Source organism: Rana temporaria, chromosome 3, assembly GCF_905171775.1.
Source record: "Rana temporaria chromosome 3, aRanTem1.1, whole genome shotgun sequence".
NCBI lineage: Eukaryota > Metazoa > Chordata > Amphibia > Anura > Ranidae > Rana > Rana temporaria.
In genome coordinates this window covers 225,292,486-225,345,331 of record NC_053491.1, presented here as the reverse complement: position 1 = coordinate 225,345,331, position 52,846 = coordinate 225,292,486, and the positions used below count along the sequence as shown (strand labels likewise).

Below are 52,846 nucleotides of genomic sequence, written 5' to 3'. Positions count from 1 at the left end.
CTTCTTCTCCTTCCAGGTACGAAGAAAGAAAAAAATACGTGTGTCTGTGTTCTTGGGGGCAGTTTATAGGGTGGGGACAGGTGGTCCCACTATGGTTAATCAATTAATCTAACTTGTCTCACTGCTAGTTTAGCTCTTTCTTCCTTTAGGGGTTAGAAGAAGGCTTAACCCATTGTGTGCCGCCGTAGGACGACCAGGAAAACATAATTAAAGTTGAACTCCAAGAATTCAGCCACCTTCTAAAATGTTCTGGGTTACTAGGGGTTAAGTCATGTTTCCCTGGCTTCCTGCTCCCATTGGTAGACCTGGGACTGGCATGCTAGGTGCTTCTGGGAAGACATGAGTTTTAGTAAAAAAAGAAAGTGTCAAAAATGTTTCGTTTCCCAAGCACTTTTCCAAAACCGTTCCTTTCAAGACATACCTGAATAATAGCTGTCACATTTGCTTCTTCGCTCAGCTGAACTGTTAAGCTATCAAATGGCTGGTGTCATAACTAATCACATATACAGCACCATGGCAAATACATATCAAATGGAGACCACTATGGCAGCTTTCTTGGCTGTAAAGCAGAGGAGGGTTTAGTTCCACTGTACGTACCTTTTGGGATAAAGGTTTTACATAAAGGAATAAAAGTTGATCGTTGTAAGTACGCCTGTCAGTAATAATGAGTGAGTGAGTGAGTGAGAAACGTGTAAAGCGCAACGCATGCGAACTGAATCGCCTCTGGGCGCTGTTCCATTCAATGGGTAAGGAGACCCCTTGACCTCAGAAGAGATGGGTTTTAATCTTTCTCCTGAAGGCCAAGTGGTCCGACTCCAGTCGGATGGTAGTTGGTAGCGCATTCCACAGCCGAGTTCCCTGGACGGCAAATCTTCGATCTCCTTTGGACTTGCTTTGGGTATTTGGAGTAGGTTTTGATTTGTGGATCGCAGAATGCGATTTGGGTTATGGGCTTTTATTTTTTTGCATAGATATTGGGGGGGGGGGCGTTGCCTTGAATACACTTATGCATTAGGCAGAGTGCCTTGAAAGTGATTCTGTCTTTTTCTGGCAACCAATGAAGGAATCTCAGTGAAGGTGAGATTGATTCTCATGTTTTTTTGCCAGTCACTAATCGAGCAGCCGTATTTTGAATGACTTGCAGACGAGTGATTTGGTATTTGGGGAGTCCTAGATAGAGGACATTTGCGAAGTCAAGTCTGGAATTGATGATTGTTCCCACCACGACTGCAATGTCCTCTTTCGGGATAAAGGGCGTGAGTCTGCGTAGTAGGCGCAGCAGATGATGGGATCCGCTGACTACTGACCCTATTTGTGCATCCATTGTCATGTAGGCGTCGAGAATGACACCGAGACTTTTGACTTTGGTGCTAGGGGTGATAGTTTTACCCAGAATGGGCGGGGGAGTCCAAGTTGATGGTTCATTTGAACCCTCAAACTGACATCTTTGTTGGACAGCTTAGTCTGTTAAAGGAAGGTGGAAAATCACAGACCTACTGGCATGATATACAGGTAATAAAACTATATTGTGGGGGATTCAGAAAAACAAAGAGTGATGGTAATGACAAACTACATCATATATGTTATTTTTCATTTTGCCCATAGTTACACTTTAGGCATTCAGTAGCACCTACATGCTCCTTCATTTGGCTTTTGGGCTGCCTATATAATAGGCAGCCCAACGGCCAACTGAAGCAGCTCACATGGCAGACTGACAACGCTGATGGTAATTTCTAGACAGTGACTTAGCATTGTCAGTATAATAGGAAGTGCTGTTACTGGCAAGATCTCCAGGTAAGAAACATACTGCATTCACAAATAATTTGCTTAAAGCAGAATTTTAGCCTAATGCCCCGTACACACGATCAGAATTTCAAAAATTTCTAAAATCCGATGGAATTCTTCGTCGGAATTCGGTTCAAGCTGTCTTGCATACACACTGTCAGACCAAATTCCTAACATCCAAAACGCGGTGACATAAAACACTACGACAAGCCGAGAAAAATTAAGTTCAATGCTTCCGAGCATGCGTCGACTTGATTCTGAGCATGCGTGTTTTTTTCTCCGTCGGAGTTCCACACAAAGGATAGGAATTTCCAATAGGAATTTTTTCCATCGGAAAAAAATAAAACATGTTCTATTTCTAAACTCTGATGCAAAAAGTCCTATGGTGCCCACATGCGGTCAGAATATCCATTAAAAAAATTTCGTCTGACTTTTTTCATGGGAAATTCCGTTCCTGTGTACATGGCATAAGTTTACATTCACACCGGTGATTTAACCAGTTGGATATCCCAAGGGAAAAGCCGAGAACCTGCTTGGGCAGTCTTTCCCCCTACACACGGACAGTTTTCCAGACAGGAAAACTGCGATGAAGCTTTGGCCGGGAATGCCGGCCGTGCGTATGCTCCATCACAGTTTTTCCCATAGAAAAACTGACAAAAAACACCGGGCAAAAACCGGCGGGAAAAAGGAGAACTGTTTCTCTTTTTTTGTCCGGTGGTTTTTGGGCAGTTTTCCCATCGGAAAAACTGCGAGGAGCATACACACGGCCGGGATTCCCGGCCAAAAGCTCTCCTCGCAGTTTTCCCGTCTGGAAAACCGGTCGTATGTACGAGGCATGAGTCTAAAATCTCCAAATTTGAAAAAAAAATGTGATTCCTGCAGGTGTGGTTGGGGCCTTTTTCGGTGGTGCACTAACAGTAATGCCGAGTGATTTCCATATAGTCCCAGTTCAAGAAAGTGAGGAAGAACTCTGGCAAAAATAACTTGAACGAGGTTTAACAGCAATACAAGGGGCAAGCAAAAGGTGCAGGGAGGGGTTAAGTGGATCTGAGCTACTGGAGTAATACAGAACTGGTGATGTGGCACTGCTCAGTGGTATGCTACATAAGTATGGTAATGTCTAAGGAGCCTGACGGCAAACTGTGTAACAGGTCTTGCTAGGTTTTGTGGTGCAAAGTGCTTGGTGGGTTGGTAACCCTCTCGCCAATTCTGCACTTCAGAGGTGTGTTCCAATGGCAGAGGGCCCCCTCATGGATCGATGGCTCGAGCTCCAGCGAACCCGCTCTGTACTGCTGCAGGCACAGATGATCATCGGTGAACCCGCTCTGTCTGGCTGTGGATGCAGTTAATGACCAGCTGGTCTGCTCTGTCTGGCTATGGATGAAGATGATAATACAGCTGTGCCTCTCTCGCCAGGTCCTCGAACACTGCAGCAGTGGAAAAAGGGAGACAGAAGAATTGGCAGCCAGCTACACTGCTTACACGTGACTCCCGTGGGAGTCTATTCCTGGAAGTGGGTGCAAATACCTGTATTATAGGTATCTGCACCCCCCTGAAAGGTGCCAAATGTGACACCGGAGGGGGGGAGGGTTCCGAAAAGCGGAGGTTCACTTTTTTTTTGGACCTCCGCTTTAACAAAAAAGAGTCTCTAGTTAGCATGGGGGCACCGGGGACCGGAAGACCAGCAAAGAATCGTCCCAGGTTAAGACAGCACTGTATCCCTGGACAGGTAAATGTCCATTAATTAAAAGTCAGCAGCTACACAGATTTAATTTGGTCATCAAAAACATTTTCGTCAAAATTTTCATTAGCAGCCTTTTTACAGTGACGAAAAGTACACCACATTTTTGTCCACTCACGAAAACTATGATGATAATCAATTCCATTTTTGGTAACGAACGAAAATGTGAGGGAGGGAGGTTTACCCTTGTTAACTTCCATTTTCCACATTTTACATCAATAGTAAAATGTACGTTGTTTGCCGCCATTGTGCTTAATTTTAAAGCACAACATGTTTGGTATCTGTTTACTCAGTGTGACATCATGCTTTATATTTTACAAAATTATGTATTTTGTTTTTGTGCATTAAAGTTTTAAAAAGTGTGACATTCAAAAAATGGTAAAATCCACCAATTTATTTTTTAGGGCCTCTGCTTTAAAAAAATGTTTCGTAACGTTTGGGGTTCTAACTTGTTTTCTAGGGAAAAAATAAATAAAAATTTTAACATGTAAACAAAAAGTGCCAGAAAATGCGCTGTCTCCAAATAGTTATTGATACTTCCTATCAGAGTGTAACTGCCTATGTTCCGTCAGATTTGGCGACCTGTCAAATTTCGTAATGGAAGTGACATTCCGCGACAGCCACCTTGGGACACCCCGCAGTTGGCCACAGTAAGGATACAGTGAGAAGGCAGCAAGCCGACATCTTTTTACACCCATCGGAGTACGTGTTTTAGTTTATTAAAAGTTAGCAGCTACAAAAAGCATAGCTGCTGCCTTCTAATAAACCAACACTTACCTGCCCCACGGTCCAGTGATCATCGTAACTGTGAGCACCCAGCCGTGACGGCTTAAAGTGGAGTTCCAGCCTTTTAGTGTTTATTAGAAGTCAGCAGCTACAAAAAGTGTAGCTGCTGACTTTTAATAAACAGACACTTACCATGTTCCAGCGATGTGGCCGCCCAGAGCTCCACTCCTCTCCCCCCTTCTCCGGCCGGCGCCTCCATTCATAGTGTGGGTCGCGCTCTATGAGTGGACAGGCGATCTCCTGGGACCTGTCGCGTGTCCCTGGAGATCGCCTAAATGGAGGGGCCACCTAAGGCGAGAAGAGAAGTCGCCGAGGCGGTCCCTGGGAGGAAGTGGGACAGGAAGTCCCACTCATACCGAAGCCCCCACCCCCCCCTAAAAAAATGACATGCCAAATGTGGCATGTAAGGGGGTGAGGAGTGCTTAAAGCGGAAGTTCCACTTTTGGGTGGAACTCCACTTTAAGGCTTCAAGGTCAGGCACACATGCAATCTCCTATTGGCCAGCAATCTTCTGGGACCTGAGTTGTGTCCCAGAAGATCGCTGGCAGGGAGGGGCCTAGGCGGCTGAAAAAAGGAAGGAGGAAGTCCCACTAAAAAGAGGGTACACACTCCCCTCACAAAAAAAATAACATGCCAAATGTGCCATGTCATTGGGCGAGGAATGCTTAAAGCGGAAGTTCACTTTTGGGTGGAACTCCGCTTTAACTGAGCTTATACAGTGTAAGGACCAGTTCACACCACATGCAGTCCAGTGTGTTTTTTTCTGCATCAAACACGCATGGAAAGTAGGTTATATGATTTACAAGGGCATAGTTCACACCAGTGTTGTCAGTTCCAGGGCTTTTTCCTGCATTTTTTCTGCACTGGGCTGTACTGGAACGCATGAAAAACTCACTGAAATGCACTTGAACGCATTAAAAAATGCACTGGACCCTAGTATAGTGGGGAAAAAAATAAGGAAAAAATAAGAAAAAGCACCTGGAATGCATCAGAAAACCAATCAAAAACGCACCAAAAAAGCATTAAAAACACACATGCAGAAACGCATTTGGAACGGGTCCTGGAGTGCGTTTTTGTGGTGTGAACCGCCTTAAGACAATCTTTTAAAGTCAGTCTGAGTGTTTTCATGTTGCATTTTAAAAGCAGCGGCAAGTGTGCGGATCTTATGCCGCGTACACACAATAATTTTTCGGGTTGTAAAAAACGATGGTTTTTAAAAATGTCATTTAAAATGATTGTGTGTGGGCTTCAGAGCATTTTTCGGGTTCTGAAAAACGGGCCAAATTTTTTTTCGAACATGCTCTATTTTTTCACACCGTTTCAAACGTGTCGTTTTTCTGGTTGTAAAAAATGGTCGTGTGTGGGCTTTAACGACGTGAAAAACCCGCGCATGCTCAAGTTATGAGACAGGAGCGCTCGTTCTGGTAAAACTACCGTTCGTAATGGAGTAAGCACATTCATCACGCTGTAACAGACAAAAAAGCGAAAATCGTCTTTTACTAACACGGAATCAGCTAAAGCAGCCCCAAGGGTGGCGTCATCCGAATGGAACTTCCCCTTTATAGTGCCGTCGTACGTGTTGTACGTCACCGCGCTTTGCTAGAGCATTTTTTTTGTTCACGATCGTGTGTAGGCAAGGCCGTTTTAATGATGAAGTTGAAAAAAAATCGTTTTTTCTAGAGCCTGAAAAACGTTGTTTTTACAACCCGAAAAATTATCGTGTGTACGCGGCATCACAGGTTTGCTGATCTCACAGAACACCGCTGTTAAAATTCAACATCAAAACAGTCACACGGATTTTTAATCCTGTATTTTACTATATAAGCTCTGTTTACTGCTAAAAATAAGTGCAAAAAATGCAAGACCGGTCGGTGTAAAAAGATGTCCGCTTGCCGCCTTTTCACTGTATCCTTACTGTGGATGAGCATGTGGTGTAGCAAGATGACGGCGACGAAACACCTGCCCGTATCGCAGCCTGCAGGATCGTGGTATTTTTTTTTTTTTTAGAGACTTGTATACCATTGCACTGTGCAATGCTTTACAGGTCCCTAACAATAAATGAATGCATATTTTTTTTTACCTGAAAAAAAAATGTGCATTTATTCTTTTGTTTTGAAAATAAAGTGCACTTAAAGAATTTTTTTCCAAGAAAATAAATAAAATAAATGTAAATTTTTTATTTATTTTTTTCAGGTAAAAAAAAATATGCATTTATTTATTTGTTTATTGCAGATGCCTTGTTTTAGACGGCTCTGCTCTTTTATGTATATTTTGAACTCCTCTAACCCTAATCTGGTTATGGGCAAATAGTCTGAGTTATTGCTAAGTAGCCAATAACCGATTAATATATTTTATTATCACGTTGTGATTACAGACATCTTCCACCAATCAGCTCTCCGTACATTTGACTTCCTTCATACGCTATATAGCAAGACGCCGACGTCAAGTGACTGCCTCTTCCGCAGTCCGCTCCTATTGGCCAGTTCAGAGTCGCTGGCTCTCCGATTGGCTGTCATGTGAAAAGTTCGCCGTGAATGGCTGGAGAGCTTTGTGCCTGATTTGAATGCAACAGTTACGAACAGGCGGGGAGTAAGGATAGTTGCAGGTAGCAGCGTAGCGGTGCGGGAACTCGGTGAGTGATTGTAGTCTTCGTATAGAATGTTGTGTGGTATAGTCCTCTTCATAGTGGGTTTTGTAATACTATGCACGGCTTTGTGTTTAGTCTAGTCACACAACGACCGCGTGTATGGCTGTATTCCGAGTATTGCTGCCTTGTGTATCCTTGTAGTAGTATGCTGGGGTTATCGTGCTACAGCCTGGAGTGTGCCTCGCCTATACTGGACGAGGTCTCTCAATGTGTGCTCAGCTACCCCCCTCAGCCTGCTAAATAAAACCCCACCATGCTGCACTTTGTATCTCCCCGTTTATTAAATATCTCCCCGTTTATTAAATATCTCCCCTTCCCCAAGGTTTTACTGTATATTGCAGCTTAGCGAACCTCGGATATGGAGGCTGCTTTTAGTTTATTTTAAGGCTCCCCATGGCTCCCCTTTATTGTCTCCGGGGGATCCTGTGATTTGCACACTTCTGCCTCTCCATGTCTACACCAAACGGGCTGTACTTCAAACATTGCCCCTTTTTTACACCTGTGTCCCATTGGGACGTTTTCCCTTCACTTCCTGTCCCGAAACCGGAAGCGATAGGAAACCAGACTGTTAAAGGGGGTTGTAAAGGCAAAAAGGTTTTTTTATCTTAAAGAGGGGGTCCGGGGAAAAAAATAAAAGCCAGCAGCTACATATACTGCAGCTGCTGGATTTAAAGCGGATCTCCACTCTAAAGTGAAGTCGCGCTGATCGGCACCCTCCCCCCCTCCGGTGTCACATTTGACACCTTTCAGGGGAGAGGGGGGTGCAGATACCTGTCTACAGACAGGTATCTGCACCCACTTCCGGCCACACGATACGGGCAAAAGACAGTTTTTTTCCTTACTTTCCGTCCCCCGTTGTATGCTGGGAACACTCGGCTCCCAGCACACAGCGGGAGCCAATCGGCGGGCGCAGCGCGACTCGCGCATGCGCTGTAGGGAACCGGACAGTGAAGCCGGAGCGCTTCACTTCCTGGTTCCCTCAACGTGGATGGAGGGGGGAGCAGCAGGGTGACGAGCGATCGCTCGTCATCTGCTGCGGACGGCGCTGGACTCCAGGACAGGTAAGTGTCCTTATATTAAAAGTCAGCAGCTGCAGTATTTGTAGCTGCTGGCTTTTAATATATTTTTTTAGTGGCAAATCCACTTTAAATAAATGGACACTTACCTGTCCTGGAGTCCAGTGATGTCGGCAGTAAGGTTCCCGGTGTCAAGCCGAAATGGCTACACTGCCAGGTTCCCTTGCCTGCAATGGCGGCGGCAGTGTAGCTTTTTGGCTTCACACAGGGAACCCTACTGCGCATGCGTGAGGCCCCGCTCCTCCTTTTACCCCGGCGGCCAGGGGAGGAGGGAGCGAGCTGCACGGTGACGTCACTGCCACGTCGCAGCCGGACTCCCGGAAGTGGGAAAGGATACCTGTCAAAGACAGGTATCCTGTCCCCCCTCCCCCCAAAAGGTGCCAATTGTGGCAGCAGAGGGGGGGAGGAATCCGATGAGCAGAAGTTTCACTTTAGGGTGGAGCTCTGCTTTAAAGTGGATGTAAGCCCTCCATACACCCAGTGAAGTGAAATGCCTCAAATGATACACAGATGAAACAAATCTCCCTACATAAGTTTTGCGTGTATATCTGCTGTCTTCTAGAGCTGCACAATTAAAGCGGTTGTAAACCGCATAAACTTTTTTTTTTTTTTCCCCCCAAACCTGCAATGCAAAAGGCATAATAGGCTAGTATGCACCGCATACTAGCCTATTATGAAATACTTACCTCGGAACGAGGTGTGTACCACTTACCTGGTCCACGCCGAGCAGGATGTCATCTTGCTCCGGCGTGTCTTCCGGGTATCGCCGCTCCAGCGCTGTGATTGGCTGGAGCGGCGTGCGCGCGGGAGATTTAAAATCGGCAGGGTCCGGCGATGCCGGTCCTTCAGCCGTGGATTCCCCCCTGCGCATGCGCCGCCCGCATTGCGGGGGTAATATCTCCTAAACCGTGCAGGTTTAGGAGATATTATCCTTGCCTACAGGTAAGCCATGTTGTAGGCTTACCTGTAGGTAAAAGTCCAAATAGTGGGTTTACAACCACTTTAATCGTTAAATTGTGTTGTCAATTCGATCTCCAATGCAGAGTTTGCCAATTCTTTCATATAAGTGGAGAGACAGGCATTCTGCCAAGTTTTTAACAAGAAACATTGTAACTAACTCTTCCTTCTTGGATCAAAGGGATAAACTTCTTTGTGTAAAGTTAAAGAAAAAGCAGTCTGCCAAGTAACATTATGTTACAGAATTTCTTTTCAGCACTGGAAACGAAGTCTGGGCATACAGCTGATTGGAGGAAAGGCGCGCACACCCCCCCTCTCCACATAGGAAAAGACTTGCAGAGCTGTTTTGTGAATAGTTCATCTCTCTTCAAATCTATTTATAGCAACCTCCCACCACACAATTCAGCCTGGTTTTTATCACGGTTGATGGAGAACTTGTCAGAAGTTGTCAGGCTGATAACAGAAGAACTGAGCAGAAGAAAGCCACTAGACTTTGCTTTGAACAGAGATAAGAAAACACTGCAGATATATGTGCCTAGCTCAAATTTCATGAATCTGGTTCACATCCATTTTAATGCATTAAAGCGGAGGTTCACCCAAATAACATCTTTATAAGACCAAATTCTTTATACTTCTAACATGTACATTTTTTTCTTCTTTAGGCTGTACATACCTTATAATCTATATTTGCAATCCTGCTTCCGGGGCCTCACTCCCGCGGGAGTAGGCGTTTCCAAGCTGAGCCGCAATGTAATCTGGGAGTTCGCCCAGATGATTAATGTCCTTCAGAAAATGTTCCCCCCGGCGGATAAGGCCGCCGCCCCCCCCCCCCCTCCCCCGTATTGCGTAGGCGCGTCACGAGAGTCACAGCGTTTCCGAAAGGAGCCGAACATGTAGAGCCGCGATTTAGCTCTACACAGCACCTGCGCACAAACTAGGAGCCGTGTAGAGCTGACTGCGCAGGCGCCGTATAGAGCTGACTCGAAAGCTCTACATGTTCGGCTCCTTTCGGAAACTCCGTGATGCGCCTACGCAATACGGGGGGGGGCGGCCTTATCCGCCGGGGGGAACATTTTCTGAAGGACATCAATCATCTGGGCCAACTCCCAGATTACATTGCGGCTCAGCTTGGAAACGCCTACTCCCACGGGAGTGAGTACCCGGATTGCAAATATAGATTATAAGGTATGTACAGCCTAAAAAAAAAAAAAAAATCCTACTGTACATGTTAGAAGTATAAATAATTTGGTCTTATAAAGATTTTATTTGGGTGAACCTCCGCTTTAAGATAAAAAACCTGTGTGTAGTACCCCCTAATTACTTACCTGAGCCCCTTCTCTCTCCAGCGATGTCCACGAATGTCTATGCCATGGGTCTTCAAACTACTGCCCTCCAGTTGTTCAGGAACTACAATTCCCATCATGCCTAGTCATGTCTGTGAATGTCAGTGTGTTACAATGCCTCATGGGATGTGTAGTTGAAGGGCCGTAGTTTGAGGATCCCTGGTCTAAGCCGTCTGGTACACACCTGGTTTGCTGCCGCAGCTGTCAATCAAGGTCATTCAGCCTTTCAGTGACTTTACAATCACTTTAAACCCCCTTTCACACTTGTGCGACTTTTCCTGCGACTTTGGACATCAGCGTCACATGCCAACTCGTACTCCATGATCACCATTTATATCTGTGTGACTTCAATCACATAACTTTAAAGTAGTCCCTAAACTACTTGAGTTTGACTTTGATGCGAGTTGAGGTCCATAGACCTCAAGTTTTCACAGGCATTCCCTGAAATCGCAGCAAAATCGATCGACTTTCAAGTCACGGCAGTGTGACAGGGGCCTTAACAAGTTAAAGTGGAGTTCCACCCAAAAGTGGTAGATCTGCTTCCTGGTAGGTGGCATTAGTTTGCCGTGTTTTTTTTTTTTTTTTTTTTTTTTCTCTGATTCATTTCTGGATGAAGGACTAATAGAGGAATCTCCCTAATAGGGGTACAGACAGCAACAACAATTGATGAGGTGTAATGCCTGTCCATTCTTTCCAAAAAAAAAGTTTTGGTCTTAAGGTATACTTTAGTGTTGAAATAAAATAAAACGGTATTGCACGTGAATATTAAAATCTTGTATAGTCAGCAGATTTCCAACTCTTGATACCTCAGGCTGAAAAAGCGTCCTTGCAAGGCTGGATCTGCTGAAACATAGATTTGTGTACTAGAGACCTTGTTGCATGGACCCTTTTGTCTTTTCCTTGATAGTTAAAGTGGTTCTAAAGGCAGGACATTTTTGTACTCTGCATTAGGGGTAAAATGGCCCAGTATTTGTATCGACCTCCTCACCCCCCACCTTCCTCTCTGATCTGTAGTTTGGCTGAACACAGTGCAAAGGGACTCAGTTATTTGGTATGAAAATACCTCTTTGCTCCATGAAATGTGCAGTATTTTGTTTCTCTGTAAGGCCTCATTCACACGGTAACGCTCCAAATATGCTGGATTTTATTTTCTGGCAGAAATAAAATCGTATGTATGCAAGTATTGCATTCAGCGTAAATGCATTCTACTAACAAGAATATACATTTTCTTCTGGCCACTGGAATAAATTCTGCACATTTAAGACTCGTTTTACGTGCATAAAAACAATTCTAATCTGCTCCCCAAACGCACTTGGTATTGCATTCCTGTGACTCAGACGTCACAGAGCTGGTGCAGGGATCTCAACAATAATGTCTGACAGTCTCTGCTCTGTGGTCAGAGCTGAGAACTGAGCGATCAGCAGTCTTTATTGCTCAGTTCTTGGTGTAGAGCCAGAGGGGGACAGCTGCAATATTAACCCCTTCAGATCCGCGCTATAGCCAAATGATGGCTACAGCACGGACCTTTTTTGCCGGGAGGTCATCAATAGATGTCCTCCCCTTAGCATGCTCCCCGCACGCCCTGTGATCACTGAGACTTGGGTGATCACAGATCCGAGTAAGGGGCCGATCCCACCCCCTTACCACATGATCAGCTGTCAGCCATCACGTGATCAGCTGATCACGCGATGTAAACAAAAGCTCGGTAATTATTTTTTTTTTCTTTCTCGCGCTGACCGCATGAGGAGAAAAAAAAAAGCATATCACCGGCTCTTGTGCAAGGGACATCGATCCCGAAGAGGAAGGGACACATGCACCTCATCAGTGCCCAAAGTACCACCCATCAATGCCCACCAGTGGTGCTAATCGGTGCCACCTAGCACTGCTGCCGATCAGTGCCCACCAGGGCAGCCTCATCAGCATACATCAATGAAGGACAACAATTACCTGTTTGCTACATTTTATAACAAAATATAAAATGGTTTTGTATTTTTTGTTGAATTTTTTTTTTTAAACAAAAAACGCAGAGGTGATCATATGCCACCAAAAGAAAGCTCTATATGTGGGGATAAAAATGTCATTTGGGTACAGGGTTGTGAGAGCGCTGAAAATTGGTCTGGGCAAGGGTAGGGGGTTTAAGTGCCCAGTAAGCAAGTGGTCAAATCAATACTGCAGCCATCTAGATGAATATGATTCTTTATTTTTATTTCTGGACTTTTTTATTAACCACTTACCCCCCGGACCATATTGCTGCCCAAAGACCAGAGTACTTTTTGCAATTCGGTACTCTGTCGCTTTAACAGACAATTGCGCGGTCGTGCGACGTGGCTTCCAAACAAAATTGGCGTCCTTTTTTTCCCACAAATAGAGCTTTCTTTTGGTGGTATTTGATCACCTCTGCGGTTTTTAGTTTTTGCGCTATAAACAAAAATAGAGCGACAATTTTGAAAAAAATGAATATTTTTTACATTTTGCTATAATAAATATCCCCCAAAAATATATAAAAAAACTATTTTTTTCCTCAGATTAGGCCGATACGTTTTCTTCTACATATTTTTCGTAAAAAAAAATCGCAATAAGCGTTTATTGATTGGTTTGCGCAAAAGTTACAGCGTTTACAAAATAGGGGGTAGTTTTATGTCATTTTTATTATATTTTTTTTACTAGTAATGGCGGCGATCAGCGATTTTTTTTTTTTTTTTTTTTTTTTTTTATTTTTTTTTTTTTTCGGTACTGCGACATTATGGCGGACACTTTGGACACTTTTGACACATTTTTGGGACCATTGGCATTTTTATAGCGATCAGTGCTATAAAAATGCATTGGATTACTATAAAAATGCCACTGGCAGTGAAGGGGTTAACACTAGGGGGCGGGGAAGGGGTTAAGTATGCCTGGGTGTGTTCTTACTGTGGGGGGGGGGGGGTGGCCTCACTAGGGGAAACACTGATCCTCGGTTCATACATTGTATGAACCGAAGAAAAGCATTTCCCCCACTGACAGGACCGAGAGCTGTGTGTTTACACACACAGCTCCCGGTCCCTGCTCTGTACCGAGCGATCGCGTGTGCCCGGCGGCGATCGCGCCCGCCAGGCACGGGAGTCGGGGGCGAGCGGGGGGCGCGCGCGCCCCTAGTGGCGGCTGGGAGAGAGGACGTCATATTACGTGCTCTCGACCAGCAGAGCCACCTTGTGGACGTATTTCGACGGTGCGGCGACGGCAAGTGGTTAAAACTGAACTCCAGGATAAGCAAATATCTAAATACATTCACCATGTATTTTCCTCCTTGATTCTTTGTGTGATTGTGTATATCTTCCAGATCTGTGTGCAGTAATCCTGTGTGTAGGAGCTTCCTGCAATAAAGACCGGTCACTGCTGTTCTCTCATTGTGTAGGGCAGTGTTTCTCAACTCCAGTCCTCAGGGCGCACCAACAGGTCATGTTTTTCAGGATTTCCCTCAGATGAAACTGCTGTGGTAATTACTAAGGCAGTGAAACTGATAAAATCACCTGTGCAAAATAATGGAAAGCCTGAAAACAAGACCTGTTGGTGCGCCTTGAGGACTGGAGTTGAGAAACACTGGTGTAGGGTGATTGGTCCTGTCTCCACCCCCCTCCTTTTGTTTTCTGCACACAGCCTGTAGTGGGTAGAGCTGTGCCCCTCTAAACTGCTCAGCTCTCTGCACCCATTCTATTTGTACTGTTTACTATTATCGAAAATCCCAAATTTTGTGCTTGTATCAGAACGCTAATAGAGGGGAAATCTTCCAATGGGGACTCTAGTTCTGGTGACACACCAGGATTCCCACACTTTGGAGGGAGTTTCTCACTTCCTGGGAAAGAAAGTAAACAGGAATCTATCCAGTGGGATAGAGATGGTGGTGGGGGGGGCGGACAGGGATAATATCACTATCCAAAATGGAGAGAAAAAAGTTTCTCTTGCATACATTCATTCATTCATTCATTCATTCATTGAGGGACACAGTGCTTCTATTCTTGACGATATAGCTATACCGCCAGCTACAGTAGTGGGATACTATGCAAACAAACACTTCTCTGCTATAAGCAAGCCAGTTTTTTTTTTTTTTTTTTTTTCTCTTCTTTCTCACACCTTGTGATGCCCCTGGGACATTCCAATGGTCAAGAATAGAGGAATGTCTTTAGCTTTTCTATCTTTATACTGCTTTGTGACTAACTGGCTTGCCAATAGCAGGGAGCGTGTTGATACCATCTAGGACTTATCATAGGCAGTGCTGTCCTTTGGCCTAGTGTCCTACTCCTGTAGGTGGTGGTGTAACCCTATGGTCAAGATCAAGAATAGAAGAGCTTTGTCTGTCACTGAAATCAAAGAGGAATTTTCAGTTTTTGCCTTTAGTTACACTTTTTAAAGTGGATGTTCACCCAAAATCCAACTAACACTATACCTACTAGCAGCCACATTCTAGCCCTGTAAAGAAGAGCTCGCTATACATGCCTTTTCTTGAGCGTACACAGTCCAGGTTCCAGCGGTGGAAGCTGTCTGCAGGAGAGAACCGACAACGGTTCAGAAATGACTGAGAAGTGACGTCACCCATAGACTTGCTATGGTGCTTCCATTGTCGGCTGCCTCTTCTGCACACTCCTACACACTGAAGCTGCTGCTGACAGCTCAGCCTGGGGCCAGACTGGCTGCAGAAAAGGTTTGTACATTGATCTCTTCTTTACAGAGCTAGGTAGATTTTTAAATGTGGCTGCGAGTAGGTTTAGAATTGTAGGCTGAACTACTTTAAAGCGGAGTTCCACCCAAACGTGGAACTTCCGCTTAATCCACTCCTCTCTCCGTTACATGCCCCATTTGGCATGTCATTTTTTTGGGGGGGGAGTGGGGGCTTCAGGAGGAGTGGGACTACCTGTCCCACTTCCTCCTTCCGCTGAGGGGCTGCTAAGGCGATACGTCATATCGCCTTTTGGAAGCCCCTCCCTGTAGGCGATCGCCTGGGACACGTGACAGGTCCCAGGCGATCGCCTATCCAATCGGATGGCGCAGCGCCGCTCGCGAATGCGCAGTGGGTGCCCGGCTGTCAAGCCGAAAGCTGTCACAGCCGGGTGCCCACACTTGGAATGAAGATGCCGGCCGAGAGGGGGGGGGAGAGGAGCGGAGCCCTTGCCGGCGCATCGCTGGAACGTGGAGCAGGTGAGTGTATGTTTATTAAAAGCCAGCACCTACACTTTTTGTAGCTGCTGACTTTTAATAAACATTAAAAATGACTGGAACACCCCTTTAATGTATGGCACAATCAGGTTACCAAACGTTCTGCTTCATGAATACACGCCTTGGATCTATTTTTTTTTTTTTTTTTTTTTTTTTAAATCTGTATCTTCCTTTACGAACTGTGATATTTGTGTGATTGTGGCTTTCATGGTCTGTTGCATTTGTAGTGCTGAAGGGTTTATGATACTGGATTATTCTGTTTTTCTCTGAAATATTTGAGCAGAATCTCGAAAAAATAAAGCGTTCAGGCACTGCAACACAATTCCAAAGCAAGAGAGTCTTTGGCCTTTGCACGCAGTACTATTATCTTGTTTTCAGCAATTTTATCCATCATATTTAAATTAACTTGCACTATATTTCCAAAAGGGAAAAAGAACATCAACAACCCTCAACATGGCAACCAGTGTAATTTCTCCTGGCCTTGGGGTGCTGTCCGATGATGAGGAGTCTCCAGTTTTTGAATCTACAGCTGCTGACTGTGCTGAAGGGATCCGCAAAGAGCTTCTTGGTGAATTCTCTGTTATTTCACCAGGACTAGGACACCCTTCTCAGGTAAATGTGAATATTTATTGCCTCACACCTACAAATGTCTTATCCTGTCTTGGTTGATCAACTTGTGGTGTATGTTCATAAATTTTTTTTGCATAATGTTGCCTGCATGATGTAATCATAAAGATGTAAGAGCAGATTACTTTTGCAATATAAGCTGACCATTGTACCAACTCATCTGAACTCTGAGGCAGATCTTGTATAGCATATACAACCTAGCATGTGTCTACTGGAAATCCATTTTTTATTTTTGTACATTTTCTGTTACAACAAACTATTTCCTATATCTGCTATTCCATATTTATCTACCACAGTTCTCACTGAGTTGTGAAATCCTGGTTCTTTAGACTTGATATGATTTTCCTGATGTCCATTAAAGAGGAACTAAACTTCGAAAGCAGTGCTGACAGACTTGCTATGTCTTGTTCTGGAGACAATTTTTTTTTTTTTTGTTTAGCGGCCATCTTGATAGAGGCATGTCTTTTTGCCCCCTTGTGTTAGAGCTTTTAGTAAGGAGAACAGTGAGCAACACAGTAGTAAAATTTGCAAAATGTCCTGACACATTAGTCAGAAGCAGTATGGCCTTAGATTCTCACTACAGGCATACAGCTAGAAGGCACCTTTTTTGTTCTTTTAGGAAGAATTACAGAAAGTTACTTTTTTTTTTTTTTTTTATCCCAGAGTGCTGAATAGGCACAATTAACATTCTATCTTTTTCCTATAGCATAACAGATCCTTGCTTTTGGTAGTAAACTCTGTTGCACCACTTCTGCCTACAGGTAAGCCTATAATAAGGCTTACCTGTAGGTACTGTGAAAATCTCCAAACTTGCACTGTTTAGGAGATATTCAGAGTGCATGCAGCTGGTAACCCCAGCAGTGGATGCGCTCTGAAGGTTCGACACACAGTGCCGAACCTCCAGAGCTTGTGTCTTAAACGGAAGCTCCTGCAGACATGCGTAATCGTGACTTCATGGTGCTCCCGGCCATGTAGCTGGGGGCGTGAACCTGGAAAGATGGAAGCCCTCTCAGCGGTGAAAGCGTGCCGCTGGACAGCTTTTGTTTTTCTCGTAATGTGCTAGTATGCGATGCATATTATGACATTGCCTTGCAGGGATTTTTTTTCACCAAATGCTGTTTTATAATGCTTTAACGTATACCAGGTGTCATGGTTGGCTTGGTCTTGAGTGCTTTGGTCCAAAAAGAAAATTTAGGGCTGCTTTGCTTGCGGGTAATGATCTGTTTAAAAAAAAAAAAAAATACATCTTTCATTATCCCCCATTTATTTATTTAGACAATACTTGATGAAGGAACGGACAAAGTAATGGTGTATGTTAGGATCAGACCTTTTGTCGATGGAGAATTGAATAAGAAAGAGGACCAGGTAAGATGAAATTGTTTTAGCTTGTGTTCTGTTGTATTTTCTGTTGTATTTTTCATTTTATGTATCTTGACTTCATGCATGTCTTTGTAGGGATGTGTGGTGGTAGAAAATCAGGAGACTCTCATCTTGAGAGCCCCAAAAGATTCTTTCACAATGAAGAACACTGAGCGTGGAATGGGACAGAGTGCTCACAAGTTCACCTTCTCTCAGGTAATGAAATTCCCACTAGATGTGAAGAACATAAAAAAAAAAACCCCCATATACAAAGTTCTCGTGGGTAGGCAAAGAGGACAGGTGGACAAACTGCAGCTAATATTTATTTAGTGCACACAACAGAATAACCTTATCTTTTACATATTGCCTCAAAACTGCACGTGCCCATGAAATGGCCAAAAATGACAGTACCCCAAATTTGTCCATAAGCGATGCATTTAAAGGTTATTTTAGTTAACCATGAAATATGGCCTTAGAATTATTGCTCTCACACATCTGTTTGTGGTGATGCCTTGCATGTGACATGATTGCTATGTACATACAGGTGCATCTCATAAAATAGAATATCATCAAAAAGTTAACTTAAGTAATTCCATTCAAAAAGTTACTCATATTTTATATAGATGCGTCGCACTCAGATTTTATGCTTTTTTCTTTAAATTACTTAAAGTGGAGTTTCCATCCCAAATTTTTTTTTCATTATTGTGCTCATTAGACCTAAAAAGGTAAAAAAAAAATGTTTTTAACTCTGGAAATGCCTGTTATGCGGTCCCACGAAATCTGCCTTTGAAACCACCTAGGATTCTGACATCATCTCCCTCTAATGCTCCTGGGAAATGTGTGTCATCATTTCCCAGGATGCAGTGCGCTGTCCAATTATCACTCCCCATTCAAGACTTCCAGGAAGTAAGTGCTTGTAGGCTTCACAATGCCCACAAGCAAAATGACAACAGTGTAGACATAGTTTTATAAAACTATCTTTTTTGAATATCTATGCGGATCGGCGGCGGATTGTAAAATAGTAAGTGACCGGATTTATATTATAAAAACGCATGATGAAAGGACATACATTTAAAAAATGCAAATTGTGGAACTCCGCTTTAAGATAATTATGGCTTGCAATGAACGAAAACCCACATTTTCTGAGATACTGAATTTCGAAAATTACATAAGGATCTTAATACAGAAATGTTGGCTTTCTGAAAAGTATGTCCATGTACAGTATAGTATGCACTCAATACTTGGTTGGGGCTCCTTTTTCATGAATTTCTGCATCAATGCGGCATGGCATGGAGGCAATCAGTCTGTGGCACTGCTGAGGTGTTATGGAAGCCCAAGTTTCTTTGATAGTGGCCTTCAGCTCGTCTGCATTGTTGAGTCTGGTGTTTCTCATCTTCCTCTTGACAATAGCTCGCAGATTCTCTATGGGGGTTTAGGTCAGGCAAGTTTGCTGGCGAATCAAGCACAGCGATGCCATGATCATTAACCCAGCTTTTGGCAGTGTGGAAAGGTGCCAAGTCCTGCTGGAAAATGAAATCAGCATCTTCATAAAGTTGGTCAGCAGAGGGAAGCACAAAGTGCTCTAGAATTTTCTGGTGGAGCTATGCGCTGGCTTTGGACTTGATAAAAAAAAACGGTGGACCAGCAGATGACATGGCTGCCCAAATCATCACTGAGCTGTGAAAACGCACACTGGACCTCATGCAACTTGGATTCTGTGCCTCTCCACTCTTCGACCTTAATTTCCAAATGAATTGCAACATTTTCCACAGTCTATGATGATTTGGAGAGCCATGTCATCTGCTGGTGTTGGTCCACTTTGTTTTTTCAAGTCCAAAGTCAGCGCAACCCTCTAGCAGGAAATTCTAGAGCACTTAATGCTTCCCTCTGCTGACCAGCTTAACCACCTCAGCCCTGGATGGTTTTATCCCTCCTTAATGACAAGGCCATTCTTTTTCCATAAGGCACTGCGTCGCTTTAACTAACAATTGTGCGACAAAATTGATGTCCTTCCCCTTTTTTTAGCAATTTATTTTGGTGGTAATTACCCCTGCGGTTTTACTTTTTTTTTTTTGTGTATATGTATGTATGTATGTATATATGTATGTATATATGTGTATATGTGTATATGTATATATGTATGTATGTGTGTGTGTGTGTGTGTATATATATATATATATATATATATATATATATATATATATATATATATATATATATATATAAATTTTATACACTTTCTGCTATAATATGTATAAAAACGAAGCCTAAACTAATGAATAAATAACATGTATTCGGCTACCTATTTTTGGTAAAAAAAATAAAAACACAATAAATGTATATTGATTGGTTTGTGCAAAAGTTATAGTGTCTATAAAATAGAGGATAGATTTATGAACAGTTATTTATTTATTTATTACTGGTAATGGTGGATATCAGGACAAATCTGACCCCCAAGTGACACTTTTTGGGAACCAGTGACATTATTGCATGGATCAGTGCTATAAAAATGCACTGATCACTGTATAAATGACACTTTCTATTCTCTGGGTGTGTTCTGTGTGGGGGATTGGCTGCCTGGGACAACAGAGATTGCTATTCCTGATCACTTGGAACAGCTGATCTCCTAGTTGTCCCCTGTCAGAAAGGGGATCTGCCTTGTTTACTCTGGCGGATCCCTGTTCTGCTTCTCCTCACCGCAATCTCGGGTGGACATCACCCGCAACTAAACATGCACGGACTGACGTACGGGTACATCAGTTTGCGCAGGAGAGCTGACCTGCCGCTGTATAAATGCAGTGGCTGGTTGGCAAGTGATTAAATAGCTTACATGTAACAAACTATAAGAAGCAAGACAAGCAGTGAGCCGTGGTTCTCCTCTGCAGGCTGATGCGTAGTGACATCACAGAATTCAGCTCCCTCGGATTGTTCTGCCTGAGCAACCTCCTCTGTCTCTGTGGGGCCTTAACTTGTCTTGTCAGTTTTGCTGTGTTCTCTTTTGAGACTCTTAGATTACAATGCCCGTGCCACGTCTGATGTGCAAGAATGTCATTTTGGTGGACACAACATCAGCATGCAGGATCTTTGAGTTGCCTGCCCTTTCCTGGTTCCTCACCAGGATATAGTGGTGTCGAGGCCTCATTGCCCAAGGGTGTTTGTTGATTTCACCTTCCACCTTTTCACCATCTTTTGTCTTAAAGTGGGGGTTCACCCTATAAAATAAAAAATATTTTTTTTTTTTCTTCTAGCCTAAAATTCGGCATTGTAGCGCGAGCTACAGTATGCCGGTCTTAATTTTTTTATCGCCGTACTCACTGTGTAATCGTACATCGTAGATTCCGACTGCCCACGGGGAATGGGCGTTTCAATCCAGACGGAAGGTGATTGACGGCCGGCTCTGGCGCGTCACGCTTCTCCGGAAATAGCCGAAATAGGCTTGGCTCTTCACGGCGCCTGCGCATAGTCTGTGCGCAGGCGCCGTGAAGAGCCGAGACCTACTCCGGCTGTCTTCGGGGAGCGTGACGCGCCAGAGCCGGCCGTCAATCCCCCTCCCTCTTGAAAGGAACGCCCATTCCCCGCGGCAGACGGAATCTACGATGTACGATTACGCTGTGAGTACGGCGATAAAAAAATTAAGACCGGCATACTGTAGCTCGCACTACAATGCCGAATTGTATGCTACAATGTTGTTCTGCAGGGTAAACCACCGCTTTAAGCTGGGCACAGTGTTTTTCATTCAGACAAAAAAGGGAGAAAGAAAGGCGCACCAGCCTCGTGTACTACCGTTTGGCAAATTTTAATGAAAAATTAGAATGATGAAAACTACTCACAAACAAAGGATGATAAAAGGCTTGTCAAACGAAAATTGAAATACCCCTCAAACCACACTCCAGAATGTAGGGGGGGGGGGGGGGGCGAGGTGCGTTGCTGCTTGGCTGACGCGTTTCGAGGTGTCAGAGACCTCTTCCTCAGAGCCCAGCAGTACATGACCGACCACCTACACTGGTTAAATAGGAACACATGTAGGGCCAGGCACCACCCACCACCGACCACAGAAACACTCCCAAGGGGCCGTCCAGACTCCACCCCCAGACAAACAAGGAAAAATGAAAATAAAAAGAAACAACAATAAAGAAATGAAAATAAAAATAAAAGTGAAAATAGAAATAAAGATGATAATAATAATAGTGGTGGTAGCTGAGAATATTAATAATAATAATAATGAAGCCGGGGGAAAATGTGCACCGCAAATAGTAGTGCTGATGGTAGTATTGATACTTTAAAATCGAAATCAAATGCATACAGAAAGTGTGTAAATATTAATAAAAATAAAAATAAATAAATGAATAAAATATATAGATATAAATAAAAAAAATATAAAAAAGTATAGGGACATATGAACAGATATATAATAGTACTTGCTGATAAGATGCACCCTGTGCATCTGCGTTTGATTTCGATTTTAAAGTATCAATACTACCATCAGCACTACTATTTGCGGTGCACATTTTCCCCCGGCTTCATTATTATTATTATTAATATTCTCAGCTACCACCACTATTATTATTATCATCTTTATTTCTATTTTCACTTTTATTTTTATTTTCATTTCTTTATTGTTTCTTTTTATTTTCATTTTTCCTTGTTTGTCTGGGGGTGGAGTCTGGACGGCCCCTTGGGAGTGTTTCTGTGGTCGGTGGTGGGTGGTGCCTGGCCCTACATGTGTTCCTATTTAACCAGTGTAGGTGGTCGGTCATGTACTGCTGGGCTCTGAGGAAGAGGTCTCTGACACCTCGAAACGCGTCGGCCAAGCAGCAACGCACCTCGCCACCCCCCCCCCCCCCTACATTCTGGAGTGTGGTTTGAGGGGTATTTCAATTTTCGTTTGACAAGCCTTTTATCATCCTTTGTTTGTGAGTAGTTTTCATCATTCTAATTTTTCATTAAAATTTGCCAAACGGTAGTACACGAGGCTGGTGCGCCTTTCTTTCTCCCTTTTTTGTCTTCTATCAGGATTCCCCCATCCATGAAGGGCAGCAAGGCCTCTGATACTACGGTTCTTTCTTGACATCCAAAGAGAACTATATGTAGACATTTGATCTATCATCAAGGATCCCACTTGTGCGCAGGAGTTTGTGTGTTTTTTATTCTGTTTTTCATTCAGCCAGAGGGCTGAATGAGAACAAAACAAACAGATTCCTGTATCCATCAAGCAAGGTGTTTTTGTCTGTCCCCCCCCCCCCTTTCTGTCCAAGGATTTTACAGGTAAACCAAAAATCCCAAAATGTTTTTTTTTTTTTTTTTTTTTTTAATTAAGAATTTTTTTAATTAAGAATTTTACTGGGCCCTGGTCTCGCAAAGGTTGAGAACCAAGGTTCAATATCGTACTTTAAAATGTCAATCACATTTTTTTTTTTATTTTTTTTTTGTTCTCCCTATAATAGATATTTGGGCCTGAGGTCGATCAGAAATCGTTTTTTGATGGGACTATGAGGAGAGTGGTGAAGGATGCTCTTAATGGACAAAACTGGCTGGTTTATACATATGGAGTCACCAACTCTGGCAAGACTTATACCATACAAGGTAGGCTTACATAAAAATAAATGTTGAATTTTTGGGGATTTCGCTTAATATGCACATTCGATTAAAATTTCTGTTCCGTTTTTCGTTTCAGGAACGAACAAAGATGGTGGCATTCTGCCTCGGTCCATTGCCCTCATCTTCAATAGTGCTCAGGACCGCCTGTACAAAAGCTCTGACCTCAAACCTCTCTCTAATGAAGTTATTTGGCTGGACAGCAAACAAGTGCGGCAGGAAGAGTTAAAGAAGATCTCCTTACTTTCTAATTTACGAGAGGTTGGTGTACTTGTACTAAGAAAATACCTAAAGATTGACTCCAGCCGAATGGATAAATACAAGGAAAAAAGTGTGTGTACACACACACACACACACTATATATATAGTTGTATACCATTATACATGTGTGTCAAAGCCACACAAGGAGTGATATAAAGAAGTGGAGTCGCATTCGCTGCTTTATAAATGCTAGGATCAGACCTTTTTGTAGAAGAATTGGATTTCTTTATCGCACCTCTTGGGGTTTTGACACGCAAGTATAATTGTATGCAACTATATCTTTGGAATACATATGAATTTATTATATTCGTATAGCTTTATAAATATAATTAGACATATCACCGTGGATCCTGACGAAGTACAATGTGCGAAACGTGTTGATATATAGCATGCAATTATTACTCGGTTTATATGATGGCTGCTGATATGACCTGCAATTGTGAGAGATAAAAATATATTGTTTTTTGACTCCTATTTGGCACCATTTTAAAGTCCCATAATATGTCATTCCTCCCCCTTCAAGGGGCTTGAAGGGGGTAGGGGGAAAGTTTCTAGATTTCTTTCCTACTCCCAGTCTGTGAATGGACATGAACAAAGAAGCAAAAGACTGATGGGCTTGTCTGTTCCTCTGATCTCTCCTATCAGCATGTTTGTTGCATTACAGCATAACTTATTGTATTTGTGCTTCTGTTCCCTCTTCTTCTAATTGTGATGTTTGGGGGGGGTTGTACAATGCTCATGCCTAAATTCAGGTACTTGTACTGCTTGCATCAAAAAATCTTGGATATATTATTGTGGACGCTCACCCTAGAATTACTCGGTGTGTACCTTGATAAAATCATTGCACTTTTTGACACTATCCACACTTTGGTTGTTCAGCAATCTCCATTGACACTACTACATATTTTACCAGTGACAACATGCAACTTGACCTTTTGCATGTTATCAACATTTTGGTATTGCACAGCCTGGCTAGAAAATGCTTCCTTAGTGTCTTGATGCTGTCAAAGGCGAAGATACATTGCGGGATGCTGAGCAACACTGGTATTTCATGGTGTTGGTAAATAACCAGCAATTTTCAATGCGAATTGCTGAACAGACAGACATTGGTAAACCCTGGTGCTATGTATTTATCAAATTGCATGCGACATATGGCTGTTTAATGTAGAGTAATTCTAGGGTGAATTTCTACATTATGAACACAGAGCCTCTTCTTTTTTTTTTTTTTTTTTTGGTCTGGAGTTCATCTACTAATCTAACAAAAATTGTACTGTTGACATCAAATTGGCATATTTCTGAAACTTATGGAAGTAGTAATTTTGCTAAAATTTGTGTGGGATTTTTTTTTTATTTTACACGGTTTGCTGTAGGAAGAACTTATGACTCCAATGAAAAGAAGTGGTGGCAATGAGAATGAGTCTCAACTTCGGGCTGCCTCAAGTTTGAGCTTTGACAGTGGAATTGGAGGAATCTCCTCTACAAGTCATGCCAATCAGACCAGCATTCAGCTGGAAGGTAATCTAAAATAGAGTTTATAAACCATGTGCATGTAAGGCAGTGGTTCTCAACCTGGGGGTCAAAATATGATTTGCCAGGGGTCACTGGACCCTGGGCTGTTCTTGAAGCCCGCTCTGCTCTCCCGGCCTTTTTGCTTTGGCCACCCAGCTGGGCTTTTCCTGGAGCCCATGGCCACCCACTCAGCCTCTTTGCAGCCACCTATTCAGTTTATGGCACGGCTGGGGAGCAGAAACTAGAAGTCGGCTGACTGGTGAGGAATGTGAAGTGGGAGGGCCTGAAGGAGACCCTATCTTCTGATTTTGGCACTTTTGGTGTCACTGCTATGAGACACCACAAATTCAGAGACACAGTAAATACAGAGACACACTCCCCCACCAAGGAGTAATAGAATGAATAAAAAATAGAGAATACATGTAAGGAAGAGGAAAAGAGGGGGAGGAACAAAGAAAAAGGGAAAGAACAAGAAAGGCAGCTAGAGAGAGGGATGTTGAAAAAAAATAAATAAATTAGGAAAGAGAGATAAAGGGAAAGAAAGGAGAAGAGAAAGAGTGGTCCATCCTAAAATGTACCAGAAGGGGATTTAATACTGTACGAGTGGAAGGGACTCAGGGAGCACTAAATGTACATGAGTTAGGGGCGCAAATTACGTGTCTTGACTTGGGTGCCGACAACCCACCCTACGAAAATAATTTGACTGTTGGGGTCCCCACAACTTGAGAATTTTTTTCAAGGGGTCACCGCACTAGGAAGGTTGAGAACCACTGATGTAAGGCATTTTACTTTGACTGAGAGGTGCTTTCTTACTCTTTTTAGAAACATGCTCACGTTGGGGTGAGCAAGATGCCATTTCACTTCAGGAACCTTCTGATATTCAGCTGTCAATTTGGGTGTCTTACTTTGAAATTTATAACGAGTTTGTGTATGACTTATTGGAGCCTGTGTCCTCTGGCCCAAACCGCAAAAGAACAACACTGAGGCTGTGTGAAGACAGAAATGGAAGCCCCTATGTGAAAGGTAAGGTTATACATTTAACTTGGGAGTGTTCTTGCTGGCTCTAAAATTATAATATAATTGCTAGGCCTGCTTACTCCAACACCCCCCACCCTGCATTTTTTTTTCTAAATCCACTTTTTGGGAAGGGGGTCTGTAGCAGAGAAAAATGTAATGCACTTCCCTTTACCCCTTGTCATGGCACATAAGAGGGTGACGTTTTGCTCTTTCCGGTGAGATGCCAGTGAATGCTGAGTAGGCCAGATCTTGAGTGGATGCTTCTGCCGTGTGCCTGTAGTGCCATGTCTTGAGATTGGGCTACTTGGTATTCCCTGGGATATTATCTGAAAGGGCACATCATCCCCTAAATCCTTCCTTCGGTTTGAGTAATCTTTAAAAAAAAAAAAAACAGCTTTTTTTTTTTTTTTGCATGCTGCTGACTCTGTAGCTCAGTTTTGAATTGAGATAGTAAAGATTACAGCTAAGAAGCCAACATTTTCAGAAAACGGCAGCCTCTCCACATTAATCTGGCTTTCTGGGCCTGAGTGTTTCTGCAATTGGTGTGCATTTGCTGGTCACTCTTGTTTTAGTAATGCTGCATAATTATAGTTCTTTACAGCTCTCTGAGGTCTACTGTGACTGAAAATTGATTCTCTATAGCTTATTTTTTAAAACATTGGGAGTTCTATTAGGACACAGACTACACTGCCTGATATGATCATTTATTGTAGTATACACACATTTTTGAATATTCGCTACGATCCTAAATGTATAGTGGGAAATCCCTTTTCAAACTTTTTTTTTTTTTTTTTTTTTTTTTTTCAGACCTCAATTGGATTAATGTACACAGTGCTGCTGAAGCTTGGAAAGTGCTGAGAGTTGGAAGGAAAAATCAGAGCTTCGCCAGCACCCATCAAAATCTGAATTCCAGCAGAAGGTGCAGTGAAATGTTGGCTAATTATTGGAAAATTTTTAGAACAAAAAAATCATCTAGCGATCTGGTTACAAAAAACAGATGGTTGAAGCTAACTTTTTATAGCCATGTCGTCAAAATGTACGCCAGAGTAATATGGCCTTTAAAAGATCCTGTGTGATATTAGGATTTTTGTGTCTGTGACACTCCACACCCATAGTATGCTTACTGTATGTAATTCATGGATTGTGGGCGATATAGCCGCACTGTCCCATTGATTTCAGTGGCGGAGGAGCAGTAAACGCACTGTTCCTTCACCGCTCCAAAGATGCGGCTAGCGGGACTTTTATTTGCCGTTCTGCTAGCGCAACGCTCCTGTGTGAAAGCCCTCAGGCTTTCACAATGGAACAGCACTTTTAGGACAGATTGCAGGTGCTATTTTTAGCGCTATAGCGCCTGCAATATGCCCTCAGTGTGAAAGGAGTCTTAAAGACGTGAATCTGACATTCACAGCAGGTGCATGTCTTAATGAGTAAACCACTAGTGAATATTTGACAGTCACATTCACTGCTTTATTACTATATCTCTAATTTATTTAACATGCAAAATACATGTATGAGTAAGTATTCTTGAAGCCAATAACATATTTTCCCTTTTTTATCTTTTTTTTTTTTTTTAGTCATAGTATATTTTGCATCCGGATCCTTCACTTGCAGGGAAAGCATGATATGACTCCAAAGATCAGCGAGTAAGTATGTGGAACCAAGTGCAGAAGTTGGATGTTTTAAAAGGCTGTTAAGATTATAAATGGAGCTGCCCTTGATGTCTGTAAAGCCTAACTTGAGGCAGTTATTTATGAGAATTTCCCTCCTAGAATGTACAGCAGGAGATTGGTTTTAATCTCCCTGCTGCACTAGGGTGGGGTCTGTGATGGACATCAGTTCTGGTTTTGTGCCTCTGCCTTTTCTGGTGTGCCATTCACAAAGTAATCGCTGTACTGTGCTACCCTTTTTTTACTTTTTTTAATTTTTTTTTTAAATACTGCTCCTGCTGTACATTCCAGCAGAACAAAGTGGAGCTTACTGAGAGCTTCTAAAGTTAATTGAAATGCTGGGATTTCTGACTTGCATTTGCTTGTGTCCCCAACCAAACTGTCAAACCATCAAAGGGCTACTGATCAATGTGCAGCAGGTTCCTTGGCTGTAAAGGATAGGAGGGCTTAATTTTGCTTTAAGGCTGTCAGCTGATCAGCTTCGACAAATTCAGCAGTGCCAAAAAATAGAGGGCAACTGAGCATGAGACAGGGTATTTTAAACAGTAGACACACATTTTTTATGTTACATGGCTATACCTAGAAAAGGGGCCAGCCTGGAGCGATCTAGCAGGACCTATATTTCTGACTAAAGTTCCACTTCAACGTGAATTACAATAAAAATATTAAAGGTTCTCGAGGTAGAAATATTTTAACCACCTCAGGAAGGTTTTACCAACTTCCTTACCGGGCCATTTTTTGCTATACGGCACTGCGTTACTTTAACTGACAATTGCACATGCGACGCTGTACCCAAATTAAATTGATGTGTTCCCAATAAATTAGAAAATATTTATTTAATTTCTTCATCAATTTAGGCCAATTTTCTGCTTCATATGTTTGGTAAAAAAAATCCCAATAAGTGTATATTGATTTGTGCAAAAGTTATAGCGTCCAAAAACTATGGAATGGTATTGATTTAGGAACTTTATTTTTTTTTTATGGGACATTGCGGCGGGCAAATTAAACACCAACTGACACTTTTTTGGGGACCAGTGACACCAATACAGTGATCAACGCTAAAATGAAGCGGTTATAGTGAAGGTGTCCATGACCATTTAACCTCTTGATTGCTTTACTATTGTCTTCTGACCCTGAGCAAGCAAGTGTGGCAGCATGGCCATTCCAGGTCTGGATTACAAGAAATAGTAAAGCAAGATTTGAGCCATAGCCAACTTCTGTTTCTCCCATGTAATATAACCATAGTAAAACCTCAGGAAACACTCTTGGCATACAATAGCTCTGTTAGCCTGAATTTTGCAATGTAAGAATGTGTTCTCCTCCAGGCTGTCTTTCTGTGATTTGGCTGGATCTGAGCGATGCAAAGATCAGAGAAGTGGAGACCGGCTGAAGGAGGCCAGCAATATCAATACATCTCTTCATACTTTGGGCCGCTGTATCGGTGCCCTGAGACAAAATCAACAAAACAAGTAAGTGGCTTCTGTACAGCATGCAAACGATATTTCGGTGTTTTCTGCACTTTTGGTGTTCAGCCAGTAGAAGGTAATGTAGTGTCATCTCTTAAATTGTTCTCATCCAAGGCTGCGACAGAATGTGGTTCCATTCAGGGATAGCAAGTTGACTCGTATCTTCCAAACCTACTTCACCAGCCGAGGAAAATCATGTATGATTGTGAACATCAATCAGTGTGCTTCCACCTATGATGAAACGCTACATGCTATGAAATTCTCTGCAATTGCTAGCCAGGTAGTAGGATGTTCTGGGTGTGTTTTTGCCTGTTTGACCTCCTTTTTGCTAATTGTTCTAAATATGTATGTATTTTTCTTTTACGCTAGCTTGTTCAAGCGCCTCCTGTAAAAATGAACCTCCCCACTATTCAGTCTCTTATCAAAGAGAGCAGTATTTTAGCCAATCGCAGCTACACAGATGACGAAGATGCTGCAGATGCTTCTGATGAGGAAAGCGAGACTGACACTGATATCACAATGTTTAATAGAGAGGTTTGTTGTAGACAGGCTTTTCTGTAAAGCAGTTGCTTAATTTAAAAAAACAAATTGCTTAAATATTTGTAATTTTTGTCTGCTAGGAGCTGCTACAAGTAATTGAGAATATAAAGCAGCTTGTGATTAAAGAACGTCAAGAAAAATTGTCCATAGAGATGACAGTTCGGCAAGAAGTCTGTAATGAGATGATGGAAATGATGCAGCAACAGAAATCTCAATTCAGGTAACTTTGAATATATATCTATATCCTTAACCTATATTGTACAAAAACTGTGCTAAGATGCTGGTTTTTTTTTTTAAGTGAGACCATAGAAGATGACCGGGAGCTTTTGGAAGAGATGTATGATGGAAGGCTAGAGAACCTAAAGGACTCGCTCACAAACTATTACAAGCGAGAGCTGCAGGTAAATTTTGTGTGGGTTTTTTTTTTTTGCAAATGGCTTCTAATTCTAGCCTGGTTACAGGATCTTTGTGCATCACACCATAATGCAAACTTTGGTTTTGTCGTGGGATCATTGCACTATAATATGTTTCTTGTTTAGCATATGTTCTAACATTACCAAGAAGTTCAAAGAAGCAACACTCTGTGCTCTACCCGATATCTTAATTGGGCTCATGAGCTCCTGTTTCCCCAGTAAACGTTCAATCCTCATAGTTTATACTTGATAGAATCTTAAAGCTCCAGAGTTTATTTTTTTCTCTTTTTTTTTTTTTTTTTTTCTCTTTCTTTCTCTCCTTCTCTTTTTTTTTTTTTTTTTTTTTTTTTTTTTTTTCCCCTTTTTTCTCTTTTTTCTTTCTCACCTTGATGTGGCAGACAAGCAGTGCTTACCCTTTTTGGCAGGAGCTTCGCTTTACTGATAAGTCTTTGATGCATTGGGTTAAAAGCCATGTACAGAGCCGTACTTGAATGGGCTCTGTACATGGCTTTTAACCCAATGCTTCATATCTTTAAGACCTGTCTAGTGTTGACTATTTTGGATGATTAACAATAGGTTGTTACTACTCTGAAGATTCCATTCTGTTTTAAGGTGCACAACCTATGCCAGTCAATGCAATACAGTAGAGGTGATTTTAATCTCATTGACAAACCATCAAATCCTTTAGTTTAATTGAAATTGATCACATTTGTAATTTCAGATATTATACATGTAAAATGGCTAGAATTCACACCTTTTTGTCTTTGAATCTAGGAACGAGATGAGCAAATCGAAGAGCTTCAAGCTGCTCTGGAGGAAGCTAAAGATGTTCCTGACGCATTAAACACTACAAGTACCAAAAAAGATGGTGCTCCTCTGCGCAGATCCAAGCGTTTGGCAGCATCTGATCTGTCTGAAATAAGTAAACTTAAATTGGATATTGCAGATCTGAATGCAACCCTAAAATCTAAAAATGAAGGTGAGCACTTGCGTTCTTAGGCGTGATAATCATTTGTGGAATTTGTAGTATCAGTTTTAACTAAACTTTTTGCATCCCACTTATCATTCTGCCTGTTGGGAGCACCTTTAACAGACTGAGAATTTTTCTGCCTTTGTGAGAAAAAATATTGCATTTTAATATATTGGATTCTTTTTTATCATAAATGTAACCTAGAAATTGAAAGACTTAAGATGATGCGTGAGCCTCCTTCATCTGCAAGGACATTCACTGCTGATGTAGATCGAAAAATTCAAGAAGGGCAAAAGGTAAGCCAAAACATGTTTTTCATAACTACCAGTTTTGAGTGAGTTTTTATTTTTTTTATTTTTTTCCATATGGAAATCTTGGTGCAATCCAGTTCAACTCAATGACTGAAAATATTAATTGATCCTTTTGGTTGCAAATGTTTTATATATTTTGTAATGGGATCATTTTTATAATGCGATTGTGATCAGCTTTCTCTTATGCCCTTTGTATTTTCACATTATGGATATAGTTATTTGCTTTGCAATTGTAAAGTTAATGTGGAGAAAAAACTGCACTAGTGTAAACAAAATTAAACTAAACATTCAATAAGAGGCAGCAGCTGGCGTGTGATACACAAAATGACATATAAATAGAAACAAAGCCGTGCCATAAACTATAGTGATTGCCTGAAGTGTGTATGTGTCAAGTCCATATAAAGGGTTAAACACAGGACACCCTTGAATCAAAACCAGTCCATATAGTGAGGTTGGTACCCCGCTGTTAACACAGGTCTCAAAGTAGAAGGTTCCTTCAAACAATTTCTCAGATAAACTTCACACCACCAAAGTGACTGGATATATAATTAGTGAACCCATCACCAGTAATGAGAGGCCGCTTACCAGAGGGCAAGCACAAATGAGCAGATGGCTATAGCCCAGCTGCGGCCTTTGGTATTCACAGGATCACTCAGGGAAGATATCAGGAACCACTCATAAGGTATCTCCATCCAATACATCCGGTAAGAGAAGAATGCACCATAGCGTAACTCCGTATCAAAAAGGGCGTTTTAATCGAACATAAGATGTACTTACAAAACCGAAGTAAAAACAGTGTTTTTTTTTTTTTTTTTTTTTAATTCAAACGTGCCCGGCATACAAGGAGCCGCCCTCCTCTGCGTGGTGACATCACTGCGTGTCCTCCCAGACGCGTATCGTCATCAACAGGACGTTATCAATGATAACTGATATTGTTTATGGTGCGGCTTTGTTTCTATTTCTATGTAAAGTTAATGAGTCTTCCTAATATGACACAGGCCACTTCATAATCGTGACTACTTAGGTTGCACTAACACCTTCAAAGATAAGTTCACCTTGTTAAAGAAAAAAAAAATACAAATCTTTTTGCAAGTAAAACATGTACAGGTTTTTTTTTTTTTTTCCTTTTTTTTATTGGGAGCCTGGAAAGCCTAGCCATGATCAGCAGATTGTGGTTACAATGCAGGGCTCTTGCAAACTGTGTAAGCTGTTTGATGGTATGTCATACGGCCAAGTAGTTACACACTAACAGGAAGCATCAATGAACTACCACAGTGCTCAACAGCCTTGTGGGAGTTGATTGAGAAATACAAACCAACAAACGCAAAGGCTGCCGAACCTTGTAGTTTTCCATTCACATAGCTCTGCGAATTAATGACATGGGCGCACATCCACTTTCTATGCCAATTGCGACAGGGAGTAGAAGATTCCCCAAACCCCTGCCACATCGGGAGTGCGGGGGCCGGTGGATATGTTACACCCTGAACATGTTAAAGGGGATCTTATCCTTTTTAAGGTGAACAGACATTTTATACAAAAAGACAGGAATCCCTGTCTAGGCGTAAACCACTCAGATAAACCTTAGATGTTGGTCTCATGCTGTGGGCCGATTCCTGGCACTACTGATGGGACAGTGTAGGGCTTCATTTGTAACAGTTACTATGCCCAATAGGCAAAAAGGGGATGTACCTGGACCCATTGTACAAGTACAGGAATGACTTGTAATACCTTTTACCATAAAGATCCTGCGAGAAGCGATCTCCAGGGTACTGGTGTACTAGATGACCTAGCAGACTGGATATTCTACGGTTCCAGTGCACTGATTCCCTAGAGAGGTCAAGCCCCTGAAGGCCCTGCGTGGTGCACCGGTCATGATTGGTGAGGATTGGGTCTGTTAGTCCTGCACTAATGGATATCTCTGTACTAGTGGAGCAGCTGGAACAATCTCCCTATAGTGTTTCCAATATGTATTGGCTGCTACACTTCAATAGCATGGTTTGAAAGTGGTCGGGCACTACCTGTGGTATTTTCATCATGTCTCCACCTCCTTCTTTTTTCTCAGTAAGCCGTGGCATCGCACAAGCAAAAAGGTGGGGGAAGGATGAGTGCTCCCAAACCCATTAAATAAAGGCAATAAGGGACCTCTCGGAATTCTCAATGGCTTGGGCCACAGGTAGAGCTGCACAAATGTTAAAAAATAAAAATCATGATTCCCCCCCCCACTCAAAATCCTAATCGGCCATTTCCACAATTCTATGTAAACCGTGCAGCGCTCGGCTGTCAAAAGAAAAGGGCAAAGGTAAAGTTGGCCCAATTTTCTTTGTCTAATGTGAAAGGTGATGTTACGCCGTGAGAATCGGGAGTAAATCATGATCATCTAAGCAAAAAAAAAAAATCTTGACTCATTTAATCCAGAATTGTGCAGCCCTAACTGCAGGCATAGGGTACACTCTTTCCATTACTTCCCTTTTGCAGGAAGGTGAGGCATTAAAGGAACATCCTCAAGAAGGGGAGGAAGCTGTTGGGATTATAAAAACCTTGTTAAGTCTAAACAGGAGGAGTATCGGGGTTCTGGGGCTCACTCGGAACACAAGAAACCACAGTGGGCTTCCTAGTGGACCCTTTCTTGGAGTAAATCATGGGACCCAGAGATCCTCCTCCTCTGTCTGTTCCTCAATGCTTGCTACAAAACAGGTTTAGCTGAGCTAGGAGAGGCTATTCCTGGGTGGGGATGCTTTCCTTTTTTGGCTAGTGTCTGTTCACCTGAAAGTGGCAACATAACCCAAGTAGTCCTGACTATCAGATCCTGTCCATCGATGTACTACAAATTTTACAGGTAAACCAAACTATTCTGTAGAACTGAGTTATTTCATTTTACTTATTCCCGAAAACGGCATTCTTTGTGTTTAACGCATAGACTAGCTCTTCTGTTAAAGAGTTTTTCTTTAAATACCCTTGGCGTAGCTCAGTAGTGGGGTCACTTGCTCTAAAATTTCCATGCACAGTACATAGAAGTTTCCACAGGGTAAAGCAACATGCCTGTTTTTAATAAGCATAGCAAGTCCTGTCCTATTGCATACTCCTGAGTTTGCATTACAACTCCTGACCCCTGTAACGTACATAACCCTGAACTGTTACCCACCCCTGAGTACTGTACACTTTACGGTACATAACCTAAAACCTGCACTTGATAAGTACATATTTCTAAGGCCTGCATTTTTGTACAGTATTTCCACCTGATACCTGTGCTCTGTATGTTGCATACTTTTGAGCCCTGTGCTTTGTACATGCTTTAAAGCCCTACTACTGTTAGCACAATTTTGCTACACCCAAATTTCTCCATTGTGCACTTTGCTTCATTTTCTGTTTGGTTGGGCCCTGGCCCTGTCAGGCTGTACGGGGCCCATGGGATTCGGATGATGGCCCTGACTCCAGTACAGGAAGTCTAGTTCTTAAACTGGATTTTTTTGTCTTTTTGGAGATTTCAGTGGCGAGATGTCCCAGCTGTGATGTGCTGCAGCAGTAAGACTACTTTAACACCGAGGCGTTGGGGGGGGGGGGGGGGGTTAAAGTGTCGCTATTTCTAGCGGCACTTTACTGTCTTATTTTCCGTGTGTGTGTAATATATATATATATATATATATATATATATATATATATATATATATATATAATATACACATACATACACACACACACATTTATATATATATATATATGTGTGTGTGTGTGTGTGTGTGTGTGTGTGTGTGTGTGTGTGTGTGTGTGTGTGTGTGTGTGTGTGTGTGTGTGTGTGTGTGTGTGTGTGTGTGTGTATTATATATATATATATATATATATATATATATATATATAATATACACATACATACACACACACACACACACACACACATTTATATATATATATATATATATATATATATATATATATATATATATATATATATATATATATATATATATATATATATATATATAGAGAGATATATATTTCTTGTGCGGGACTGTGATGGACCAATCGGACACGTGACCGTTTTGACACTCTTTGGGAACCAGTGACATTAGTGATCAGTGCTAAAAATATGCACTGACATTGTACTAATGACACTGGCAGGGAAGGGAGAAATCAAGGGGTTAACGGGGATCTGCTGGAGTAAACAAGGCAGATCTCAGTTCTGTCTCTGTGGGGAACGATTGCGGCCAGACCCGCTGAGTAGCTCCCGCGCAAGGCTGTGAATGAGCCCGATGTACCCCTACGACGATTCCCACAGCCGAGCCATACTGTGGCGGCTGGTCAGCAAGCGGTTAATCCAGCATTTCCCCGAAACAAGTGCAGAGCCATTCAGGACTGTCAAAAGAAGGGGGGAAGCCAGCAAATGTTTAACAGCGATAAAGAGAAACCTATGTATCCCCTGGTTCTTTTTCATCAAAGGAATGAACTTCTGTCTGCAAATGAGATCAGTTTAACCACTTAAAGACTAAACCTTTTTTGACACTTGTTGCTTACAAGTTAAAATCTGTATTTTTTGCTAGAAAATTACTTGGAACTCCCTAACATTTATATATATATTTTTAGCCTAGACTCAAGAAAATAAAATTAAGATTGTTGCAATATTTTAAGTCACTCTGTATTTGCGCAGCGGTCTTTCAAAAGTAATTTTTTAGTAAAAAAACTTCAATGAATTAAAAAAACTAAACCGTAAAGTTAGTTATGTGAAAGATGATGTTACTAGAATTAAGAATCGTGATCTTCTAAGCAAAAAAAAAATGTATTCAGAATCGTGCAGATCTACCTTGTACTGTCCACATTGGATAGAGCAAGGAAGTGTAGACCTCTATACAACCTCACTAAGGACCCCTTCAAAATGTGTTAACGCAACACATTACTATGCTTTTAAGGTGAGCGGATTCATTCTCTGTGTGCAGGCAGGGTACTTTAATGAATGAAAAGAACAGATTTGGGCATTTACTTCTGCATTTGGGTGCCATTCAAAATTATTGGTTTATTTAATGCATTGCAGTATTGTAAAGAACAATTAACAGTAAATTGGCAACATGTCAATATCTGGATTTCACAGTGTAGTTGCAGTGTTAAGTGAAATCTGCTGCTGACATCTTACCAAATCTGAAGTATTGAATTTGGATGGGATGACCCTTCGCATGGGGGAATGTGTGCATATATAAATAACGTTGCATGAGGCCCTTGTATCCTATATTGGCTTTGCAAATGTTAAATGCACTTGCATGTAAGCTAGTATGATTGTGCAGAAAATCCGTTATTTGCATGGTTCTATATTTGTGTGTTGTGCTGACCGCAGAGAAGACGGTTGGCAGTGTATTCCGTGTGAAATTGGTCTTTTTCTGTGCTGTAAATTTTCCTTTTTATTTTGCCCTTTCAGCAATATTTTCTGGGCTCTCATCACACGTGCACAGATTTTCAGCACACAAGAGCTCTTTGGGTAACCGTCTTTATATCTCGCTTCACACTTTCATCACCTGAAGTTTCTGGGGAGCAGCTGTGATCCCATTGCTTTGCAGTCCTTTATCTGTCCTTGCATTAAATTGGTGGTGTATGCAGGGTCCCTTGTCTTCTGAGTGATAATGCAGAATGATATAGATACTGTTATTTACAGATGTGAATCCTAGCTTGCATTTTTTTTTCCCCTAAAATGTTTTTCATTTGGTTTAACCAAGCCTAATTGGGCCTAATTTTATAAAAGAAGAAAAGACTGTGACTACTAATCACTGTTTTTTCTACTGCAGGTTAAACTATGAAAGTCCACTAATTGCTATGGACAACACATTTTTCCACTATTTATATATTCTCCTTCCTTTCCGACTGATTTCCACTTTAGAATACAGGGGACTCTGACTAATGATAAGAAGTCAACATGACAGATCTTGACTAAGCGTATAAATATATATATATTTTTTTTTTTCTGGACCGCATGCTCCCCAAAACTTCATTTAGGAGCCCTGCTTTTTGCACAGACACCTGCTTGCTTCCTTCCTTTGTTTCTTCATAAGTGGCTAGGAATCTTTAGGATAGAGCTGAGGGTGGTGGCTTTCAGAAGGTGTTTAGTGATGTTTTTAACTATAATTTTTTGTTTTTTCTTCTAGAACGTCAGATCATTACGCACAGAGATACAAAAATTTGGAGAATCTCTGCAGCACGTACATAGGGCGTGCTGTCACACTACTGGTGCAGAAAAACTAAGACAAGCTCTGGGAACATGCAATGACATCTTGTCTAAGCAGGTTTGGTTCCTTTTCACTTCACTGTATTTCCTTTTTTTATAGCCACCACATTAACCTTTTTAACAATGCTTTGGATCGAAGGCCTTATAGTGGGGGAAGAAGTCTGTCTTTATCCATCTTGCTCATTTGAAAATACATGGTTTCCATATCACCAGTCTAATGTCTTTGTGGACAGAATGAAACGGTTGTACTTGGTCACCCTGTCATGCGACATATCGCAACCTGTATACCCAGCTTCTTTTTATTTCTCTCAATCATCACCAAGCATTGGTGAAGGCTTTTACCAAAGCCCATTTTCAGAATGACTCACTATGGGGAGTTACTGTGTAGGAAAGATCTTTGCTAAGATTGTGAATTTTGGAATGATCAGTCCTTCATCTAAAAAAACGGTTTGCTCTTTTTCATTTGCTGGCTCTCCTGTTTTTTTTTTTTTTTTTAAGTGTATTTTGTGCGTGTACTCGAGAGAGAGGAGCCGGACTGCAGGAGTTGGGAGTAGGCAGGCCTCCCCCAGAGGCAATCTGCCGTCTTTCTCCATGCCCCGGGTGGCAATGGCGGGTGTGTGAGGGGGTCCTCCCACACAGCCCGCCCTACCTGCTCCGCTTTGTAGCCCAACGGGGCAGAGGGACTCCCTATAAGGGAGTGAGAGGATTTAGCCCGCTCAACCAGCCCCGTTAGTCCTTCGCCTCTCTTTTTAGAGACCGCGTGGTCAAAGTGCGTGCATGTTAACCCAATTTCGAGTGCGTGTAAGTGTGGTGGTTTTTTAATTTACATGTAGCCGAGACCGGGATCCAAACCCCTAGCTGCAGAGGTGAATGGCTTGTCAGCGCAGATCGCGTTGAGCCACCGCAGCTCCCCTCTCTCCTGCTTCTAATGACATTATTAAATATTTTCCCCCTTTCCTAGGAGAAGACACTAGCAGAACTACAAAACAACATGGCCCTGGTAAAGATGGATCTTCGGAAAAAGACAGCTTGCATTGCAGAGCAGTACCACACTGTACAACGATTACAAGGGACACCTTCTGGCTTCAAACGCATGTGTAATAATGAGAATCTTGAGCCTAATCAGCCATCAGAGAAAAGGTCTTTCCTGCGCAATCTGCTGGCCAGGACTCCTGGACAGAAAGCTCTTATGGAGAATAGTCCTTACAGCCGTGTCCTGAGAGCACGGCGTTCCCCTGTACTAAAGACTATTGCATTTGGTACCAAATATTGACTATAAGCTGCTTCAGTGAATGGACTCGTTAACACTGTTGCTGCTGAAGCCAACGGTGGCAGTAACTGTACAGTGCCTATCCTTTACAATATTTAGTCTATATATCCTTTATACTTCATATTTTACCAAAGGACTGATATGTAAATGGTGTCTTTCTTGTTTTAAAAGGGATTACATAGGCAATGACACCATTTAAAAAAAAAAAAAAAATTTTTGATAGCCTGCATTGTTGATGAAAAGGGATGCAGAGTTGTTTTTAATGGGGTCTACAGTTTTGTGTTTTTTATTTTGAAGCGGTTCTGACTTTTCACATGTGCAATATTCATCATGTATGTTAGTTGCTAGTAATAAACCACTTTGTACAGCTGCTTAGTTTATACTTGATCTACTTGATTTGACTTTTGTAAACATTATCTGTTATAGTAATGTCACATAAACGTTAAATGCGAAATCTCAAACATTATTTTTGTAAAAGTTGTGATTTGCCACATTCTAAGGCCTGATTCACATGGGCATAACCATTCATACGCCCATGAAAAGGGCATTCTTCACCTACAAAGGTTGCACATGTGATCCAGGACAGTGTTTTAATTCTTGCATCAACCAACATGGATGTTCATTCCTGGAAGCGCTTGTAGATTTGTGCAGTCATCTGCCTGTCATTGATTTGCAGAGGCTGCGCATCCTGTGCTAGTGAAGAACACCCTTTGTATGGCATTACGGATTTATGCACCTGTGAATTAGGACCAAACCTCCTTATTGGTCAAAGACCACCCATCGCATCAAAGCAGAGAAATGTTGTATTCACCACTACTATAGTGGCATTCTTACAAGTCCCATGCCAAGTGGCTGTCTTTCTGCATAGTGACCACAGGGTGTTGCTCACTTGCCATGGGCACCATTCAGGTAATGCTTTTGTGTTTTTCTTAATGAATGCAAAGCATTCTAGGATGAGGTGGGGCTTTGTTCAATTTAGAAAATGCCCTGTACCCATTCCCCTCCCCTGGTTACTATGCAGCAGGGTAGCCCCTTGCTACAGCATGCAGAAGACGCGAGGATCACTGTAGTAGTGGTGGCTCCTACAGTTGTGCTGCTCCACTTCCACAGGGATCAGCCAGGTATGGAATATGTATGCTTACATTGGTCCCAAGGTGGACCAATGAAACTTTGAAAAAAAAAAATATCTTGGAATTCAACTTGAAAGCAGAACTAAACTATAAGAGGAAAAAACTGGTAGGGATTTTTGAAAGAGGAAAAGTGGACTTCTCTGCCAAAAAACTTCTTCCTCTTTTCAATATAGCAATTTGTTTCCAAGTCATACAGGACGTAGGCTCTTTACATAATTTTAACCCCTACTATAAGCCTAATTTCCCAAAACGGCTTTCAGGACAGCACCTGAGAGATATCATGGCTCCTCCTCCACAGGAAACACCTCCACCAATCAAGTCTTTAAAGGGAAGCCTCCCCTTCCGCTCTCCAGTTTTTTTGTGTTTCCTCCAGCTGGAGGAACACCTCCGGTGGGGGCCATGATATCTCTCAGGGCTGCCTGAGAGACGTATGGTTCTCACCCTTACTTTTTTTCTATGAGAAATGACTCTCCCACTTGCCTGGTGAGGGCGGTCCGTGGGCTCCTTCTCCCTCTTCTGTGCTCGGGGAGAGCCCGTACGCCCGGAAGTTGCGGCCCGTTTTTTCCGGCGGAGCAGCGGGGTCCGTGAAACCCCATCGCAAGGCGAGAGGCTCCGGCGTCAGAGGAGGGCCTCAGACGCGTCCTGTATGCAGGAAGTGGCAGCGCTTCCGGGTCGGCGCAGCGTCATTTCCGGCGCAGGCGCAGAGGGAGGAGGCAGGGTCTCCTGGTGCCTTAAAGGGGACTTCCGGGTCAGCGCGGCGGCGTTTTTGAATCCTGGAACCGTGTCCTCATTCAACTGCACGCTGCTGCAATACTCTGCAATGGAGGAGGATACTGCAGCTAAGGGGGCAAGCCAAGGCACCAGCAAGGCTAAGGTAAGGGAAGTGTCCTGCATTACCTTTAGCTATCTCTCTCTTAGGGGGGTTACTTCACCCATCTCCCCCTTTTCCCCACCTCCCACTTCCCTGTCTGGTCGGTGTCTATATGGATGTATCTTCCTACATAGGGGTGCCATGGTGGTGATGGTCTTGGCTTGTAGGGCACAGGGGATTACTGCTAAGTTTCCTTAGTGCACCTGGGTGTCAGTTTATTACTGTCATTTTTTGTTTTTGAGCGTGCGTGCTTTATCTTGTCTGTTTATACAGGGAAAAGGCTCGGCTCAGATTGTGAAGAAGCGATGCCCTGTTTGCAAAGAGAAGCTCAGTGATTCTTGGAGTAAAACTCTTTGTGCAGACTGTACTAAAGAGGTGCTGAAAGAAGCTCCTTCCGGGGGTGGGGACTTAATATCCACCCTTAAGAAAGAACTCCGTACCACATTTCAGGCCTTTAGGTCAAGTCTGGAGGCCAGACCTGTGGAGCAGCCTGGAGTTTCACAAGACCCTTCGCTGGGTGAAAGGCATAACCTCTTTAACCCTTTAATCCAGGACGATTCTCAAGAAATCCCACTAAATTCGGATTCTGAAAATGAGGATGAGGCAGAACCTGCTTCAAAATATAAATTGTCGCTGGAAGAGGTTGCAGGCCTTTTAAAGGTGATCCATGCAACATTGGGGATAGAGGAAGAAAAGAAAGAGCTCTCCCTGCATGACCGAATGTATGCAGGGTTAGGGGATACCAAAGGTCGGGTGTTCCCAGTACATTCATTAATCACTGAGATGATTAAGAAGGAATGGGTGGAACCGGAGAAGAAGCCGTTTTTTTCTGGGACTCATAAAAGGAGGTTCCCTTTTGAGGAAAACCCGGAAGCCATCTGGAATAAAATCCCAAAGTTGGACGCAGCATTTTCTCAGGTTTCAAAATCTACGGACTTGGCCTTTGAAGACATGGGCTTACTAAAGGAGCCTATGGACAAAAGGATAGAGCTGCTGCTTAAAAGAAACTGGCAATCTGTGATGAACAATCTTAAACCAGCTATGGCGTCAACTTGTGTGGCCAGAAATCTGGAACACTGGTTAAACCAGCTAAAAGCGCACATCTCAGCAGATTCCCCAAAACAGGAGATCTTGGACTCCTTTAATACTCTTTTTGCAGCCGTGTCGTACATTGCCGATGCTTCAGCGGAATCTATCCTTATGACAGCAAGGTCAGCATCTTTGACCAATTCGGCCAGGAGAGCCTTGTGGCTTAAGACCTGGCCGGGAGATGCGGCCTCAAAAAATAAATTGTGTGGTTTACCTTTTGCAGGGGATCTACTGTTTGGTCCAGAATTGGAATCTATCCTTGACCGAACGGCGGATAAAAAGAAGTCCTTTCCGATCAAGCCTAAAAAGGCGCCGGTCCGCAAACGTTTTTTTCGTCTGCAAAGGCAACAGGAAGAAAGGACTCAGTTCAAGAAGAAGTGGCCTGCGCAAAAAGGTCGCGGTAGGGGTGGAGTGCTCCTCCGTCCTCCTCCAGCCCCCGAGAAACCGCAATGACTCTCCGCTACAGGTAGGGGGAAGACTTCAGGAGTTTGTCCCCCAGTGGAGAGGCAGCACCCCAAATCTGTTTATCTTGAACCTTCTTCAAAAGGGTTACGAGATAGAGTTCAGGGAAGAACCCCCGAAGAAATTTCTGGCAACAAATGTTCCAAGGGATCCCGCCAAGGCCCTGGCTTTGAAGTCCCTAATTCAGGAACTGATGGACCAAAGGGTAATTGTGCCGGTTCCAAAAGCGGAATTTTTTCAGGGGTTCTATTCTCATGTTTTTCTGATAAGGCGGTACTTTCCTGATGGTTTTCTTATCTTAAACCTAAAGGAACTAAACCTGTCAGTGTTGTACAGAAAATTTTGCATGGATTCCATCTTTTCCGTAAGAAACCTCCTAAGTCGGGGTTGCTTCATGGCAACAATAGACTTACGAGATGCCTACTTACACATTCCCATTGCGGCCACCTCCCAAAAGTTTTTGAGATTGGCTCTGAGGGAAGGAAAGAAAGTAGTTCACCTACAGTTCAGGGCTCTTCCCTTTGGCCTGTCGTCATCCCCAAGGGTATTTACAAAGGTGATGGCAGAAGCGCTCGCACCTCTTCGTCTAGAGGGGATCTCTGTGGTCCCTTATCTAGACGACCTGCTGTTTTTTGCCCAGTCCAGGGAGGGGCTTCAAAAGGATCTAGACAGGGCCCGGTCTCACTTGGAAGACATTGGGTGGATCCTGAATCTCCAAAAATCGAGCCTGATTCCGTCTCAACAGGTTCTATTTTTGGGCTTCCAGATAGATTCCGTGGAGCAGAAAGTTTTCCTCCCAGTAGAAAAGCAAAGAAAGGTGATGGAGATGGTTTCTCTTCTACAGGGCAGTCAGGAGATTTTCATCAGGAGGATTATGTCAGTCCTAGGAACCCTGACTTCTTCTATACCCGCAGTGCCCTGGGCCAGGACCCACTTCAGACCGCTTCAAGATTTTTTATTAAAGGTCTGGGACCGCGATCAGAAGTCCTTAGACTTACTGGTAAAAATCCCCACCAAGGTGAAAAGGAGCCTCTGGTGGTGGAGAGACCAGGAAAGACTGTCGGTGGGTCTGTTGTGGTCCTTCCCATCCCAAGTAAGGATAACGACAGACGCCAGCTCCTGGGGGTGGGGGGCCCACATGAACAGTCGTTGGACTCAGGGGTCATGGTCCGCAGGAGAGGCGAGGAATTCCTCAAATTGGAGGGAATTAAAGGCGGTAGAATTGGCTTTACTGGCCTTCGCTTCAGAAGTAGGACAACATTTACAGGTCCTATCGGACAATGCCACAACAGTGGCCTATGTCAACAGACAAGGGGGCACCAGAAGCAAAGGGCTTCAGGTCTTAGCCGGAAAGATCCTAAGGTGGGCAGAGTCCCATACTCTATCCTTGTCCGCGGTCCATCTAAAGGGGACCCTGAATTGCGTGGCAGACTTCTTAAGCAGAAATTTGATTCGGGAGGCGGACTGGCAGTTGAACCCGGAAGTGTTCAATCTGATAACAGAAAAGTGGGGACAGCCAGCGATAGATTTGTTTGCGAATCAAGAGAATGCACAGATCTCTCAGTTCTTCTCCTTAGACAGGAGCAAGTCAGCTGCGGGGACGGACGCCCTAGCACACAGCTGGAATTTCCATCTTTGTTATGCTTTTCCCCCTTTCCAGCTCATTCCGCAGGTCATAGCAAAAATGAAGAGGGAAAATACTACGGTAATTCTGATCACCCCATTTTGGCCCAAAAGGCCTTGGTTTTCTGCCCTTCTACTGATGCAAATCAGACCGTTCTGGCATCTACCTCTGAGACACGACCTGCTTTTACAAGGTCCCCTGTTTCACCGAGACATAAAAAAACTAAGTCTTACGGCTTGGCTTCTGAGGAGCAACTCCTCAGGAGAAAAGGGTTTTCGGCCAGATTAATAGCAACTCTCCTGTCGAGTAGGAAACAGGTCACGAGGGCTATCTATTTCAAAGTCTGGAAGACTTTCAATACATGGTGTTCTGTATCAGGCAGATTTGTAGAAGAAACTTCCTCTATCTTGGAATTTCTTCAGGAAGGAGCCGACAAAGGGTTAGCGGTGAGCACCCTGAAGGTTCAAGTAGCCGCGCTGGGGGTATTCCTAGAAAGATCTGTTTCAGCAGATCCATTAGTAATAAGGTTCTTTAAAGCCCTGGTTAGGTCCAGACCGATAGTGGTAAAGGATTGTCCCGCATGGGATTTGCCAGTAGTCTTACAAGCCATGACCAAGGAACCTTTTGAACCTTTGAATATAGCGTCTCTTAAGTTATTAACGTTAAAAAAAACGTTTTTTTAGTGGCTGTCACTACAGCTCGCAGGATCAGCGAGTTACAAGCCTTGTCCGTCAGAGAACCTTTTTGTTTAATTTTTTCGGACAGAATTGTGTTAAAACCAGACCCAAGTTTTTTACCGAAAGTTGCTTCGTTCAAAAATCGGTCTCAAGAAATTATACTGCCTTCATTTTGCTCTAATCCAAAAGGAAGAAAGGAAGAAGAATTCCATACCTTGGATGTCAAGAGAGCTGTTTTATGTTACTTGGAAACCACAAAAGCGTATAGACGTTCAGATGCCTTGTTTATTCTATTTTCCGGTGATAAAAAAGTAAAGCAGGCGTCAAAAGGAACCATTGCCAGATGGCTCAGGATGGCCATCTCAAATGCTTATTCAATCTCAGGTCAAGAATGTCCGGAGAATCTAAGAGCTCACTCTACTAGAGCAGCTGCGGTAAGTTGGGCAGAAAGAGCTGGTGCCACCCCTGAACAGATCTGCAGAGCAGCTACCTGGTCAAGCTTGTCTACCTTTGCCCGTCATTACAGACTTGATCTAATGACGGCAGATGATCAGGCGTTCGGGAGAAAAGTCTTACAGGCTGTGGTCCCACCCTAAGGGGGTAAGTCTCGACTGTCCTCTCAGGTGCTGTCCTGAAAGCCGTTTTGGGAAAAAGCAAGTTAGGCTTACCGGTAACTTGTTTTCCAGTAGGCTTTCAGGACAGCAACAACCCGCCCTTGGTTTTTTATTATGTAAAGATTCTGCTGTAATACTATGTAATAACTGTCACTTATGTGTTGCAGCCGGGGCTGGAGGTCTCTACAACCAACTGGAGAGTGGAAGGGGAGGCTTCCCTTTAAAGACTTGATTGGTGGAGGTGTTTCCTGTGGAGGAGGAGCCATGATATCTCTCAGGTGCTGTCCTGAAAGCCTACTGGAAAACAAGTTACCGGTAAGCCTAACTTGCTTTTTTCGGTCTTTTGCTGTTGTCTTTTTAGGTGACAAACCTCCAGATCTTTCCCCAACCCCTGAAACTCCGTTAATGCAGAATCCAGTAAATGGAAGCAACTGAAAGTATGTAGTATTCATGACATCAGCAGGTTGCTTTTATTGGTCAAGGGCCACAGTTTGCTTGCATCGGGGTCCTGGCCTGAATACCCCTTTGGGGCTATGACCATTTTTGGAGGTAGGAAGCTAAAATGGCCCAAACATCTGGTCCTATAAAAGCCATAAACAGAGGTCACAGCCATGGCCAGTTGACCTCCCTTCCTGAATTGGCCTTCTGATTTTGAATTGAGCCAGACATGTTGCCTAAAGATGAGGTAGTTGAGGCTGCTTTCTCCCCTGAGGAATCGTATTGGGCTAATGTGTTCCAGAGATTAAATTTTAAGCTGAATTATAGCCGATACCGTAGCTACTCTTATTGACACTGAACACTCTAGCTTGGGTGAACAACATCTATTGGCCTGGTCCCAGAAATTCTCAGATGCCTGGGCTCAGAGTATCCTTTCCAGGGGTTTCCAAATGGTGTTTTTACACTCTGCTGCTTCCCAGCTTCATGTTGGTTTATTTTCCATTGGAGGGCGTGGAGGGCTGCTAAATGAAGTTTTGGGGGAGCATGTGGTCCAGAAAAAAAAAAAATTATATATAAAGCTCAGTCAAGGGGTGGGGGTAGATCTGCTTGCTGCTGTCCAGTACCCCATGTCTCAAGGGCTCATTACTTCTGTATCACCAGAAGTACGCTTTCAGATATTCTAGTCACACTTTTTCATGGTTCCCAAACTGAGGAGTCTGGCCCCTTCTGAAGCTAGAGACACTCAACCTGTTCCTACGGGTTTAAAAGTGCCACATGGAGATGACCAGGTTGGCCAGTCTCCCTCCTTTCGAGATGGCTACTGGAACAATCCCATCAGCACTTTGCTGTGGGAAATGAGCATTACTCTCCTTTCACGGGCTTGCGAATGGAGGGCATGCCTGTGATTATCACACCAAATTGGCCCAAGATGATGTGATGCTCAGACTCATGGCAGTGACTCTATGATCCCTTTTTTAGATGGTTTGGACCTTCTGTCCCAAGGCCCAGTGTTGAATTCTTCTGAATCGCAGGCTCTAAAGGCATGGCTATTGAGGCCATGGGCCTTTTGGGATCATCCCCACTCTCCTGAAGGGGGGGGGGGGGGGGGGGGGGGGGGGGGGGGGAATGGGTCAATTGCCCCCATACCCCCCCCCCCCCCCCAAGAAAAATAGTGAGCAGGCTGTGCTTTTTCTATAGCTATAAAATCAATCAATGGTTGCTAATGAAGCGGTATGTGATGGCAACCACCACACCTGCTGACATTTCTGACTCTTTTGATGTACATAGCTAAAAATCCCGAGCCACGTAAACAAAGGGGCAGGGATAGTAGTTAAATCACTATTTGGTCTATGTCACCACTATCCCAACTCCTTTTTCTTATATATAGCTGATGGGAGCTTGGGGCATGTCAGATTGGAGTGCTGACTTTTTTTTTTTAAAGGGGGCTTCCAGATACTGAAAGATTCTCCTGGCTACAGCCACCAGGGGGCGGGTGCAGGGAAGAAGTGAAACTACTAGGACACTTAGACCCCTTTCACACTATTTTTAGCAGTGCTTTATTATTGCATTTGGCCACTAGCGGGCACTTTTAACCCCTGCTAGCGGCCCAAAAAAGGGGTTAAAACCACCAGCAAAGCGCCACTGCATTAATTTCAATGGGCAGGAGCGGTATACATACACCGCTCCAAAGATGCTACTAGCAGGGCTTTTTTTAAGTCCTGCCAGCGTGCCGCTCCAGTGTGAATGTAGCAGTGCTTTGCAGGTGCTATTTTTAGCATTATAGTGCCTCAGTGTGAAAGGGGTCTTGGGGATTGATTTACTAAAACTGCAGAGTGCAAAATCTAGTGCAGTGGTGTATGTTAGCCAATCAGCTTCTAACTTCAGCTTGTTTAATTAAAGCAGAACGCCAGGATTAAAAAAATAAAAATAAATCACACATGCAACACTAAACGGTTATTACATTTGTGAAATTTCTTACCGTTTAAGAGATGTAACTTATTTAATTTTCAGGAAGTTGGCTTTGTGATTCAAAAAAATGCAGCATCTTTTCTGGCAGGGAAGGATATCTTGGAACAGGGATTGCATCCTATCCTCCCTGACTGTAATCAGCATACATTTCCCATGAATCCTTGGGATGGGAGTGAATGTGGAAGGTGCACTAGGCTTGTACATGTAAATATGAACTTGCCCAATTCAACATAAATCACACCCCTCATTCTGCAGCCAGCAAGCCATACATAACACACAGGATGATGGGTTACAGTGAAAAAGTGACAATTCAGTGCCAAAAATAAATATAAATATAAAATAAGCTGCTCCTCTTAGACAATGCTGATTGTAATGTATGAAGAGATATATAGAGGGCGCTATACCACTCAGTGATAAATAAATACAATTACAATAATCCTGTGAAAGAAAATACTAGTATTACATACAAAAAACTATATTGAAATATATATTCAAAACAATGTCTCTTTGTCATGAACACATGACATTGTGGTCCCAAATCTTGTGAAAAAATATGTCATAAACGAAGTACACACAACGTGAAAGAAAATCTTCTTAGTTGATACAATCTTGCTTTTTAGTGAAAAAAAGGAAAATGCCACCACCACATTCCAGTCTTCTTAACCACCAAGATAACTGTGCTGATGAGAAAAAGATGCGCTTACCAGAGAAGGTAGACTACTTTAGTTAAAAAGTTAGTCAATTAAGCCTATGCAGGATTGTGCCTGCATACACATCGGACAGAAAGCAGATAATATCCTCATCCCAGGACGTCCCAATTAGGATATGCAAAAAAACAATGGAGGTACCAATAGTGTAATTCCGATATAAAATTTATTAAAAGTACAAAGTAGAAAAAAATCATAAAAACAAACAGCCGAAATGGCCTCGTACTGTAGGGGTGCCTACCCGGCACTGGGGCTGCGAGCCTGTCAAGAGACATTGTTTTGAATATATATTTCAATATAGTTTTTTGTATGTAATACTAGTATTTTCTTTCACAGGATTATTGTAATTATATTTATTTATCACTGAGTGGTATAGCGCCCTCTATATATCTCTTCATTCATGATGGGTTACAGCCCTATAAATACAAACCAGTGTAGAGCGGGGATTATTATCAGTAATCGCTCGTATGACACGGGGGGGGGGGGGGGTCGGTCCCCACTGTGTCAGGTATAATATACAAGAACACTACTCGCTGATGTCCCGCCTCCCACCCATATCGGCACGATGTGCTGTCAATCATAACGGCAGGGGACAGGTCATCTGCAAGCGGTGTTCTTGTATACTATACCTGACACAGTGGGACATCACCGCTGTGTCATACAAGTGATTACTGATAACAATCCCCGCTCTGCATAGCAGTGTGGAGGGATGGTGACTGTCAGGGAGGAAAGAGAGGAGGAGGAAGACACCACCTCCATTCGCAGCACAGACCAGGGGCTGAGAGACCCCCCCCCCGCCCACAACATGTCTGCTTCTTCCCTGTTCTTTGTGGACTACAAAGGGGCTTGTCAAACCACTGGCTGAGATTAGGAGAGGGATAGAAGCCAGTGGTCTTACAAACAGGATGTCAGCAGGCAATAACAGTAAGTTCAGCAGCCTATTACAGAGCTCAGAAGAACATGGATGATGAAGGTAGGAGATCAAGGACATGGGGGGGAGGGGATTTGGCTGGAGTTTTACTATAAGCTTTTGTAATAAAATCTGGAAGCTGATTGGTTTCCATGCAGACCTGCACCAGAATTTGCACTCTCCAGTTTTAGTAAATCCCTGCCAGAGTATGGGAAGATCAGATTTTTCTGTATTGGCTGAAAACATTCTTAGCCTGAAAACAAATGCAACCACCATATTCTTGAAATTTTCCTTTCCTGGCAGCATGTGTTAGGAGCCCAGCTTCAATACTAATGCATTAGAAAAAAAATGAATCGGCAGCTGCAACTGGTGTGAAATATCTCTGCTTCTCCAGCCAGTGAAATTAACAGCCCCCATTATACACACCCCACCCCCCCCCAAAAAAAGCACATTATAAACACTATATAATGTCCCTCTCTTCACCGGGTCCTGACTCGATTGGATAGATTGATAGCAGTGCAACCATTGGCTCCCACTGCTGTCAATCAAATCCAATAATGCGGGCGCCGGGCGAAAAGCATTTTCCCTAGGGGGGGGGTGGTGTTATCTGATGCAGGGAGGAGTCACCACGGGACCCCAGAAGTCGAGGATCGGGGGCCACGCTGTGCAAAAAACGAGCTGCACAGTGAAGGCAAGTATGATGACTTTTTTTTAATAACAAAGGAGGAAAGCTTTACAATAGCTTTCAATTTGGTGTTATCGCTCTCACCCTGGCCATTGGAAGTTCAACATGGCACCTCATGGCAAAGAACTCTCTGGAGGATCTAAAAAAAAAAAAAAAAAAAAATGGTTGCTCTACATAAAGATAACCTAGGCTATGAGAAGATCCTGAAACTGAGCTGCTATACAGCAGTTTAACAGGACAAGTTCCACTCAGAACAGGCCTTTCCATGGTTGACCAAGAAGGACCATGGATCCATATGGAACAAGCAATGTCTGAGTTACCCTTGGAGGGCCTAGTTTGGCTCACGGAATCCGCGATACCGCAGGCAGCAAAGCGACATCCAACGGTAGGGGCGACTACTAATTTGGTTAAAAAGATATTTTAAAAAAACAAATAGAGTGACTGAAACGAGCCCGATGATACTAATCCTGGCCTAAAAGATGAGGGTTTCATGAGTTTAAAACGATGGGGTAAAACCAGACTGACACATTTTTTTTGAAGGATAATTGTGTAAGATCGAGCGTGAATTTTTAGAGGAATTAGATCCATTTAGGAAAAGGCAGTTAAGCGCTGTTCTTCGCTTAATTTCAAGGCAGGTGACAGAGATAGTGACACTTACCAAATTTGAGAAGCTATGTTTAACCTCCCTGGCGGTAAACCCGAGCGTGACTCGGGGTTGGTTTTTAATGCTAAGATCGGTATCCCCGAGTCACGCTCGGGGTGGACGTGCAGCGCGCGGCGCGGCTTACCTTTCGCTGGATCCACAGGCAAGTTACTCACCTTGTCCCTGGATCCAGCGATGCCACCCCGCTGTGTGAGCGAGCGGGACCTCCTCGCTCGATTCACAGTCTCCCCGTGTGCCGCCGATCTCCGTTCCCTGCGACGTTGCGACGCACGGGAGCGGAGAACGGCGCCAAATTCAAAAAAGTAAACAAACACTTTACATACAGTACTGTAATCTATAAGATTACAGTATACTGTATGTAAAAAAAATACACACCCCCCTTGTCCCTAGTGGTCTGCCCAGTGCCCTACATGTACTTTTATAAAAATAAAAAATGTCATTTCTGCCTAAAAACTGTAGATTGTCCAAAAGTGTCCCTTTATGTCAAAAATGGTTTTAGATCAGCTAGAAAACAGCGATAATAAATTATAATCACTTGCAGAAATGTGCGATAGCGATTTGTGGGGAAATTCGTCATAAAAAAAATAAAATAATGACAGCGACAATTCTGCAACTGAGCAAATTTCAGTGATTTTGAGTTGATTACATTATTGAATAATTTTTATTATAATTATATTATTATTTGTTATAATTATTTATTATATTATAATTTATAATTTTGTTTTAAAAAAAAAATCATACCCGGGATGCCTACAAGACTCTTGCTTGGTCAGATTTAAGTGAGTTATTTCTAAAAATTACAGGCCTACAGTATAAAACGCCAAATTTCCTTGCAAAATAATTGTACCGCTTTTGGTACGTAATTCCAGACAGAATCATACCGCCAGGGAGGTTAAAGGGGGACTCGGTGAGACATTCGCTGTCTCTGCTCTGTTGAACGAACTAAAAGCTCCACAAGAATTAGGTTTTATACAGGCATGGGAGAGATCTGGGAGTTACTTTTTCCGAGACTCAGAAGAACAAAATATTTAGGTTCACGCACAAGGCATCACTGGCAACTAAATGTCAAGAAGGGGGGGGTACAAGATCTTGAGTAGGTGGTATAGAACCCCAGTAGTTTTGAATCTGATTTTTCCTCAGGTATCAAATTTATGTTGGAGAAGTGGGAACTTTGATGCACATATTCTGCGAATGCGAGGGTGTAAAAGATTTTTGGAAAATGGTTTCAGAAACTATCAAAGAAATAACTGATGTATCTCTTGGAGAGAATCCGGCGGCTTTTCTCTTGCTTGATAGTCCTATAATCGATGGAAAAATTATAAAAAATCATTGGTGAGACACCTGCTTACAACGGCAAAAGCATGTATTCCTGTGCTCTGGAAAAGCACTATCTCACCAAGTAGACCACAATGGTCCGTGAAAATTACTGAAATCTAGCAAATGGAAAACCTTACCATGATGTTAAAGCGGAGGTTCACCCATACATAACTATTTTTCCCCTTAGATGGATGCTCGTTTTGTCTAGGGGAATCGGCTAGTTGTTTTAAAATATGAGCCGTACTTACCGTTTACGAGATGCATCTTCTCCGCCGCTTCCGGGTATGGGCTGCGGGACTGGGCGTTCCTATTTTGATTGACAGTCTTCCGAGAGGCTTCCGACGGTCGCATCCATCGCGTCACGATTTTCCGAAAGAAGCCGAACGTCGGTGCGCAGGCGCAGTATAGAGCCGCACCGACGTTTGGCTTCTTTCGGCTACTAGTGACGCGATGGATGCGACCGTCGGAAGCCTCTCGGAAGACTGTCAATCAAGAAGGAACGCCCGCTCCCGAAGACCCATACCCGGAAGCGACGGAGAAGATGCATCTCGAAAACGGTAAGTACGGCTCATATTTTAAAACAACTAGCCAATTCCCCTAGACAAAACGAGCAGGAATCTAAGGGGAAAAGAGAAAAAAAAAACTTAATTGGGTGAACTCCCGCTTTAAGGGAGCAGGAGGATAAGTTTAGAGAAATATGGGCCCCTAAATTACATATAGGGAACAAGCGGGGTTGTTCTTTTTCTATGGCTTAAAGCATAGAAGTAGGTGGGGGGGGGGGGGATAACCGGGGGAGGGCCCAGGTTATTGGAATCTTAACAAGGATGGATTATTATAATAGACTAGTGTAAAGAGGGCAGCAAAGAGGAGAGGATAGTCTTTTGGTTTTCTTATTACGTGTTAGAAATGATTAAAAGTCAATGTAAAAAAGGGTATTTTTGTTTAATAAGAACAGAAT

The 52,846-nt window shown here is 42.9% G+C and overlaps 1 protein-coding gene across 3 annotated transcripts; it reads left to right on the top strand.

The window, feature by feature from the left end:
* Nucleotides 1–6,801: 6,801 nt before the first annotated feature.
* Nucleotides 6,802–39,102, top strand: KIF20A (kinesin family member 20A). 3 transcript variants are annotated; one of them, XM_040344365.1, is made up of 21 exons: nucleotides 6,894–6,948; nucleotides 8,614–8,615; nucleotides 15,952–16,137; nucleotides 17,428–17,517; nucleotides 17,608–17,727; nucleotides 22,956–23,094; nucleotides 23,186–23,367; nucleotides 24,738–24,882; nucleotides 25,699–25,899; nucleotides 26,701–26,812; nucleotides 27,468–27,536; nucleotides 28,886–29,029; nucleotides 29,141–29,306; nucleotides 29,396–29,560; nucleotides 29,647–29,786; nucleotides 29,865–29,967; nucleotides 30,754–30,958; nucleotides 31,154–31,245; nucleotides 36,662–36,721; nucleotides 37,383–37,520; nucleotides 38,424–39,102. In XM_040344365.1, the coding sequence occupies exons 3-21, from the start codon at nucleotides 15,979–15,981 to the stop codon at nucleotides 38,733–38,735; spliced, it is 2,742 nt and encodes a 913-aa protein (XP_040200299.1). In that variant the 5' UTR covers nucleotides 6,894–6,948; nucleotides 8,614–8,615; nucleotides 15,952–15,978; the 3' UTR covers nucleotides 38,736–39,102. The 3 variants fall into 3 exon arrangements, with proteins under 3 accessions (XP_040200300.1, XP_040200299.1, XP_040200301.1); XM_040344366.1 differs by lacking the exon at nucleotides 8,614–8,615 and having other exon boundaries at nucleotides 6,802–6,944; XM_040344367.1 differs by lacking the exon at nucleotides 36,662–36,721.
* The last annotated feature ends 13,744 nt before the right edge of the window (nucleotides 39,103–52,846 follow it).

Excerpts from the sequence above, each read along its gene's own strand:
- KIF20A (XM_040344366.1), top strand. The coding sequence starts at position 15,979 with ATGGCAACCAGTGTAATTTCTCCTGGCCTTGGGGTGCTGTCCGATGAT. Across the intron at positions 23,368-24,737 it reads TACTTTCTAATTTACGAGAG|GAAGAACTTATGACTCCAAT; the intron begins GTTGGTGTACTT and ends GGTTTGCTGTAG. Across the intron at positions 24,883-25,698 it reads GACCAGCATTCAGCTGGAAG|AAACATGCTCACGTTGGGGT; the intron begins GTAATCTAAAAT and ends TACTCTTTTTAG.